This window comes from Misgurnus anguillicaudatus, unplaced genomic scaffold (assembly GCF_027580225.2).
Source record: "Misgurnus anguillicaudatus unplaced genomic scaffold, ASM2758022v2 HiC_scaffold_34, whole genome shotgun sequence".
In the NCBI taxonomy this organism is placed as follows: Eukaryota; Metazoa; Chordata; class Actinopteri; order Cypriniformes; family Cobitidae; genus Misgurnus; species Misgurnus anguillicaudatus.
This window is the reverse complement of record NW_027395284.1, coordinates 2,691,726-2,746,430: the sequence shown is the minus strand read 5'-3', so window position 1 is coordinate 2,746,430 and position 54,705 is coordinate 2,691,726. Positions and strand designations below refer to the sequence as shown.

The 54,705-nt window shown below is 36.6% G+C and overlaps 5 protein-coding genes across 5 annotated transcripts; 3 read left to right on the top strand and 2 right to left on the bottom strand.

Annotated features, from left to right (window-relative positions):
- The first annotated feature begins 15,127 nt into the window (after nt 1-15,127).
- On the top strand, nt 15,128-20,981 carry LOC141363363 (stanniocalcin-2-like). The gene is made up of 4 exons (XM_073866026.1): nt 15,128-15,414; nt 17,529-17,671; nt 18,025-18,236; nt 20,278-20,981. The coding sequence occupies exons 1-4, from the start codon at nt 15,276-15,278 to the stop codon at nt 20,636-20,638; spliced, it is 855 nt and encodes a 284-aa protein (XP_073722127.1). The 5' UTR covers nt 15,128-15,275; the 3' UTR covers nt 20,639-20,981.
- A 10,515-nt stretch (nt 20,982-31,496) lies between these two features.
- On the top strand, nt 31,497-33,902 carry LOC129422697 (homeobox protein Nkx-2.5). The gene is made up of 2 exons (XM_055178747.2): nt 31,497-31,991; nt 32,746-33,902. Exons 1-2 carry the CDS (start codon nt 31,646-31,648, stop codon nt 33,345-33,347), a joined length of 948 nt encoding a protein of 315 aa, XP_055034722.2. The 5' UTR covers nt 31,497-31,645; the 3' UTR covers nt 33,348-33,902.
- Nucleotides 33,903-35,553: 1,651 nt separating this feature from the next.
- On the bottom strand, nt 35,554-39,674 carry LOC129422857 (vesicle transport protein SEC20). Its single transcript, XM_055179006.2, has 6 exons — nt 39,522-39,674; nt 39,092-39,184; nt 38,894-38,985; nt 38,640-38,744; nt 38,424-38,542; nt 35,554-36,967 (listed from the first exon to the last, which is right to left on the bottom strand). Exons 1-6 carry the CDS (start codon nt 39,606-39,608, stop codon nt 36,771-36,773), a joined length of 693 nt encoding a protein of 230 aa, XP_055034981.1. The 5' UTR covers nt 39,609-39,674; the 3' UTR covers nt 35,554-36,770.
- A 3,087-nt stretch (nt 39,675-42,761) lies between these two features.
- On the top strand, nt 42,762-50,930 carry LOC141363372 (muscarinic acetylcholine receptor M1-like). The gene is made up of 3 exons (XM_073866035.1): nt 42,762-42,857; nt 44,766-45,593; nt 48,172-50,930. The coding sequence occupies exons 2-3, from the start codon at nt 44,868-44,870 to the stop codon at nt 48,781-48,783; spliced, it is 1,338 nt and encodes a 445-aa protein (XP_073722136.1). The 5' UTR covers nt 42,762-42,857; nt 44,766-44,867; the 3' UTR covers nt 48,784-50,930.
- A 212-nt stretch (nt 50,931-51,142) lies between these two features.
- On the bottom strand, nt 51,143-53,210 carry LOC141363332 (zinc finger protein ubi-d4-like). The gene is made up of 6 exons (XM_073865970.1): nt 53,190-53,210; nt 52,909-53,062; nt 52,694-52,825; nt 52,494-52,606; nt 52,147-52,228; nt 51,143-51,975 (listed from the first exon to the last, which is right to left on the bottom strand). The coding sequence occupies exons 1-6, from the start codon at nt 53,208-53,210 to the stop codon at nt 51,893-51,895; spliced, it is 585 nt and encodes a 194-aa protein (XP_073722071.1). The 3' UTR covers nt 51,143-51,892.
- Nucleotides 53,211-54,705: the final 1,495 nt, after the last annotated feature.

The window sequence follows — 54,705 nt, the reverse complement described above, 5'->3', positions numbered from 1 at the left end:
CTTACATGTGTGTAAGCATGCAACATTACAGGCAAATGAAAAACTTTTTTCACATTTACGCGGAGCACGTCTCTTTTTGCCCTCAAGGATCACACAAGATTTGCCTACTTCAAAAGTAATGTCTACGGATTTAAGATGCATGCCTGATATATGTTGTACCATAAATCTTGTTTTATTGCATTTCAACAAAACACAAAAGTAATTATTGTGTTGCAAGAAATGCAACTGATAAATATAACCCTCGGCACTCAACAGCAAAAAGCATGAGATTATAGCATGCCATAGGAAAGCAAGTGCACAGGTACATGGCCGGATTACCATATGGGCAAATGGGGCAGTTGCCCCGGGGCCTCCGGCCACCAGGGGGCCCCCGACGACATGTCATGTAACGTGCATTTTTTACTTTTTTTTTTTGCACAACGACATCAAATACAAAACACATTTTGTACAAAAAACTTATTTTGATGTAATGTGCATTTATGCCACTAAAATAAATTAAAATGTGCAAGTCAACAATCCAATGTTTACACACTCACTGTATAAGCGTGACAAATTGACCAATTAAATAGTGTGAATATTTTCTACCAGAAGACATTCCCCTTTACGATTGGTACAATGGTATGGGAGGGCGGGTTTAATGTCAATTCGTGACAAAATTAAGAAAAAAAACGTAGCTAGACCGTAAAACCAGAAAACATAATGGATCGACGCATTCCTACCGGAAACATTAAACGAAAGCAAAAAAAGGAGAAAGAAGCGAGAGGAGCAGCACTTTTACAAAGTGTGCCTTCTATCGACAGCTTTTTAAAAAGGAGGTTGCTAGTTGCTCGTTAGAGAAGGCACCTGTTACTAATGTTAGCAATGGGGCTGATTGTGAGACCACCCCGTTTGCGAGCCCGAGCCGCCCGAGAGTCTATTGCCACCACCTGAAGCAAGCAGTGCTACATGTGACACGGTCCCAGAGGTTAGTGCCAACAGCTCAACATAACCTGTGGAAATATAAATGACCCGTCATTGTGGGGTATAAAAGACGAGCGACTTCTGACAGTGTGTTTTTTGCACTAAGACCAGGGGCTTCGCTAGACCCCTTTTACTGGGGCAGTTAACTAGTGCAATCCTTTGCAAAGATAATCGCGGCAAAAACGGGTCTATATGCAATGTAGTTACCCAATAAAGCGACGAACCAGTCGCATTGACGCGTGCACGCACATATCCATGTCCGCGCGCGTCTTTGCGTTCATCAGCGCACAACCGCATTCAAAAGGTGACGACACGACACGCGAGTGAGTTAGCTTATGAAAACATGACGAGACTAAAGTAAGTTTCTAATAATAATGATAATCATTTTGATTACTCGATCATTATTGGCTTCTGTAGATGTACATCAGAAATGTTTTGTGCAAAGCAGGGAAAGGGAAGAAGAAAGGAGAGATTATGAGTTTAAGGGAGGCAAGACAAACTACATCCTCACCCTGTCAGGTCTCAAACATTAGAGGAAAAATCTCAGGAAAACCTGTTGTCAAGTCTATAGAATTGCATTGTTGCTGAGAAAATCAACACATGTATGTGTTATACTGCTCTGTATTTTCAAATGAATTTAATATTTAGTTTACTAATATTTAACTCTAGGACACTAACTTACATAACAGGTAGCAGTAACTATGACTGAGATTATTTAGTATAGCAGTCATAAAATGATAAAATTGCTGTCATTGTATAATGTAGAAAATATTTCTCTGCTGTCATTATTTCCAAACATGCTCTGCCATTTATGCCTCCAAACATGTTAATAATGTCAGGTATGATGAAGATTACACTTGTATATCTTTCGCAGTAACTGTTGCACTGTAGAATAGTGGGTTAAGCAAAAGATATTGTATAGAAGTGTTGCACACTTCTTGCACACAGCAGGCTTTCAAAAAAAGTCAGCAAAAAATGGGGGGCCTGTGCCCCAGTAGAGCTTTATGTCTAGCAACGCCCCTGCCTAAGACTTTTTTGACTCGTTTTCGCAAATAGCAAGAATAAAAAACGAACTCCGAACAAGTACATTCTAAGGCATAGAATCATACTGTGTATTCCTTTTATATTGTATATTAAAATTAATTTAATACCTAATTACATAATTATTGTGCACTTTTACTTTTCTGGAGTAAAAGTACGAAAGTACTTTTTACTTAAGTAAAAGTAAAAAAACCTAGATGTTTAATGTACTTAAAGATTAAATATAAACCAAAAACTTGAAATTATGGAATGTAGTGGAGTAAAAATTAAGATAATATGCTTAGGAATGTATGTTTTCAAAGAAAAACACTGATAAAATACGAATACTTAAAGTATTTTTACTTTCTATATAAAAGTAAATTAAGTAGCCTAGTGTCCGCCTCTGGAGTTGATAGGAAGAGGGGTGGGAGGGGGCCATGATGTCTTTGTGCCCAGGGGCCCAGAATTTGTTAATCCGGCCCTGCACAGGTAAATGCAAATATCAAGTGTGATGACATCACATGCCTTTACAGAAATGTTTCATTAATGTGCCCTGATAACTAGACAAATAAAATAAAATAAATTCAGTGTGCCTATAAGAAATAATGCACCCAAACATAATGCTTTTTTGAGGGATGGGAAAAAGCTTTCTCACTTTCAAGAATATTGTATTGGACAAAATAATAGAGAGCAGCAGTATAATTCATATTTGTGGATTGGTAAAATAAAAAGATAAGTCAGATTAAAATGCACATATCAACTAAAGCTAAATTGAGTACACTACAGTATAAAGTGAAAACAAACTTGAGATTTTATGAGCTCTTTAAAACACTGATTACTCAGAATCATTATTGAGTTAGTGTGTGCAAATATTTTCTTACTCAATATAAACCGTCACTGTCAAAACTGACTGTAGTTTTGCATATACAGTATAATGATGTTTAAATACAACATGCTTCATCATGTTCAGGGATCATTTATTGTAACTAATAAAAACAAAGGGAGGAGTAAAAAGATAGCATTAGTGAAATACAATGTGAAAGAGACAAGATGTGTAAGAACAAGTAACATGGAAAATGCTTAGCATGTGCTGGGTGGTTTTAACCCATTATTTGTTCAAATATAAACATTCTCTGGGACATTTTAACTCAATTGGGGCTGGGTTTGTCCCTTTTCTACCCAACGTTGGGTTAAAAATAACCCAGTATTTTAGCCTACCCTCGAACAGTCCCCTCGGTCCCTTACCTCGGTCCCTTCGCACACCCCCAGTGTCGGTCAGGGCGGAGATGCTTATTCTCACATCAATAGCCTCTTGACATCACAGAGCAACAGTCTTGAACCCCAACATGTCCTCTATGTCAACCAGTTTCACCGCATCGTGAATGTGGAAGCAGCTTATAGCTGCAGGGGAATAGATGACAGATGGCTATTCAGAAGATAATAATTACCACATATTTCTCACTGCTATCCATGTCTCTGACGTGTCCTCTTTATACAACACCAGGACTCCTACAGAGAAAGACAGTAGAAAGAAAAAGATAGATGGATACATGCAGAGTCAATACAACATGGAGCAAACAAGGTTTTCATAAAAATGTAACATGTAACATAAACAAGCGGCTGTCGTGGTCCGCACGTCACTTCCGGTAAACTCCGCTAAGAATAAATAACAACAAAGTTCTTTAAACGTAGTTTATTTATATAACAAGCAAAAAAAAACACATAGATTATCTGGGAAACCAAAACATTTGTTATTTTCTACAAGGGATTTGTTCAAGAGATCAGTTTAGCAACTAGTCAGACCATCAAAAAAACGAAACCGGAAGTAAACTTTGGATCCATACGTGTATCGTGTCACCGCACGTGCGTCAGATGAAACCGTCTATAGCTGTCAAAATTTCATCATAATGACAAGTTTCAATACAATACAACAAAGGAAAAAAGAAAGAAAGAAAAAATGATGGAGTAGGTAGAAGCATAAGCTTATCAACATCTACCCCCTTTTATACAATTGAGCCGTAATTACATTTGCTATAATCAATAAGACTTGCCACATATTTATGTTATCCTATTCCAGTGACTATAAAATCAACAATATTAACTCACAACCCTTCTGCTAATGCCAAGACAAGAAAAGAAAACTCATCAATAAGTACAAAAAAAGGCCAGTAACAACTACCAATCTTTTAATTTGATCTTTTGTTTCTTATTGTTATGAATTCAATGTATTTATTGACCACAATTATTTTAAACTATATTATACTATCCAAGTATATAAGTATTATAAATCCAAGTATAGTTAAGTGTATTCAATTATGTATTAACTTCAACTTAACATCTATTTGACTACACTTCAAGTGTAAATACACTGAAAAAAATGATTCATTTAATTTACTCAATTATTTTAAGGTAAGTTGTCGCAATCAATTTATTTAAGCTACATTTAAACAAAAGTTTTTTATTTTGTTTTGTTTGTCTTTTTTTAAATGTAGCTTAAATAAATTGATTACGTCCACTTACCTTAAAAAAATGGAGTAAATTGAATGAATAATTTTTCCAGTGTAGTATACTAAAATGGAACAACTTTTTTTATTCAAGTGCACTAAAATACACTACTGAAAATCAAGATTCATGAGCAATTAAGCACACGTACAATTGCATTGTATCGCCATTCTAATGGAAATACACTTTTAAAAAAGGCATTGCAGCGCAAATTAAAGTTGTGTAAATTTTGTGCATATACTAAAAGTATACTTTTAAAAAGTACATATTAAATACTCTTTAAATAAAGCCCACAAGTAGAAGAATACTTGTTTCACTGTAAAAAAAAAACTTTACATGTTTACAAGTCATTTCAACTTACTATTATTTATCTTGACTAGAGGTGAGTTGTTATAACTACAGGTGAGTTGTTATAACTTATCAAATTAAGTTGACTTTTCTCAACTATATTTTATAAGTTGTGACAACTCATCTCTGTTGACATGACATGTAAATCTGAGTTGATTTAACAAAAAAATGTAAGGCAGCAAAGTTTTTTTTACAGTGTACTTCATGTACTTCAATCATATTTCGGTAACACTTTACAATAAGGTTCATTTGTTAACATTAGTTAGCTACATTAGTTAACATGAACTAATAATGAACTGCACTTATTCAGCATTTATTAATCTTTGTTCATGTTAATTTCAACAATTACTAATACTTTATTAAAATCTTGTTAACATTAGTTAATGGACTCTGAACTAACATGAACAAACAATTAAAGCTTAAATTTTTATTAACTAACATTAACAAAGATGAATAAAAACTGTATGTATTGCTCATGGTTTGTTCAAGTTAGTTAATACATTAACTAATGTTAACTAATGAACCTTATTGTAAAGTGTTACCCATATTTCTAATACACTAAAGTATACTACTTTTTTTACCTGGGTTGGTATGGTGGCACTGTGGCTCAGGGGGTAGCACTGGCTAGGTCAGGTGGCCTTTATGTATGGAGTTTGCATGTACTCCCTCCGGCTACTCCCGTTTTCCTCCCACAGGCCAAAAACATGCAGGATAGGTGAATTGAAGATGCCAAATTGCCTCTCCCTCAACATGTGTGTGGATCAATTTTGTGTATGGATTAACCAGTTGAATATAGTCATGAATACTGGAACAAACAAAGATCATTAGAGTAAGGTTGAGAATAAGCAGTACCAATATTTGTTGGCAATATCAGATTATCTTAAACCAGGACTAGGCCTTAGTTTAATTAGGAAATATAACTAGTTTTAACTTAAAACATTACTGGTGTGCATTTTGAGGCAAAACAAAGGGCACTGATGTATTTTAAGATGTGTCAGTGCAAGTTGTTTTCAGTTTGGACAGCTCTAACATTTATTTTAGTGTAAGACTAGTCTAATCTCTGTCCGGGAAACCGCCCCATTATTTTCCACATACCGTACATTTTTGTCGCTCCAGATTTCCCTGTCTTCCTAAAACACATGGATTTTGTACAAAACTGTCCCTCATTGGCCAGCTAATCTGTATGTTGTGATTGGCCTGAATACCTCTGACGTCAGCCAGAAATGTGACGCTCCTTACCATGTTTAAAAGATTTGTTCACGAAGCAATGCTAACAAGAGTTAACTTACAGCAGTGGTTCTCAAACTGGGGTCCGGGGCCCCCAGGGGGGCCGCAAGGTGGTGCCAGGGGGGCCCCAGCTTTATGACATTTTATAAAATACATTAATTTATAATGAATTCTATGTAATTAAACCTAAAAGAATAAGGCTACTAACCAACAGCACTACTTTTTTTTTAGAACAAATTTGTCAAAATTTTTCTTTGGGGGGCCGCAAAAGAATGCACCGTATATAAGGGGGGCCGCATGCTGAAAAAGTTTGAGAACCACTGACTTACAGGCTGTAAGTCAAAGTGGGAGGAATTATGATAATGGCCGAGGTGTCCACTTCAACAGTCCCAAGAAGTAAACTGTTGCCTACAATCTGTGTGTTTGTTGTAGTACAAGAAAAACTTTGTAAATATCGTTAACATGTACTAATACATACTTAAACACCAAAGGAAATTTAAAATCATGAACCATTGGTGCTCTTTAAGTTATTGCATGATTTGCACATCTATTATGTTTACCAGATTTTGCTGAGGAGACTAATAAAGTATTTGTCTATCTGTCTGTCTGTCTATATGTTATAATACTGAGATTCCTTATAAAAACATTTCTTTAGATGATTAAAGTTCTTCAAAACCGTGATATATTGCAAGCATTTTGTCTTTTATCCGTCTTTCAATTTCTGTTTAAATTTTGGTTATATGGAAATAATGTGTTCCCCTAATGGTAAAGATAAATGGTAAATTTTTACAGAATTGCTCTGATTTGCCAATCCCCTTTCTTAAAAATATTCATGTGAAAAATGTAACTAAAAATATTGATTCTTGGCGTGAAAAATCAATATACTATCTTAAGATAAAATATCCTTTTTCCGACACTTCTAGTTCTACAATTTGTGGGAAGAATTGTAAGAGCTTGGAAAGAGGATCACTGAAAGCTTACAGAGCTCTGAGTTTGATAAGTCCCATACGCCTGCATTGTTTCACAAACCGATGAAGCCCAATGATCTGCTCATGGCAGGATGAGACCTCCTATGTAAGTTTCCCACAGAAGCTATGATAGGTGATGAACTTTCACCTCAAGGTCAGAAGTGACTTGAATTTGCTCTGCTTGATTCATGTGGCATCTGATATATCAGAGTTGCCTTTTATCCAATCCCTTTCAGAAAGATGCTGATAATGCAAACCAACAACGCTCACAACAAAAGAAGTATCTCTCCAGATTTGTACAACCACACTGAGAACCACATACAGTTTTCTGACATAGATGGGTTGTGGCTTTCAATTTCTACACCATCAATTAAAACCCAGCTTTTGCCTGTCCTGCTGCTGGCATATTTCATATGCCTTGCTGGGTCTGTGATCGGACACCACCGGTCCCGTCAGTACAATGTGGTGAAAATGAGGAGACAGAGGCAAGAGCACCTCAGATGTCATAATTATGAGGTAGCATTCCCAGAATTCCTCTGGAACGTTGCCTCTCTGGGATCTTTGTATCTGTCTCGATGTCCAAGCTTGCTGCCTTTGGAAAAATACAACGTGTGCCAACAGAGGAAAAAAGATATACAAAGGTCTGGGTGATCGGGATTACAGAGTCAATTTCCTCAAACCCTGGTTAAACACTCTGTAAACAACATCACCACCATTATTGCAAGGATGTCATACTTTTTATTGCACCGTTATATCATTAGGGTGTCTTGTGATACATTTCTGAATCAGGCTGATATGACTGACCTATCATTATAGAGAGCCAGTCTGGACTCTTATCAGGACATTTTGCCCATCATGAATTGGCATACATTTGATAAATTCCCATCCATTATGAAATTACAACTCTGTGTGGAAAACATTCCTGAAAACCGTCTGGTCAGAGAGCTGATGTGAAATGTAATGATTGTGCCAGCACATAAGTGTGGGGAGCTGCAGGGCTATAATATGCTTGGCTCTCTGTTTTTTTACTCAGGCTTTTGTATACCAATAGAAATCGGTGTGTCGAATCTGACAAACTTCATTTGAAATGACTGAAGGGGAGTGAGGAGTTATTGCTTACTTTATCTTCAATAAGCAATCGGTATAGTTTTCTTTGGTTGCAGGCCTGTCGCTACACAATTTTCGAACGATAAGCCCAGTTCTTGAGAAACGAATGAAAAACAGCATATTTTTAACAAGGGGGCAAACAAGGGTATATTTGTTCTGAGAGCAAAGAAAAAAACTCTTGAAATCAGTTTTTGAATTTTTGGGCTCAAGTGAACAGCAAATTATGAAATGTTGCTTTAGAGAGAAAAGAGCTGAACAGTTTTGAAGTTACGCACTATACACCTTTAATTAAAATAAAATATTATCAAAATACCAAAAGTTCACCTGGCCATTCAGTTTTAATACAACTAATGGTAAATAAATTTGAATTAGGGTGAAAGAAGGACTCACTAGGGTCATAATGACTAAAAGGACAGAATAATGAGACTCTTGCATTTAAATGCCAATATCTGTTTACTACAAAACATAATTTATGTTCCTCGAAATAAAGGTACAAAAACTGTCACTGTGATCATACTCCTTCAAAAGAGAGCACATTCGTGCCCTATATATATATATGTATGTATGTATGTATGTATGTATGTATGTGTGTATGTATGTATGTATATATGATACAAAAGCTGGGAATATATATATATATATATATATGTGAAGATTTTCGTGGCAAAACAAGATAAATCCATTTTTTTACATTTTTGTCAAAACATGTTTATTATTATGTTATCATGTTCTTATGTAAGCAATAAGGTACGAGAGGCTGTGCTGTATCGTGAATAAGTAACGGCTGAAGGGCTTTGTTAGGCACGACGTTCAGCCGTTACTTATTCACGATACAGCACTTGCCTCGAGTACCTTATTGCTTTTATAAAACGGTTAACACACAATATTAAAGTAACAAAAATATTAGTGCATCTTTCATGAAGTTAAATCAATAAAAGCATTCCTTCTGCTAGAAAAAATAGTCCCTGACTGCGAACAACAACATGAAAGTTAAAATAAAAACAACAAACTGTTCTCAGACTTTGTCTCATTATATGTTTATGTGTTGCTAAGGGTGTTGCTAAGGGCGCAGTGATATAATAGAACCGTTGAGTGAAGCGGTCCTATAAAGCACACCTATTGACCAATCAGAATCAAGGATTGGAACTAACCGTTTTATAATTTGTTTTATGGTGCTACTTAGCTGTATTTTTTAAGTTATGAAGGTTTAAATCAAAACAAACCAACTGCAGTTGCATTGAAATTAATTGGAATGCACAACCAAAAAACGAGATTTCTGAACAATTAAAAAAACGGCGGTTATCTCGTTTTGCAACGAAACTCTTCATATATATATATATATATGTGTGTGTGTACCAAAATGGTATATTAGGACCATTTTAAGGGTACTTTTCCAGCTTTTGTATCATTTATTTGAAGAGGAGTGTAGATTAAACAATACTTGTATTCAATAATTTAAAGCAAAACACCACAGTTTTTCAATACTTTATTATGTTTGTACTTGAACTTAGACGAATTAAGACATAGCCTACCTATCTTTTTTTAATGTGTGCACTTAATCTTAGTACAGCGCGTCGTGAATGTGTTAGCATTTAGCCTAGCCCCATTCATTCCTTATGATCCAAACAGGGATGAATTTAGAAGCCACCAAACATTTCCATGTTTTCCCTTTTTAACTCTTTCCCCGCCATTGACGAGTATTTCCGTCTTTCCGCAATACCGCTATTATCCACTAGGTGGCGCCCTTCCGCAACTTTTGAAAACCGGAAGTATTGCCCTATGGCAAGCTGCTGCATGTCCATGTCTGTTTTAAAGATCGCTCTGAATGGGAACTTTATGAAAAGTCCGTCACAAAAATTGAAATATCTCTGCTTTTTGCTCAAAATGTGGTGTTTTTGCAGAAACCTACTCATATTCAAAAGCTGATTACAAAAAAAAACTACTGAAGCTAGGATGAAACGTGTGTTTTTTTTGAAAGCAGAGGGTCTGTTCTTTCATTTGGTATATTGTATGTTTATATATTTGAAGAAGAACATTTTCTGGAAGGCATTAAGCTTTTGTGAAAATCATGAAAAACGCTTGCACTGGCTGGCAACTTTTTTAAAAAACGCTGGCGGTGAAAGAGTTAAAGACATGAGTAGTTACACGAGTAAAGCCCAGTTTGTAGTTGTGCGTAAGCTCTACGCCGTAGCTACGACATAGGTTATTTGTAGCCTGTGCATAGCCCTATGTAGCCTGACGTGCACCTCGCAAAATTTTTATTGGTCCACCAGAACCCCTCCAGTCAGGTAAAAAAAAACTGCGTCATAGGTATTTCCGTTTGCGACAGTGAAAACAAAGATGGGCCAAGTTGAGGAGTGATTTAACTTTATTTACTTCCATCATTGCTGGTCTTCTCAAATCATACACAACAAGTTGCTGTTTCTTCTTCGTTTGTGGGTTAACTTGCCAAGCTGCTTCTTCATTGTTGGTCGCGCTGCTACTGTGGTTACACGCATGGATACTGCCTACCAGCGGTCTGCGCATGTGTTTGCACGTCGACGCAAAAGTAAACGGTAATGGACTGCATTTATATAGCGCTTTTAACAGACCTATGGCCATCCAAAGCGCTGTACATGTACATTCACCCATAGGGGCCAGCCATGCAAGGCGCCATCCAGCTCGTTAGGAGCACTCTCGCTCAACCTTCCATCAATATTACTGCGCCCCAGGTCGAAGTGCTCTACCGCTATAGTTCTCATTTTTATCCGCTTAGAAAATCGCCACTTTTATTTTGTGCCACCATACTTACTGGTGTAACTACTCATGTAACAGTCTTTAAATAGGGAAAACACAGAAGTGTTGGGTGGCTTCTAAATTCATCCCTGTTTGGATCCTAATGAATGAATGGGGCTAGGCTAAATGCTAACACATTCACAACGTGCTGTACAAAGATTAAGTGCATGCATTGAAAAAAGATAGGTATGTCTTAATTCATCCAAGTTAAGGTAAGAACATAGTAAAATATTGAAAAACTGTGGTGTTTTCCTTTAACCAGAAATGTCAAATTAACTTGTGTCCCAGCCAGATCTCATTAGAATTAGTGCATATATACGAGTTGGCTAATTCATATGAATTTGTACAAAGTTAATTATGCAAAAACATACTATTATCACAAAAAACAATAACGAAACTCCACCCCTAACCCCAACGTCACAGGGGCAAAGGCAAATCGTAAAAAATGTATGAATGTGGTTGTACGAATTAATACAAATTAGCAACCTTGTAAAATACATATGAATTGCATATAGCGTTGGGTGTCCATGAATAAGTTATGAGAGGGGGAAGGCGCAGGACACTGGGGATCAACCTGCCACTCAACAAAAGGCCTGTAGGCCTTCAAACTTATTTACCCCCGCCTCCTATCCCTCCGGCAGACTTAACCCCCACACGCATATACACTCCTAGTCACATAGGCAATGGTGGCAATTGAGGAGACCTCCATGTTGCATTGCAACCATTCATACGTCAACATAATATAAAGCTATAAAACACACACTTGACATGCATGACCCATATCTGGGCAGAAGGGTGTAATCATGACTTCAAACGACCTCTGTAATAATCTCTGCACAGTCAGAGGTTAGATTAGCAAATTTTGCATGTTCAGATGTCTTTATGTTACCAATGCAGCTGTCATGAACATTATAAACCTTGTTTGAACAGGTTCGGTGAAAAAAAACGAATGACTTACAATATAGCATTTGTTCACCTTTTTTCTCTGGAATTTCTGCAACCTACGTGGAAAATGAGTGGAAAATTATACACAACTGTTTGGATTCTTGTAATTTTGTCACTGGATGAATGCAAACAAAACTAAAGCTGTGCTTTCAATGACAGAGAGGGAGAGAGATAGTGAAGCAATCTTCCCTGAGCATTGTCAATTATTTCCCTATCCGATGGCTACCCATCAGTGGGTCATGAGGCACACAATCTTCTCATGATTGACAAAGAGTAAATACAGGCTTTGGGGAGAAGTTTTAATGATCTTTTGCGATCTCAGACCCACCACAATGTGCTATTCATCTCTAATGAGGAGTAAGTGTGTCACAGTGTTTTGGCTTGTTGTCTTTGGCTCTCCACGGGGATAAATTTAGCATCATTTGGATGCTGTGTTACGGGATCAAAACAGCAGAGGTCTCGAATGAAATCCAAATCTTTCCTTATATAAGATATGCACTTTTGTGATTCATCACACTGACCCAAATCACATTTTTCCTCCGGTTCTCCAGGTTCCATGCTCATTGTGCCAGAGCCCATCAATGACACATCATAAGTATGTCCATCCAATACACAATGACAGTAACCTTCTGATAAATAGTGCAACCAAGGTAAAGGGTCACACGTGGAAGGTTCAGCAGAGCTCTTTCTTTTCTTACTAAGTCTATTGTGGGAAAGCCACATGGACTGTAATGAGCTGGAGGGCTTGGCTGTAATCAGCCAACACTGCTGCAATATAAATCACAGCATAAAAAGCACTCCATAATAGCACATTGTTCGAGGCCAGTAAAAGCAGGGCACTATTTTCACACGTTTGGAATGAAAGTGCATTTTTGGCGGATTGTACACGCCTTGTAAAAAGACTCTTTTCACGAGTCAGGTGAGTTTACGCACCAACCCTCTTTCATGTTTTCAAAGACACAGTCTCTCTTTCCAGCATAGTAGTGAGAGCGCTGACGTACACACACACATGCTGATATGTGCACGTCTGTGGTGTCACTGTTCCTGGAAGAAGCTCTGACATTCCTGGTCTTCTTCACTTCAAGCACCCTTCTCACCAAGCTTCCTGTGCCCTCTCCATTTCCCCCGGGATCACTCAGAGCCCCCTGGAATGTGGGATTAATGGCCTTGCGCATAGTGCAGGGATGGGATATATGAGATGCCTCTTACTCCGGCTCTTTGCAGCACATGTTTCCTTAATAAGACCTAAATCATCATGGTGGCACATTAGAAAGCATATTTACTTCAATTTGTTTTGAATGGGCACGAAACTGGTGCATTTTGATATATTTTTTACAAAGCACCACAGCCAAGTATTAATAATAAGCACTCTTGGTGACAAGCCTCGTGCAATCTGTGAGCAATGCTGGCATTTTCCAGCAAGACATAAATTGCAGCATGATTTAAGACCTCAGAGATGTTTATGTATTTTGCGCATGGTTTGCGTCTGGTCTCGGTGTACACGGATGCGATTGCATTTAATTATTGAGAGGGATCTGATAATGCGAGATGACCGTGTGTCTGCTCTAAAATTATGATGGCATTAAAATAAATATATCATTTTGTTCAGCAATACCACATTTGGGATGCCTCTTTCTCTCTGAGACGCGCTTTCAGGAATCTCAAAAGTAGCAAAAATAAGGGTAAATCATCAGCACTTTTTTTCGGCGCTCCAGCCGTCTGTGGTGACACGCGTCATTACGAGGTTGCGGTCTGTGAGCGCGTGCTGATTGGTGGAAACCGAGGGTGTGCGCGCATCGTGGGCTGGATTTCCTACAGACCTTGATTCAGTAATAGGACAGTACGCGCCGAGAGAGGTGGACAGAGACTAAAAACCACCGCACCGAAAGCTAAACGTCTTTTTGAGCGGGCTTCAGGGCAGGCCAGAGCATACCCATTCACTTCTCAAACGCCATATATTCTCGTTTTAATGGAGCATTGGCACGTGGTGCGCCTCTCAAAGCCATGAAGTTATGCCTTTCTCAGATTTCCTGGAAAGCAAAGCTCGGGGAACTGAAAATATATATAAAAGGATATTTTGCTATATGCTTTCTGTCGTAAACAATCATGCCAATTCGTGCCTGAGAGACTGTAAAGCTTTTGACAGTCTGCTTTTATTCTCCTCTCAGCACGACAGCGCGTTGATCAAATATTTGTCTCGAGCCACGCTGTTCATCTCGTTCGCCTACGGGTGGTCGTATCTATAACCATTTCAATTCTCCCAGTAGCTCTGAATCCACGAGGATGCACTGCATCTAATTTAACACATATTTCTCTCATGCGAACGATTTGAAATGTATCCCAAGTACTACCAAGCTAGATTTATTTTTAGGAATTCGCACCACCTTTATAAAATTAGGCTACATTCATCTAATATAGGAATTTAGTGGAATAATACAGGCAAACAAAACAATTGGAAACAATGTGAATACCATATATTAAAATAAAATAAATAATAGCTGAACGTTTTCGGTACAACTCGTCTACATTCCAGATTCAATTGTGTCTATGTGTCAGTCAGATTTATTTCTGGGCTTTTGTGTTGCTTTGAGAACGGTATGTCTGAAGGGGGGGGTTAAATGATGCAATCCCTCCCATCCATTATCAAACCTGTCCTGTTTTCAGGACACATACAGAAAATTTACAATTTAAACATTATCTGTATTTTTCTTTTTATGTTTATATCCTTGGACACCTATTCATAATGATATGATATAAACTTTTTATATACTTCTTCATAATTCATAAAAACAAATAATTTCAAAATAATTATTCAGTACTGTTGTATATCACTATAATGAAAATCCTTATGGCATAAAATTCAATTCAAAGTAAAAATTAAGGATTCACAAGAAGAAAGATAATATCGGCAACAAAAAATACCATAGCAGGCTGTCATATATAAGGCATTGATAGATGATTGCCATTTATAAAGTTGATTGCCAGACATTTATTGTACAATAAAAATAAATCACTCCTTAAAAATGTATCCAAACACAACGAGAGAGTTTACATGATTTGCATGATGTTGTGCTTACACAGACAGTCTGATAGCTCACATTAAGCACTTGTAAATACTCACCCACCCTTACACATTTTACAAGCTTAGTTTATGGCAAGTAGAGACAACTTTCGCCAGACACACCCCTAAAACTTGGACGTGGTGGTCTGCGTCTCTGATTGGTCGGAAAGCACGACTGACAACACCTGCTTAACTCCTTCATCCAAATTGACACCCAGACTCTGGGAAATATATCCAGCATCCATCCCCGTTTCCACTCTCACACACTCTCTCTTTCTCTCTGTCATCTCGATCACTATTCAGATCAGACACCGGGGGTGACAGCTTATTATTATTTATCGACTGTGATTTCAAGCCTAGAAATGTTCATCAAATTTGCACTAGCCGCGCTGCTTCTCTCCGTCTTTGGTGAAGTGGTGGGAATGGATAATGCTGATGTTCACGAGAGTCACCCCGAGAAACCGGCGGCTCAGAAAGGACGTCTGTCGTTGCAGAATACAGGTAAGCGAATTGAAGCCGTGAGCTGTTAATCGAGCCTAGTGAAGGCTGAACTGAGTCGCGTGCGTGTCGGCACGTGCTCCGCGTATCAGCGCCGACAGAGGGTTTTTTTACGCAAAATTCACACAGTCGAGCACTGCGCCGCGCTCTTCGATATCGCCAATAAATGATATATCGTGGATACGCCGGCGCACGGGGAGAGAGAAATCCAATATCTTCGTAAACTATTTATAGCGTGGCACAAGGTAGGCACTGATAGGTAATGTATACCGCTCATGCGCGCGTATGTGCGTGTGCATATCTTTAGGGGTACAGATTTGTGTTTATATTTTGACATCCTCGTGTATTATCACGTTGTAAAGTAGAGAGCGTGGCATGCATAACAATGTACAAGGTGTCTAAAAAGTCCCTAACTTTTATCGTAATGTGGAGTGATGCAATGGCTCTACATGTTGCGCCGGAGGTGGCCAAACCTCACCTTTCCCACGAGAGCTAGAGGCAATTCACTACGATAAAGAAAATATTTACGGGTTAGACTTACGCCTATGCGTACTTAATGCGTCAATGCGTGACGTTTAGTTACCTCATAAATAACTTGCCTAGTACATAAGAACCCACGGTAGGGTTGGATAGTGGGTCACACTGCTGTGTAAATCCTTGCACCATCCAAATACCTATGCACCTCCTTCAGTATCCAGAAAAATTCATTGGGACGCAAATGCATTCAAGTTTTCACATCCTTAAAGGTCACGCATCCTGTACATGTGCTGTAATCTTGAAATCTTTAGGAACAGGCAGCTAAAAAGAAGCTTTTCTGAATACAATGTGCAAACGTGCTCTTTATCTTGTGGTTTTGGTGTTGAATTCATGCATTTGTATACAGAATATAGAAAAAGAGTCATTTATATGTCATTTTAACACAGAAGGCGGCAAAAAGTGTATGAATCACAGAACACATGAACTGGATAATGTTTAAAGTGATGTAATTTGAAATTCAATAGCTTATGTGTTTATAATTTTATGAGCTGTTTTGTTGTAGCTTTCCCTGATATAAAAGGGTTTAAAGTTCATGTTTAATTTGAACCCTAATAACCATTCATCATGCATTAGGATAAATAATAAGGAACATCAGTTTAACTTATTTGAAATGCTTTGGTTCTTTAAAATGAAAGCCTTTAAATGCCAAGTACACCAAATGTATTTATTTGCCCTCTGGTTTCAGCTGTATAACTAGAAATGTTTTGTTGATGGAATTAAAATGAAGACTGACTCGGGACTCGCAGGCAACTGGTCTTTTGGCACGGGACATAACCAGCAGACACATCTTAAACTATTTTGTAAAGATTGCTGAGGGTTTGTCCAAGCATTTGTCCACGCTGAATGCCAGGAATTTCGAGCCAATGCTGAATATCCTACATGTTTTTATGATTTGATCTGATGCGTCTATATCTGAAAATAAGCTATTTGGAAAAGTGCTCCTCGGTGCAGTTTAGCAAATTGGTTTATTTAATTCTGGAATCGCTTTTGTGTGTTAGCACAATGTATATATAAAAATTGCCTTTGTGGCATAAACAGAGGATCCTTTCAAATATCACATCTTTGAATGCGTGATTAAATAAGACCCACAATGCAACCTTTAATTTTACAGTGCAGATAAAGTTGGACTTTTGTGCGAAATACACTTATATTGCTTTTCTTATTAAGCTTTTTAAGTCTAAACTCTACAGCATGGTTTTGTCCTGCCCTATATACAGTTAACCTTGCTTTCCCGCATCATATGCGGTTACTGGAAGATGTCTCCCATGGACTTTAATAGCATACCTTAATTACCACAGTGCTCTCTCTGCTAAATTTGTCCCCTAAATACAGTTCTTCAATTTTTACAGGGGAGACCAAGCTGAAAATAAGCCTCGTGTGCATTCATATGTGTACACATGATGTAAAAATTGTATTTTTATATAAGTTTTATACAAGTTTAGGGATTTGCTTTAGATTAGCACTAATCTGCATTACATAGAAATAGCATATAGTAGAGAATATATAGAAACAGCTATTTCTTTTGCAAACATCATGTGATGAAATGATGTGTTGTCTCTTTCCTTCATCCGGTGCCACAGCGGAGATCCAGCACTGCCTTGTAAGCGCAGGAGATGTCGGTTGCGGTGTGTTCGAGTGTTTTGAGAACAACTCCTGCGAAATCCGAGGCCTTCAGGAGATCTGCATGAACTTCCTGCACAATGCTGGCAAGTTCGACTCGCAGGTAAGAACTTCGTCACGCGTGTTTGCCCCAGTCTCCCACGGGGTTCATGTACCTCTGATGGAGCCAAACTGTGCTATCTGGCATTGCCTCCAATGCAGCTCCTGTTTCATGCTGTGCAGACGATTTTAAGCTTGCATGTAAGCAGTCATATCTCTACAGTTCTTGGAGACGTAGCTAACTCTTAACATGCCTGCCTAAAATTTGCAATTGAACCCTAAGACTGTGATGTGAGATTGTCTACACTGGGTGTGTTTTATTCGAATTTAATCTATACTTTGTTGGAAGGTACGTCTCTGGGAGCATGACCGAACATGTTTAAAACAATAATAATTATGTTGCACGAATCTTCGCAGGGCAAGTCTTTCATTAAGGATGCACTCAGGTGCATGGCACATGGATTGAGGCACAAATTTAGCTGCATCAGCCGAAAATGCCTGACCATAAAGGAGATGGTGTTCCAGCTTCAGCGGGAATGCTACACGAAACACAACCTTTGCTCGGCCGCTAAAGACCACGTCAACGTCATGGTGGAGATGATACATTTCCAGGACTTGTTTCCTAAAGGGTGGGTATGACGCTCAGCGTCACACCTTTCGGTACGTCTCACCGCCTTTATTTTTGCAAAGGCCACCGCACTATACGGTTACCAGCTTGTGTGCATTAGCATTATAAAAGTTTTTGTACACCAAAGCTTTTAAACGCGTCTGAAACACCTGAATGCCAGCCCAGCGGTTGGTTGTTGTGATATTTGTCCCGCCCCTCCTCCACTGTGATTGGATGGCCGTGTGAGAGGTGCATTTGACGAGCTGAGCTTTACATCCAAAGTTGAATATTTTCCAACTCTCAGCACGGAAAAAAAATGTTAGCTGCTGGCTTTTTTGAAAAACGGCGCGCTTCCATTGGAAACAATTGAAAACATATGCCGGCCGCGGGCGTAGAAGCTTTGGTGTGCACGCCCCCTAAGTCTATGTATAGATGAATCGTTTTGTAAACGGCTAATGCACTTGTCCGTTCTTCCAAAATATTTTGTAAATTGTGTACCAGTGCACTTTATTAATGTTTTGTATGATTTATGAAATTATGTTATGGTGTAGTTGTCTCATGAAAATAGGGTGACCATAAGTGCCATTCTTTCTGGACGCGCCCTGGCCAGGATTTCGGTGCGTTTTCCGGAAGTCTTGTTTACCAAGTTCCATTCTTACCTTAAAATGTAACTAGGGATGCACCGATACCACTTTTTGGAATACGAGTACGAGTACTTGCATTTCAGTACTTGCTGATACAGAGTACTTAAAGGAATAGTCTACTCATTTTCAATATTAAAATATGTTATTACCTTAACTAAGAATTGTTGATACATCCCTCTATCATCTGTGTGCGTGCACGTAAGCGCTGGAGCGCGCTGCGAAGCTTCGATAGCATTTAGCTTAGCCCCATTCATTCAATGGTACCATTTAGAGATAAAGTTAGAAGTGACCAAACACATCAACGTTTTTCCTATTTAAGACGAGTAGTTATACGAGCAAGTTTGGTGGTACAAAATAAAACGTAGCACTTTTCTAAGCGGATTTAAAAGAGGAGCTACATTTTATGGCGTAATAGCACTTTTGTGAGTACTTCGACTTGGCGCAGTAACACTCTCCCTCTCAATATGAGATGGAGAAGGGGAGCGGACTTTTCAGGCGAGTCGAAGTACTCCCAAAAGTGCTATTACGCCATAAAATATAGTTCCTCTTTTAAATCCGCTTAGAAAAGCGCTACGTTTTATTTTGTACCACCAAACTTGCTCGTATAACTACTCGTCTTAAATAGAAAAAACGTTGATGTGTTTGGTCACTTCTAACTTTATCTCTAAATGTTACCATTGAATGAAAGGGGCTAAGCTAAATGCTATCGAAGCGTCGCAGTGCGCTCCAGCGCTTACGTGCACGCACACAGATGATAGAGGGATGTATCAACTCTTCTTAGTTAAGGTAATAACATATTTTAATATTGAAAATGAGTAGACTATTCCTTTAATAAAAAAAAACATGATTTAAATTTACAGGTAACAGCTTTAGTCATATAAATTAACAAAAAAACAAGGGACTAGTTTGGAATTAAGAACATTTATTTAAAATAAAAAGCATGTTGTATGCAACATATTACAGAATAAATAATTATTTAAAAAATGTAAACAGTGACAGTGCAACTACGAGTACTTTAGAAAATGTGTTATTGAGGCCGATACCAGTATCGGTAACGGTGCATCCCTAAATGTAATGGTTGCTTTTCTGTAATAATAATAATAATACTTTATGACGTATGCGGTCGACAAATACGACTTCTGGAAGACGTACCCGAAATCCTGGCCAGGACGCGTCCTGAAAGAATGGCACGTATGGTCACCCTACATGAAAAGTCTTTGTATTCACGTATGGCAATATTTCAGTTCAGCCTTTCATATTTGGCATAGAACCTACTTATAATGACCCTGTGTCAGCAATACGTGCTTTTTGGCCAGTGGACCAACATTAAAGGCTCGAGACCAGTCAGCATTTTTAAGCAAAGCAGCAAAAGCCCATCATGCACTTGTCACGACTGACACCTGTCATCCCATTTTTTAGGCCCTACGTAGAGCTGGTAAACATCTTGCTAGGTTGTGGAGAGGAGGTGAAGGAGGCCATTACCAGGAGCGTACGAATGCAGTGCGAGCAGAATTGGGGAGCTTTGTGCGAAAGCCTGAGCTTCTGTTCATCTATCACCCAGGCTCCAGCATCAGGGCCCTCGGGTGGCTTAGAGAGACGCCCGGCAGGTTCATCTCATTCAGAGGTGGAGCACCCCAAAAGCCCTCGACAAGGGGACAAACCGGGTAAAGGCGGCTTCAATTCTCACACGAGAAGTCGGAGCCAAAGCCACCGCCGCGCCGGATTGGACGCTGCCGTCGCCGAGCAGGAAGATTCAAAGATTAGTGACATTCGAAGGTGAAATGACAGGAGACCTTTAAACCCGGTCGCCAACAGACTGAGCAAATGAGAGCAGACGTCCTAATTCAACCCACCCTATATGTCTACACATCTTTAACAGTCATTCCAAAATTCCCGAACTGCACATTTTGAAGGGTAAATGTGGTGTAGCTTTTTTGATACAGAAGATTATAAGACAGAATGTTGATTTTGTGGAAAAGTAGTGCTTATATTTTAAGTCTAATATTTCTCGAATCATATCCTCATTTAGATACAATCACTTCGATTATTTATTTTATGCTTTATAACACATGTACATATAAATTTATGTATATCTATATTTATATTAAACGTGTCTAAATATAGCCTCCTTATACAGTACTGATATACTATATGTAATATAGTTCAAAGAATGCTTGCTGTTGTATTAGTTACGTTATTGCATCAATTACGCATCTGACTGTAGATATGTAAGATAGGTTTGTTTCATTTGAAGTCGATAATATGTGTGTAATAATTATTTGAAATACTTGATCAACTATAAGCTGTACAGGATTAAGGTCCAGGTCTTGCACATACGATGATTTGTGCTTATTAGACGGAAAAAGTAATGTAGACGTTTATTGTGCCTTGAGAATGTTACATATAGAGGCTTTACCCCAAAATAGACTGCAGGAACCATGCATCTCTATGATATAAAAATGCCCAACTATAAAGTCATTTTCAGCTGTATATATAGATGTGCGCTTAGAAATGCAATGAAATATAAACACAAGCTCTCTTACGTCCCGATATGATGAAGAGTCTTGATTATATCACTAACGTTTAATGTGTAATGTGCTTTACTTTGCAGGGCTTTGCCCAAACAGATTAGTTCAACACTTTAGTACATAGCGTCTTATGGAAAGCAGGCCCGCCTGTGTCTGACCAGGTCCAGAGACAGTCGCTGATGTTTCCAAGTAAAAATAGCAGTTTTCTCCCAGAGCCACTGAGAAAAACCAGAAGCTGGAACCATAGTCGGCTGGATTTAGACCCAGGTTCTAGTACGAAAGGAGCTCAGGGTATTAGATTGAGATTATTGTTTACGGTAGCTATTAAAGAATGTCGTCCTTGCCACGTTATTGGTAAAATTAATGAAATGGTTGGAACCGATAGTCGGTTTGAGATTAAGTGAGTGTAGTGCTATTCATCCACCTAAAGATGACAGTAGTTACTTTGACCAATCATATTTTTTTAATTCACTCAGGAATTCCAATGAACGCGGGCATAATGTGATCATAATCTTTGCATTAAACCCAGGTTTTTTTTATTTGTTACAAAAATAGAAACAAAACTATTTTAATAGCATTATAGATTTCATGTCCATAGCATGTGTTGAAATTGTTCCAATTGAAAAATAAATATTAGAGCTCATTTCTTAAACAGATGTGTTGATTTGTTTCAGTTTTGTGGGGGGATATATAATTTCTATGACATGCTGTCAATGAGTAACCTTATTGGACAATTTTATTTGAGATAGAAGGTATTTACATTACATTTACATTTAAGCAATTCGCAGATGCTTTTATCCAAAGCGATTTAACAAGCAAGTGATTTGTCATCAGTGGTGTAGTCTAGATTTTTGTAGTGAGTATACTGTGATTTTTCCCTCTCACCCTTATGCTCACTCGTCCCAGAGTGACACCCCATAAGCACCACCACACTTACAGATGCATACAGTATGGATCTTCATGTAATCGAGAGCATTCTGAAAGTGTACTCATAAACACATAAACTGAATGTGTTATCAACATGTCAGTTTATTATAAGAAAAAAAGACTTTAACAGTCAATGGGTTTACAGCTGGGGAAACTGGATGGATTTTTAGACTGGTTTAGTGTTAATCAACATCTAACTCAGGGCCAAAACTTACTCAACTGTTAATTAAAATTAAATAAACTGTTTTCCGTGGCTAACACATGCATCGAACGAGAAAAAAATATCCACTCTTTCAATAGCTATTATATGACACCTAGTGATAACATTACCATGTGTAATTTAATGGTGTAAATGTTTTTAATTAATACACATTTAAGATGACCATGAATTAACTCTAATTTGCATAGTCATTGAAATAAAAGCTTATTTTATGCATATAATACAAGCAGTGTCTAAAAATGAAAATAGGCTTTTACTTAATTATTATTACAAGACCATCATGTAGCCTAATATTAGACACCCAAACCAAAGTGAAGAAAATTATCTTTAATTTGCAAGTCTGAACTGAACATCAACGCAGACATGATTTTCCTCACAGAAGTTTAAGATCATATACATCTTGAACGTAGATATATAAATTAACACGGTGAGGGAAAGTTTAACACTATGAACCACAAGCAAACATGCTGAAAGCTAAAACCATCAGGATATAATTACGGGCTTATTTTATTGCATTTGGAGCCTTACTTCCAGATAAACTATTAAACTGGACTGATGTTTTAAATGTTGTTTACTCACATGTGCGTTGTTAACTCTCCGGATTTTATATTGCAGCAGCTCGTTCACTTCACATGGATTGTTTGTTTACAGTGTTGCGTGAGCAGCTACACTGCAGGTTCGACTTCATTTGGCGCTAAGCAGACCCTTTGGTGATGTCAAAGTACCGCGAGAGCGATTCAAAGCAGATTTCTCCATGTGATAAATGCAATCGCTCTCGCGGTACTTTGCTGTCACTCGCATGTGGGTTCTTCTGGTGCCACACCAGTCTGCTCCCCAGTCACTTTCGCGCCGCTATGGTAATTTGATTTCATACGCGAATCGGATCGCGCAGTTCGGCAGGAATTCAAACACACCAATTATATAGCCTAATATATATGCAGTTCAACCCGCTAAAATAGCAAGTGTAGCATGCTACTGGTCAGTGCTTTACATCTGAATTATGACTAAAAGTTTGAAATGTCAGAAAACCATGCTGTTACGCATCCTCAAGCTATTTTTAGTGGGTATACGGAAATCCTTGACAATTTCTAGTGGGTATACGGCGTATACCTGCGTATCACGTAGACTACACCACTGTTTGTCATACACTGTAAAAAAATACTTTGCTGCCTTAAAATTTTAAATCAACTCAGATTTACAAGTCATGTCAACAGAGATGCGTTGTCACAACTTATAAAACAACTTAATTTTATAAGTTATAACAACTCACCTGTTGTTAAAGCAACACTATGTAGTTTTTTTACCTTTAAATAATGTCTCTAAAATTATTGCAATGATAGAACAACTTTTAACTGAAAACACTGTACTGTTGCTGCAACCTGAGCAGCCTCCTAGCTGCTGCAAGCACACTCTGAAAGTGGCGGTGGAGTGTAGGAAACACAGCCCCGCCCCTCCCCCTGCCTGCAGAAGAGTGTCTGATACCAGGCACTGTTGTGCTTTTCAACCACATGGGGGAGCTGTAAGTCATTTGTACATGGAAACTACATAGTGTTGCTTTAATATTAAGTTGAAAGTACTTTTTTAAAAAACGAACAATTTTAAGGCACACTATAAAAAAATACTTTGCTGCCTTAAAATTTTTTGTTGAATCAACTCGATTTTACAAGTCATTTCAACTTACTATTATTTATCTTGACTAGCGATGAGTTGTTATAACCACAGGTGAGTTGTTATAACTTATAAAATTAAGTTGAACTCATCTCTGTCGACGTGACTTGTGTTGATTTAACAAAAAATTTAAGGCAGTAAAGTTTTTTTACAGTCCAGCAAAGTATTTTTTACAGTGTAGGGAGGCAATAATATGCAATAAGTTTTCACTTTTCCAAAACGGTACCTTTTGAGAGAGAAAGAGAGTTAGTTAAACATTTTTTTAAGTAGTAGTAGTTAGGTAGAGTTTTTAGGTATGACAGCATTTATGTTGTCAAGTCAACTTTTATGTGTCTCATAGCTCATATTAGTTGCTTAGTAGTGAAAAGAGTTTTGTTGGTCATGTTAAAAATAAAATAATACTCTATAATACTGTTTATACATATAATATATGCTGGGTTATTTGTAAATTTGACCTATATGACCCTTTAAGAGGTTTCCACCCAAAATGCTGGGTTGTTTTGATCCATTGTTAGATCAAATATAAACATTTTCTGCACTCTTAGAAATAAAGATACAAGAAGGTATAAAAATTTTACCTTTTCAAAAAGTACCTAAAAGGTGCATATTGGTCCCCCAGAGTTTTGCTGATGGTACCAAAATGTTACATAATATATTAGGACTTTTTTTAAAGGTTACCGCCTCAAGTGAAGCTGGGTTTTTTATCTTTTTGACCCAACGCTGTGTTAAAAATAACCCATTTGTTTGGACATTGCTACTGAAAATGAAATATGAAAGAAATGTGAATTTCATACAAAAAATATTTCAATTTTCAAGCACTTTATCAAATTCTGTAACTAAACCCTATAAAGTGGTTTAAAACATTATTAATTTCAGTCTTGTTGAAAAAGTGTTATGTATTAGATACCAAAACCCTTTAAAGGGGCCATGGCATGAAAATCTGACTTTTTCAATGTTTAAGTGCTATGATTGGGTCCCCAGTGCTTCTATCAACCTAGAAAATGTGAAAAAGATCAACCCAGTAACTTAGTTTTGGTGAACCATTCTCTACAAGCATGTGAAAAAATAGGTCGTTGAAATGTGGCTCTCCTTATGATGTCATAAGGAGCTCTTATTATGATGTCATAAGGAGCTCTTATTATAATAATACCGCCCCTTAATCTGCACTATCCAACCACAGCACTGTCATTTAGTACAGAGAGAAAATCATTCACAGCACAATTGAGTTTCAATTTCAACAAACCACCATCATTGTGATCAGTGTTTGCACTTCATTCCCTCATTTGCATTTTAAAGGAAACACCCAAAACGGCACATTTTTGCTTACACCTACAAAGTGTAAATTTTAACATATTATAATAAATTATCTATATGGTATATTGAGGTAAAACTTCACATATGTGCTCTGGGGACACCAAAGATTTATTTGACATTTTAAAAAAGTCTTGTGACGTGGCCCCTTTAAATATTAAGAAACAAGAGCTGATATATACATTATCGTTGTAAACAAGCATTTTCTGGCCCATGATTTGCACTGTGAGGAATGATGAAGACTACACAGACATAAATCACACATTAAAACCCCAAATATTCTCTAAAAGAAGTAGAAAACCAGCATCATGATGGTTAGGTCCATGTTATCTGGAGCCAGCACTGGTGATCTGAAAAACGCACATAAAGCTGTCAGTACTTGTTACATGTGCTGTAGCGGACACCTTCACCAGCCTCCTGCAGGACATTCAACCCATCTCAGCAGTGGGAAAAACGCTGTCTGTCATCCCGTATACAAGCACCCCTACGCTCTGGCTCAGACTCTCCTGTCATAGGGCTGAAGATCTATAAACAGGCTTTATGAGACCCTGATGGCTGTGGTCAAGTAGCAGGTGAACCAGTTCTCAGGCTGAGGCCCTACACCTAATGTGGGACAGCCGAACACCACAACAAAGTGGCCATTCTGAATGCTGATGAATTTACTGAGCCAAAGGTGTGGGTGATCCAGTCAAGCAGTCAAATAAGGCTTCCAGAGATCCCTGCAGGCCAGTTTTAGAGATGGCTGGCACAGCGCACTGTAAATTTCATACATCATATTACTGCTGTGCACTGTTCATTATGACTAAGACATCATAAAGTGCTACTTCACAGAGAAGGCCACTGCCAAGCAACCGGTACTTTCCATCTGAAAAGAAAGAGATGCTAAGCCTTTCCCAATGTGAAATATACACCTTTAAGTTTTTAACTTACATTCTCACAATCTGCCAAGTTGCACAAGGCCCAGTTTTTAATGCAAATGAAGAGAGGACGGGAAATAATGAACATTTATCAACACAGATAAAGACTTCAGAGGTAGACACACATCCAAATAATCGTAACTGAATAACAAGAGCTGGCTGTCAATATTGTCAATCTTCCTAATTTCATGTTTTCAGTTGGATATGTAAAATTATTGTAATAATAATGATAATAATTTCTTGGATGAACTCTATTATTATTACTATTACTATTACTATTATTATTATTATTATTATTATTATTATTATTATTATTATTATTATTATTATTATTATTAACAACTATAATAATAATAATAAATACATATACTTTTATACCAATATTAAAATAAATCACTGTCAGGCACTTTTCTTGGACGGACTCTCTCCTCGAACTAAAGCATTGCTGCCCTCTAACGTTTATACTTGTTATTTGCTAGTCGTTTATATAAAATTACTATAGAAATCAAAAGTCGTTTTTCGAGTTTGTGGGAACTTTGGTGTTTGTTCTCCATATTTTGAGCAAACCTAATAAAGACACTGAATAAACATTTCGCCCGCCCATCTTATTATTGGGTGAAATGTTGGCTACAACTGGTTATCTTTAATAAATGATAAATGTATTTCTATATTTACTATAACCTGCCACACGATCTAGATGTAGAGATGTATTGTTTATGTTGTTGTTTTTATAAAGAGATTATGAACTAAACTTGTCTACTCTATAGCAATGCATTGATGCATGTATAAACTGTGCAAGCAGTAATATTAAATCAGCCAGCAGGGGGCGCCTACAATTCAGGGAAATTAAACATAAACATGAAGTTACAATTAAAACGCCAGTTTATGCATTCATATGTAATATCATTATTAGTTAGTGTTAATAATTGAATGATAATGTTAAAGGTGGCATTATAAAGAAAAATATATATTTAGTACTGAACAGGGAACCTGACGGTCTCATATTCCACATCTAGCGACACATCCGTGAGCAGCGCGTGTGGATGGTCTGTGAAATCACACGGAAGGGACCAGCTGCAAAAGTCCTTTTCAATTATGATTAATATAGCGACAAACCCTCTGAGAAATGTGAGCATGTACATGGTTTCAATGTGAGCAAGTAGTCAAAACTATTCCGAGGCATCTAAAAGAAAACAGGTCAACTCACTCCCACAGGGAGCAATCATGTTACTTTGTGGCCCTGATTAATCCTCTGCCAAATCTCTGAACATGAGTTAACAAAGAAAATTGTTATTCACTGAGAAATAGAAGACAAATTATGTGATGACAAAAGGGACTGGTTTAGAATCACCCTAATGTTTTTTCTTCACCCTCGTGCCATTTGTTTTACAGATTATCTCACATAAACTCTACTGTATGAAATATAGCTACAATTTAATATCCTAACCTAAGTATATGAGTTTAATGAGTTAAGACTTGATTCTTTAGATGGTGACAATTTCCCAGACACGGTTAAGATTAATCAAGAACTAGGCCTTGGCTATATTGACATTTTTTACAAATACACCTTACAAAAACCATAGCCGACTGGTGTGCATCTTCATACAAAACAATGGAACTGATATAGGCCTATATAAAGATATGTCAGTACAAGGTGTTTTTAAATTAAGGCAACTCATACATGCATTTTAGTCTGGGACGGAAAAAAACTGTCAGTTTTGGTAGCTTTAATTTCAGTTCTTATTGAATTTAATATTGAAATAAATATTTCTACTGGTTGAATACAAGCATAAGAAATTAATACAATACATCATCAACAGATTTGAAAGAGAATATACAAAAAATTAAAAATAATACCATAGTAATTCCATTTTGTAGACATCTAACAGGTTATACTGTACTTCTGAACGATTACTGTAATTCGAGTGTAGGGCAAGGGAACAACTGGTCCCAGAAAAAAATAGATATGTTTTTAAGTAGTGGTGAAAAGTGGGGTGAAAAGTTGATGTACACCTTCAAATTAATATAACTCTGCCATTTTTTGCTCTAGATATTGGTCTTGTTTTAAAGAAGACTATTTAAGATTTATCACTGAAGTGTGTTGAGGTGATATTGCTATAGAAGTTTACCTTTATTTTAATAAATAAAAATAATGCAATAACATATTCATTTCATAAATAAAATTATAAAAATGTAGCCTAAACGTTTCACGACAGAAATGCTAACATGAAGCCATGATTCGATCAAATGTGCATCCAAAATATTGAAGTAAACTTATAGGCGTTGCGTTCACGGAACGGGTGACAGTTAAGGGGTTAATTTATTAATTAATATATAAGACTCTTATTGCAACTGTAAATATATATATATATACTGTGTTGCACCGGTGTAGAACCAAATAGGGGCCTTATAGCACCACACATGGTTCTACATAGCACTATATGGTTCAACACAGGTGCTTCACTGGTGCTTCACCGGTGCTAAATGGCACTAAAAACGGTTCTTCTATGATTCGAGCAAAGAACCACTTTTGGTGCTATATAGCACCGTTTGTTTTTAGAGTGTAACATATATATATTATATATAAACACAATATAAATACATGTATATTTTATTATTATGATTAAGAAATTTAATTTATTAAAATTTATATAAATATTTTTTTCATTTATTTAAAAGACGTCATATTTAGTTTATAGGAGCTAAAATTATTTATAGAAAGTAGAAAAAGAAATGGAATGAAGACGACGACGACGACGACAATGAAAACTTTCCAAAAATATATATATTATTTAAAAATATATAATAAATGAATGTTATGTTGTTGTTTCAGCTTTATGGTGTTGTCTTAGTTGTGCCTGTACTTACTGCACACTAAGCATTTGGCTCGAGAAACCAATTTTGATCTGCAATCTACACTATTTGTTGTGTGGTTAAAATGACAATAAGTGCACACTTTGACTTTAACCAATCAAATAAGTCACAACCGGCTCTTCCTCATAAACGTGCCACATTTAACCCCGTTATTTAAATTCCACAAATCTCGCGTCATGACCTTCCATCAGGGAGGTGTTAAATTTGGAAATGATTGACGAGGATGAAGAGTGTCGGAAAGACCCATGCAGGTCCTGCTTTCAGTATGCATCCTCTCATCACTGCAGCAGGGACGACTCATTTAGATAACACACATCTCACCCCATCGCCCAAACATTTCCTAAACAGGTCGGCCTACAGGAAGTTTTCAAGAACGCTTATCCAACTCTTTATCTGCTCTAAATGCGCTGCTGAAAGACAAAACTTCAGATGCCGTTTCTTAGCTCGTGACGTTGTGTCTTCTCCTCTCGACCGTGTAGTCTGTCATAATATTTATTTCAGAAATGCATCAAACAAGACGAATTATTCTGATTGGTTCGGGTCATCTCTTGTTTGTGAAAAACTCTCGGAAACATTTCAGCTCCATCCGTCACGAGGACGGTGTCTCGTGCAGTGGCGCACCGGGGATGGAGAAGATGGTTAATAAATCATCTTGATAAAAAGCAGTTTCCATAAGCTGTGCAGCCCGTTTACTTTATTTCACCAATTATTGCAGCGATGGACAGGGCTGTGTTGATTCCCTCATAGAGAAAAGTGCTTACGTTCATTTATCAGGGACGCGTATCCCGAGACTCAGGCGCACAAATTTTCTACACAACTATAAACATGAAGCTCTAGAGGAGACACGGGCACCATTTACTCTGCAGCATTAACTGTTACAGATAAAACAAACGATAGTGCTGTCTGTCTCCTTTGCACAAGCACGACCCATGTTGCATGATGACTAATACCAGCTATCTTTCCCATCCAGAGGAACGGTACCAGTCTGATTCACCTTTCCCTTGTTGTCAAAATCTTCAGTTTACATTACAATGCTCTCATGTAATACATGAGTGCTGAGTAATAATGAAGTAGCTAATATTAAATACATGTCAAATTGCCTATTTGCCTTATTAAGTTGCCACTTTTTATAGTAAGAAAAAAACATATTATGTTTGATAAACTTAAATGTCCGTTTTACCAGTTTTATGTGTAGGCCTATACAAAAGAAAAACGCACAAAAGCTGTCACTGGGAAGGTATCTTAATATAGGTCCTATGGTACAAATACGCACATTTGGAATGATAATAATATGCACTCTTTAGGCACAAAAGTGTACTTTTTTAAAGGGTACCTTTTTTCTGAGAATGCAGACAAATTGCTTTTGTGGAAGTGCTTTGTAATCGTAGACAAAATGATAAATGCGCTCTGGACACTGCAACGTGTTACCAGATTAGTTTTAACTAGGTGCCAATTTATAACTAGTATCACAGGTGTAATAAAGCAAAACTTCCGGTATATGAGTGTATATTTTGGATGAATTACCATGTGTCCTTCTTGTGCCGCGGCTGTTCGGCGTGGGTGGGTTTCTGGTTTGTTGTCATCTGTTATCACGTCTTGATAACAAACCCAGTGGCACCAAAATCTTTCAGTGGTAGACAGTTGGGATTGTCATTGCAGGTTTCAGGTTCCAGCTATGGCAATGTCTAATGCCCTGGAGAAAAATCTTCTTCTTTGGCTGTTGGATTAAGCAATTAGGAGGAAAGCAAATAAATCGAGGACAATTTGTGCTCCTTGTCGTTTTTTTAAACAAAAGGGCCATTGGTAACTAATAATTTATAGTGGTGATTCAAATATAACATACAATAAATGCATCTGCCAGAGTTCAAAATGCAAAAAGTGGTTGGTGGCATTTTGATACAAGAACAATTACGCATTACAAAACTGGAAATGTTTATTAGGCTATATAACATTTAAAAGACGTTTTAAAAACTTTTAAAACAAGCTACAACTTTTTGGAGCACAAAAAAGCCATTTGAATGCGTCTATAATTGGTGGATGTTTTTAATGCATGGACTTGTATAGATGTCTCACTCGAAATTATAATATAATGCGTCATTGGAACGTGCCTGGCCAATGAAACGTTGTGAAATGCTTTACTCAAAGCTGACCCCGCCTTTCTGCCTCCCCACAGCATGATGACCTACCTTAGACCTCAAAAGTGCGTTATGAGGGGTCTATTAGAAAGATGAAAGTGCGTTTATACCTCCAAGCACAACAGATTATCCCTGTTCATTAGGCGGTTAGACATCCTGATAAATGCCAACTGGATTGCCCAGACTTAAGAGGACTCTCATTACTCCATGGCAATGTTTTCCAGCCAGATGACTTCAACTCCTTTCTCAGTGCGCGATATATTGAATCTGGAGCAGAATCAGGGGAACCTGGTCTCTCTGGACATGTCTCAGCGGCTGGACACTACTCTTATTCCCACATCATCCTGCATGCTGTCAACTTTTAAACAAGAGCAGTTCATGGACGTGCCATCCGGAGCCTCTCTTTTCAGTGAAGACCTTCAGGACGACAAAACCAACAAAAACGGCTCTGTGAACTTCAATGAAGCTGCCTTTTATGGGAAGAATTACTTAGAAATGGACTATGTTAAAGCCGCAAAGACGGACGACACGTTTGAGGATAAAGAGAAAAAAGGTGATTATTAAGAAAGGGTTTTTTTGAGAGAGGTTTCTTAAAGTTAAACACACATTTAATCTTGATTAATGTTGATTAAAATTCTCAACAAATAACCGACTTTAATACAGAGTCCAAAACAATAGACATCGTCTTATTGTAGTAAAAGTAGCCTATAGAAACTATAGTTAACTTTTTAAGTTATTAATGAGTACTAAAGTAAAACAATGATAAATATGAGGTAACTGATTTTACTAGAAATAATAAACGATGATACTATGTTAAAACATGAATGTAAGCGAGAAAATATTATTTATACATTTAAGCATACTTATTTAAGTGTTAAATATATTAGGTAGGCCTACTGTTATAAATTAGAGGTCAATAGGCTACGTGTCGTTTTATTTTAGTCGCATTATTAATAAAAAGAAACCGGTTACTATATTTATCATGCTAACCACAAATTAATCCTGATTTTGCTACAGTAACCATGTAGTTTTATCATAGTTTTAAAAATGTAAATCAATACATTTTTACAATAATAAAACCATGGTTATTTTTGTAAGGGTTAGTCATTAATTAAATTTTAGGCTATTTATTTCTTTTCATTTTTGGCTTTGGTCCAAATAATAAAGTGCCAAATCTAATGCAGACAATTTAGAAGCTTTTATAAATTTTCAGCTGGTACAACAAATGTAATGATATTATTGTTGCACAAAGTGTCACCTTTTCCCAACTTTTTTTAATAAATTCAAACAATTGTATTTTGTTTTAGACATCAACTGTTCACAAGAAGAGCCGAGTGAGGATCTAAAGCTGGATGATCCGGATCGTCCCAAACAGAGGAAACGCAGGAAGCCTCGCGTGCTCTTCTCTCAAGCGCAGGTGTACGAGCTGGAAAGGCGCTTCAAACAGCAGAAATATCTGTCTGCACCTGAGCGAGATCATCTAGCCAATGTGCTCAAGCTCACCTCCACACAGGTGAAGATCTGGTTTCAAAACAGACGCTATAAATGTAAGAGACAGCGTCAGGATCAGACCCTGGAGATGGTGGGCATAGCACCTCCAAGACGCATTTCGGTGCCGGTTTTGGTTCGAGATGGAAAACCATGCTTGGCAGACACGTCCACTTACAATGCTTCTTACAATGTGGGAATCAATCATTTCACCTATAACACTTATCCGGCGTTTAGTAACTTCCCGAGTCCAGGCAACACGAACTACTCATGCAACTATCCCTCAAGCATGCCGAGCATCCCCTCCTCACAGTCCAACAGTAACTACATGAACTTTGGAGTTGGGGATTTAAACAATGTCCAGGCATCATTTCAATCCAGCAGCGGGGTGTCATCATTACATGGCATCCGGGCTTGGTGAAAGACAATAAAAGACGAAATTTACTGCATGTGTTATTTCAATATTATTGGCATTGTTAATGATTATTTGTAATTATTTGGCTGGGATGTTTTATGTTTAGGCCTGCTTGTGAAATGGTAGATTGTCAGTTCATTTTTACGCTTTAATATCTTATATACTTTATTTTCATTAAACCATGTTTAAATAACTTGCTTGCACTTGTGTTAAATTATGAGAAATTAAGTTCACAACATATTACCTTATTTATGATTTTCACCAGATATATTATAAGGCCCGCGTGCAACCTACAAATAGGGCAAAGTTATCAAGGTTGCAACATTTTCTTTTCCCATTTTCCTTCTTTCTTTTGGTGTATCACATATAGACTGAAACTTTATCATACTATAAAAAGAATAGCAAAAAAGCATAAATTGATAAAATATTACTTTTTTGCATATGAATGCAATTATTTTCGTTGTGAAAATAAGCAGAAGGCATGCATAACGAACGAATATGTCAACATTTTTTATTATTAATTTGTCTGTGTAGGTTTGATTTGTATATTTTTAAGAAAAATAATAAAAGCTTTGCAAGAATGTATGCATTCATCATTTGGGTTGTATAACCTAATATTGGTAAATATAAATATATAATTTAATGGCAATAGGCCTACATTACTATTTCTACGTAATTATACAGTCATAACGTGATATTTACGAAGTTGTGTCGTAAAACGCGTAATAATAATAATAATTTTGTTGCTATTATTATTATTATTATTATTCGCTGCAGCAAAATCAATACAATTATTTTTGATCCTATAATTAAACTAATTTGATTTCCGTCGGTGTCTAATTTGTTTCGGTGTCGTTTAAAAATCTAATTATCATGCATCGTCACAATTTCATATGTAAATTTGCGTTTATTTGCTACTTATCTAAGATTTTAAAACAATAAAAACAATTTTAAAATCTTAAAAATAATACTATTTAATATTTCAAGTCCTGTGTAGAGTTGCACACATTTTAAAGAGGATTTAAACCAGAACTTAATCCCACAAGGCAAATATTCCACCATGTCGGGTGACACTTCACGTGAATTGATTTGACGGATTTTCAAAGGAAACATTTTGACCTCCGGTGTGTTTTGGGTGAAAATTTTGTTGACTTTGCAATGACTGATGAACCAATTACCTGCTTGATCAACTGAATACTTATATATAGGTTAAAATTAAACCATTAACTCCAACATCGAAATTTCAGTACATTTAGCCTAAATTTTTATATAATTTTAAGACCTTGGTTTACCCCTGATTGACAACACAAAAGTGCTGTGCTTAGTGTGTAGAATGGCACAATTTGCTTGACATAGAGAGGTAAGGGTGCATGTTAAGATCTGTATGGAGTAGGAAAAGAGATCCAGATTTGTTGCCACTTAAAATGAGTAATAGATTGTCCTTGTGCATCTCTCTGGCCTCTCCACACATATTCCAAAACACAATTTCTTCTCTCTATCACATCTACCTAATACCAGCATTGGCTCATAAATGCAATGCATTGCTACCATCACAGAGAGGTTACTTAATACTAACTGTGGAAATAACTATTATTTGAAGTCAGATATGAGGCCACTGAGAGGTAGAGAGAAAGGTCACGCAGTTACAATAGTGGCCCACTCCTCAGAGGCGTTGAAAAGAACAAGTCAGATAACATAGACACACATCTCTAAAAATAACAGACCTTGTCCTCCAGCCACAATAGAAGGAGAATGACAGAGAGAGAAAGGCAGAGAGAGAGAGAGAGAAAGAGAGAGAGAGAGAAGGAGACCAGGGATGGAATAATCAGCCTTTCCGGGTCTTATCGGAGGAAAGACAGGGTTGCATGCCTTTTTATCAGTAGAGCTCTGATTATGGCCATAGCTTTTCTGAGCTTTTCCCCTCTGTGATACTCCAGTTCTCTTCTGAGCAGCATAACAGCTGCTAGTTCATTGCTTGACCAGGATGTGAGTTTAACTCACTGAAATTGCCTGTCATACTGTAGGTGTTCATGTGACAACATCCAGTGTCTAAGCTGGGTTCAGTTAGGTACAGTACAGACATGGAAAACTGGAGAGTTGGAAGCAACACCAAGGGTTAAAATCTCATGACAAGAATTAAGCTTTGTCTTAACATTTTATTTAAAAATCCTATTTGAAACTTTCAGAGCAAAAATGACAAAATCAAAATTGCAAACGTCTACCGAGTATTATTACGGTTTTATTTCTATAATAAGTGTTTATCTTTTATTTCGTGGTACATACATACTTTCAAGAATTGTTTATTGTTTCTAATTTTTTTCTTGCTTAGGTAGTACAGTTTAAATGTTTCTTTATACATAAAAATATAAACATACTGATATTTAGGAAAGGGTCCCTCACAAAAAAAATTATTTCAAAGAAATTATTTTTTATTTTATTCAAAAAATCATATTTGGTGGTCGTTGGCATAACACCATTTAAAAACCTCTGATGTAGGGCAAAATATGTATATGTCTATTGAATATCTGGATTCCTACAAAAGGGCATTCTAAACGTAAATCTGTATTCTACTTTTAGGCATTAAATCCCCATTTAACAAAACAAAATACTGCCAATGTTTTTGATGCAGAACAACCATACCTTATAACTGGAGACTCAATCTTTCAGCTTCTTTGAGAATTTATAGGAATTTAAAAACAAAGTTATAAAGTAACATTAGTTGTATCATGGACAAACTCTGTTTCTAATTGGTATAAGCTAAGATATATTTTAAAACTCAGATATGTTATTGAATGTTCAACATTTTTAGCTTAAACTCTGCGGACCCCCTGGCGCGTCCAAAATGGCATAATAAATAATAAATATATATGTATATATATTATGGAGCACAAGTTATGGAGCACAAAGTTTTTGTAACTGACTTAATTCAAGTATGCCCAATTCTGCAAACATTTTAATTATACTGCAGAGAATATTTGATAATTATAACTGCGATAAATACAACGTCAACGTAAATAAATATATAAAATATTTGTTAAAAGTAATAAAGAATCATGGTACATCATAAATTAAAGAATGGCACATATGACATGCAACGACAAATTAGTTACGGATTTACTAGTAAAAACTACATTTTCTGCTATGTGGTGACATCTTAGTATCTCAGTCCGTTCAATCATAAAGAATAAATCAAAGTTTGACTAAAAAGGAAAAGCTTAAAAAGCATCGCTCACCCAATAAGTGAAACACAAGACGCTGGTAAAGAAACTCATACGTTGTTAAAACAACATGAGGTTGAGTAAATGATGACAGAATTTTCACTTTTGTGTACTATATCTCATCAATGTGCAATTCTACTCATTTTGAAACGATGTGGACATTTAACCTGTACTGTCAGATACAACATTTTATGCATATTTTGGTCTTTACTCAAAAGAAAGGGAACAGTCTTTTCTTCAGAATGTACAATACTGTAGCCAAGAAGAGAGCGAGAGCCAGGAAAATAAGCAGCTTATCTGTAAGTTCCCGCCGATTGTACTTAATGATGAGTTTTCGGCCCAGCTGTATGGTTCCTGACATAGCTTTAAACTCTTCGTGGGTTTCCTGCACTGTCCTTGATGAAGTTGCTACAGGAAAACAAACAGGGTGTTAATATTCAGAATATATAGCTACCTCCTGTACATTCAAGGTATAGATTTTAACACCATACGGTTGGCTGGGAATCAAACCTATGACCATTAAGCTGCAAATGTGATCTTTTATCCCTTTGAGCTACAGCAACACATGCATTGAAAATAGGGTAGCCATAACATGGCTGCAGGAGGCGCAATGATACTCACTGCCCGAAAATAGTCCCCTTGGTTACTTTTAATAGCAGGGGACTATTTTCGCCGCTGCGTAACATCATTGCGCCTGCTGCAGCCAAGTCCTTGATTATTACGGCAGTTTGAGAGTATAGTTCCTAGCCATATCGGCATAGAAAATCGCAACTTTTATTTTTACATCGGTCTTAGTACACAATGTAACTACAGAAGAGTCAAATTTTAAATAGGAAAAAATATCAAAACACTTTATTTGTTTGCGCGCGATGCTAATGTTCTAATCAGATTCAATGGATTATGCTAAGCTATGCTAAAAGTGCTAGCGCCAGAACCAGAGATCGGCTGAATGGATTCCAAAACGTTAAAAATCAAATGTTTAAAGGAATAGTCTACTCATTTTCAATATTAAACTATGTTATTACCTTAACTAAGAATTGTTGATACATCCCTTTATCATCTGTCTGCGTGCACGTAAGCGCTGGAGCGCGCTGCGACACTTCGATAGCATTTAGCTTAGCCCCATTCATGCAATGGTACCAATCAGAGATAAAGTTAGAAGTGACCAAACACATCAACGTTTTTCCTACTTAAGACGAGTAGTTATACGAGCAAGTTTGGTGATACAAAATAAAACGTAGCGCTTTTCTAAGCGGATTTAAAAGAGGAACTATATTTTATGGCGTAATAGCACTTTTGGGAGTACTTGCCTGAAAAGTCCGCTACCCTTCTCCCTCTCATAATAGGAGAGGGAGGGTGTTACTGCGCCGAGTCGAAGTACTCCCAAAAGTGCTATTACGCCATAAAATATAGTTCCTCTTTTAAATCCGCTTAGAAAAGCGCTACGTTTTATTTTGTACCACCAAACTTGCTCGTATAACTACTCGTCTTAAATCGGAAAAACGTTGATGTGTTTGGTCACTTCTAACTTTATCTCTGATTGGTACCATTGAATGAATGGGGCTAAGCTAAATGCTATCGCAGTGCGCTCCAGCGCTTACGTGCACGCACACAGATGATAGAGGGATGTATCAACTCTTCTTAGTTAAGGTAATAACATAGTTTAATATTGAAAATGAGTAGACTATTCCTTTAACTCTAGGGAGGAAATGAGCCTATTTAAAAAAAAAAGTGGAGTGTCCCTTTAAAAATTATAAGTCTATTTGCATTATGTTAATAGTCACAATTCATTTGTGCTGTACTTTATTATTTGATAAAGGATAATCTCAGTTTCTTTACATGGTGTCTTTAGATCTGAACTTACCAAGTGAGCTTATGGTCTCTTCACTCTGCTGAACTTGTTGTGACATCATCCGACTGATGCTCATCAAACTCTCGGTTATGTCACTGGAGGTCTGGGCCAGGCTCTCTTTTGTCATTTTCCTTAATAAGCAAAAAAAAAAAAAAAGGATTTCACCATATCAGAAATAGAATAAACAATATTGTTATTTTGTAAGCATTTTTACTTCTAAATGATTACCTGTGTCTTACAGACATGTTCTCTGAATTTAATAAATCTTCTTTCTCCAGCTTATCGATGGACAGTTTACAGGCAAGATTTGCCTTTCTCCATGCTGTCTGATTACTGCAAAATAGACATTCTTCATTTGGGATGCGACACATTCTTTTCCATGCTTTTAAAATAAAGCCTGCATTTATACTTCTGTTAAACAATTAAAGATGCAAGAGCGATAGGAAGAAAATCTGAAGTGCATTATGGGTTATCATGATTACCTAAGCATCTGTTTCTGATGTCTTTCTACTTTATTGAGAAGATCCAGCTTGTCAGATTCTTTGTCTTGTTCTTTTCCCATTTGCTCCAGATCCTGTTGAAACAAAATGCCATCCAGTTGTCATTATCAAACTACTCACAATCCACAGATTTTGAAATAAAATTATAATTTTATGAACCACACATTTATTCTGTCTTACCTGGATCCGTTGTCTCAGATTATTGAATTTCTCTTTCACTTTATAATTTAAATCCGACAGTTTGCTTTGTGGTCCTGTGCATTCACTGACATCCTGCAGTTGTAACAATAATAATTATTTTAACAATTTTTAACATTTAAACTCAAATTAATGTATCAGCTTGCTATAATGGATACAGGAGATAGACTGGTATAAAAAGTAAAAAATTTAATAATTGCAATTTTTTTATTTAACTAACACTAATACATTGAGCAGTAATTGATCATTAAAAATATGTTATTTATTTATTTTCTTTGTATGATGAGAGATGCTTCCTGTCATTCATTCATTTCACCAGCATAAACTGTCCTACAGTGACAATAACATGACATCAGGCATACTAGTTTTGGTCAATAAATGTAAAACTTTTAGATTGTTTAAATTTTCATACCTGGATGAAAGCTTTTATTTCTAAGTCAAACTTGATGATTTCTTGCTCACATATTCGTACGTGGACATCTGCAGAGGCTGCCATCATCACGGCAGTCAGTGAACACTGATGACTTCCGGACACTGAGACTGAATTTCAAAATAAAAGTCCGACAACATTTATCGCAAACAACATGCCACTATAAAATAATATATAACGTGGACAATAACACAAACGTATAGCTTACATTTTGCTATTAAATTATGTTCTAAGATGCCTCAGAAAGAAAGAAAATATTACGTTAAGTTGAACAAAAAAAATAAAGCAACATTAAAACAAGCATGCATAATGCAAAACAATATGTAATGAGCCATAGAATGTGCTATGTGTTGTGTAATTTACGGAAAATGAAAGATTACCAAAAAAGTAGACAATGTACCGAAATGATTTAATTATTTTAATAAGTGACTGATTAACTTATAAGCGACCACTTGTCTTGTTGCTTAGCGCCCCCTGCTGTTAACAAATGAGATCAAACTCAAAATCGTTTATTCAGCACGTGGATATAGCAGGGTTTTTTTAATTCGATTTGGTACTATTTTACACAAGTACGGTGTACATTTTCAAAACCAGCAAACAATGCAAGATACATGTTTCAAATCGACCTTAGAATTGAAGTGCTGAAATTAATATGCTATAGGCCTACTATAAAAGACAGACACAGTTTCACTTAAGGCAATATACACTTACATTACCCAACATTTAAAAAAAAACATCCTATGGAAACTCAATAAGATGTGCAGCATTAAAGAAGCCAAGTAATGGCCTACGTCCTACGACACCATCTTCAGAGATGCACACATGGAGATGTTTCCTCCACGTTGTCCAGGCACTTGGACAGTGGCCCGTTGGCCGATGTCTGACCTCTCTGTTGGTGCCCATGCCTACCTCTCTGATGGATCCCTTTTCCTCAAGCTCTTCCTATTCCTTGATTGTCTGCTCCATGTTAAAATAAATTGCCAGTGTTTACACACACTTTTATATCTAGTGACCAATTGTGGTTACCCCTATGTGAAATCAATTAGCAATAATAACGAGTATTCATCATGTGTGGTTACACGTAATTATATGCTCGTATAAGCACACATTTTATTTCTGTATTTTATTTTTATATATTATTATATATATTATTTCCATATATATTGCTGAAATTAAAATATATAGGTATAGCCTACCAAAGATTCAGTGATTAACCATTAAGATCAGTTGGATTAAGTGTCCGTCAAATGTATTTACGCAAATCAGATGAGAAGCATATCAAAAGTATTGTGAGCATTGCATTGTGAAAGACAATTACTTCATATGAATGTATGTCTTTGATGACACACTAATTAGGTGTGGTGATAAACTGAATGTGTATTGTACGTTGTACTTACGCAATTGAACATGTGATTACATGTTTGAAAAAAAACACTTTTTAATGATCTGCTTTGAGTTTTGAACAGTTTTTAACAGGTTTTACCACATACTTGCGATAATAGTACCAAAGCAAATAAAAACAAACTTTACATTGAAAGCCCTAATGCTGTTTAAAACCAAAAATTAAGAAATCGTGACTTAAATTTTGCATTTTGGATCCATAACCTAACAATCTTTGTTCACTTAAAAATAAACCATAAACATAAAAATTCAAGTGCAATTAACCTAAGATTATCGGTTCAAAATGCTGTGAGGAATGCCCATAAGCCCTTGGGCCTGAACATTTTGAATGATTTATCTTTGGTCCAAGATTAACAACTGATGGGTCATTGTTGATAATAAAAATTCTTAGAGTTTTACACTCTTTATAATTTTTTGTAAATTTGAGTTTTTTTGTAAAGTCACCGTTTAGGTGATCAGTGTTTCCTTTGGTATGAATGCACCACATTGCATTTCTAGTTTCCACTATAATGAAGATATGTGAACAGTGCAGTTTGTTGTGTGCTTCTGTGGAGAATTAAGTTCATTCATTCATTGACACAGAGTCAGTCCTGAATACCTTTCATTACACGCTGTTATATAAAGTTTAATGACAATTTAAGTTCAGTCTTTATGAACACTAAGTGAATTTAATTGTTTAAGTGCGCTGTACAAACTCCAAGTTTGGTAAACTTAACAATTTTAGTTTATTCTATGTGGCCACCAAGTTAAGTGAACTTAAATATCTAAGTTTTTGGGCGAATGTTACTTAAAGGAGCATTTTACCCGTAGAAACATTAATCTTGATTGAAAGTGCATCATATTTGTATTCGAAATGTAACATACATTTCAAATTTGGTGCCTATTTGACCAAGAAAATGGGTGTTTGTAGTCTCACTCCCTCAACAAAGATATAGCACTTCCTGCTTTCAATGATGCAAAATTATGATTCTTACATCATTGAAAGAAGGAAAGTGCAACACTGAAATCTGTATTTCTCCTGTCTCAGCGGCAACTGAGGAAATGATGCACGACCATTCAAAAACATGACTGGGGTTCTAAAGCTTAATGCAAATGGGTGAAGTGTCCCTTAAATGGAATTGAGGCAATGAGTTTACTCAATCAGATGAGTTCAGTCTTAACTTATTAGGGTTTTCCAGTGAACAGACAAAAGGTACACTGTAAAAAAAGTCCGTAAAAATTTCAATGTTATTGCAGCTGGGTTGCCGGTAATTTACCGTAGATTTACATTTATGTTATTTACTGGCAAGAGTTTGTTCAAAGTTAAATAAATGTTAAATATTAACAAGTCTTTATCTTTACAGAATAAAACTATACAATAACAGCCTCATGCAAAGCATTCTGGGAACCAGAAATCACCATCAACCTTTTTCTGTTTTTTGCTTCAGATTTTGTTTCCCAGAATGTTTTGCTTGATGCTGTTTTTTAGTTTTACTCTGTAAAGACAAAGACTTGTAAATGTTTAATGTTCATTTAACTTTGAACAAAATGTTGCCAGTAAATAACATAAATTTAAATCTACGGTAAATTACCGGCAACTCCGCTGCAATTTCTACGGATTTTTTTTACAGTGTAGCCATGTCCAAAATGTATAAAAAAAAAGCATTTCTGTTCTGAAAAATCTTAAATGCATTTCCCGAACACACTGATCAACGTTTTCCTAAAGCGCTTTGGATTAAAGCATCAGTCAAAGCATAAAGGTAAATGACCTGAATATGCACCCAGTATGAGGAAATGGTCTGTAAGGGAGTTTTTAATGTGAGGAGTGGCAGTGGTTGTGTATTTTTTGAAGAGGTGCTACAGCCTACAGGTGAGGTGGGGAGTTCAGACCGCAAGAGCAACAGTACTGAAATGATCAAACATCTTCATGCAACATAGGTAAGTGTGCTGTTTTGAAACATTTTACTGAGAAGTGCATTACAGATACATTGTTAGTCTTGAAACTTAATAACAGATTAGATTTATGAGAGTATAAATGGTAAGCATAAAAGTTTGTAAATTATTACTAAAAAGAGGCTTGTTTGTGCATTTATTGTTATATACTAAAATGATTGATGATTTTATATTGTATTTCATTTGTAGACAAGCATTAGTTATTAATAATCAGATAAACAGCTTTAGATTTTGTATTTATTTGTTCAAAATATTAGGCTATATTGGAAGAGAAGGTGAAGATGTCTAATACTTATTCATCTGCTTTATTCATTTTGGATGAATATGCAATAAATATTCATTTTGCTCCTGATACAATCTAGCAGGCTCTCTAAAATAATAACAGTAATTGAAATCATAATGGTTTCAAAGGGTTATTAAGTTCATTCAATTTATTTTACATTACACAATGTCACACTTTTATTTTGATTGATACTTTTACCATCCTGACTGGTGGGTTCTTAAACCACATTTACATTATCTAAAAATTGCTGGGTTTGCATAGTTAAGTGAAATATAGTCAAACCCAACCATTGCTTTTATTTACAATCTTACAAATAAAGGTACTACATAGTGCTATAGAAGAACCATTTTGGCTAAAATTTTCCATAAAGAACATTTACCATCCGAGGAACCTTCTGTTTCACAAAATAAATAATTTTTTGAAGAATTTTTAACCAAATGGTTCTTTTAATGGTTCTTCAATGACATCATTGTGAAAAACCATCGAAGCACCTTTATTTTTAAGAGTGTACCTAGAAAGTGTCTGTATTTTTATCCAACCAGGGTTCAAATACAACCAAGCAGTTTATAGAGTTAAGGAGTTTGGATAACAATTTGTGACATCATTGAAGTTGTCACATTTACATAATGTGTTCCTGTAGCCTTGTGTTAATAACGTAGATGGAATTGATTTCGATCCATGGGAAACATTCAGGTTAATTTGAATGCCCATTGTTGCTTTGGATAAAAGTAACTGGCAAATAGATCAATGTAATAATTATAATAATTGTATTTGTTGTCAAACAGAGGATGGGCCGTGTTTACTCAGTTCTTAATTAATGTACATGATCTCTAAATACTTTATTGTAAGGGTGGAGTAAGGATCTCATTTTTTCGGGAATTTTTTTCCATAACATGCTGCCTGTCTTAAGGGATTAGTCACAGCATTTAGAAAAAGGATCTGCATCCGTGGGACGTACTATTTGTTTTGTACTCAAAGTATGACTTTTTGTATAGCAAGTTATCACAAAAGTTACCCGATTTCTAACTTCACCTCTCCTAACACTGAATCTTGTGTTTATAGGTATTCAAGCAGTGATAACGTTTCATTGCGTAATGTAAATTTTTTTTATGTAAAAATCATGGTTATTTAGCAGATGCTTTTATCCAAATGAATACGTGTGCACTGTGTTATTATGTCTTCAGTTGCTACACCACGAGTGTATTAAATAAACATGCAAAGTTGATTCGGGATTATGATATTTACTTTTCAGTGCTTGCTTGCATGCAGTTCATTAATTAAACAAGTTAACATAAACAAATACACCCATATGTACTAATAATACCAGCACTGTACAGAGTTTACTCTTCTGTCGTGTATCTTGTCACAATAGTCACATGTTAAAAACAATTTCTATATCTATATATCTATATCTATCTATCTATATATATATATTTTCTGTAACAAAATGTACTTAGCACCATATCCTAAAAATGTAAATATGTCATTACAGAGATTTTATCATAAAGTAAAGCTGATAAGACGTTGAATACATAGACATTCATGATTTATTCAACCTCACCAATGAATGAATGAATAAAGGAATCAATTAACGTCTTATTTGTCTACAGATATGCAAGACATCAGGATTCCTGAAGACGTTGAAAGTTTCGGGTCTGGATTTTAACGAACATTGATAATCTTATTGTTCCTGCCTCCATTCTCAGTCCACAATGAATATCAGCACATTCCCTCTGAATCTCACCAATTCAACCAATGGGACAGATGTAGCCATCATCGGTGGGCCCTCGTGGACAATGGCCATGATGACACTGATAACAGTCCCACTGTCTATCATCACAGTCATCGGCAACATCCTGGTCATGATCTCATTTCGGATCAACCCGCTCTTGAGGACAGTGAGTAACTACTTCCTCTTGAGCTTAGCTGTGGCTGATTTAACTTTGGGCGCTATATCTATGAATCTCTACACTACCTACATCGTGATTGGCCACTGGACTTTAGGAAACCTGGCCTGTGACATCTGGTTGGCCGTGGATTATGTGGCAAGCAATGCGTCCGTTATGAACCTGCTGGCCATTAGCGTCGACCGCTACCTTTCTGTCACGAGACCTCTGACCTATCTGGCCACGAGAACGCCCAGAAGAGCCATAGTGTTGATTACGTTGGCGTGGACCGTGTCGTTTGTGATTTGGGCACCAGCCATTCTGTTCTGGCAGTATATAGTTGGTGAAAGGACCGTTCCAGAAAATGAGTGCTCAGTGCAGTTTTTATCTCAGCCTGTGATCACGTTTGGAACGGCCATCGCTGCGTTTTACCTGCCAGTGAGTGTGATGGTTGCGCTGTACTGGAAAGTCTTTCAGGTGACAGAGAAACGTTCAAAACAGCTGGCTGGACTGACGGGAACACAGGGGAAAGACACTGGAAAATCATCACAGGTAGGCCACAAATATATTTACATGAATGTATATAGACCCCATTGTCAGAATTAATCCAATACCCTCAAATTCAAGGACTAAATGTAGGGACACATTTCAAGTGAAAGCAAGGTTACATCGTGTTATCTTTTAAGATACATTGTTACAGTTCCTTTTTGAAGTAATTCGCGCTGCGTCACTGCTGTGACACTTTGGGGAAGCCTCCAAGTGTCGTCTGAATGTGTATATCAAATTCAACCAATGGTGAGGCTTAACGACAAAGACAGGGTGACGTGGGAGCCAGGAAGTAAATAATGCTAAAGACGGCATTACAGGGACGAGGAAGTATGGCAAGGGAGACGCAGCGTCTCGTTCCCTTCTCAGGGAACAACAGTTATATACGTAACCCGAGATGTTTTCATGTGTCAAACAGATCTATGCAAAAAAGCATTTTGGTATGAATCAACATTCACACACAGAAAATATAAGCATGTAAACCGAACAGTTTAGCACGTTTGCTTAAAAAATGTAGAATTTTTATGAGATTATCCTACACTACACAGGGAACAATATGGATTTTTTTCCCCAAGAAAACTTCTTGCATAAAATAGATTCAAGCACTTTCAATGACCTGTATCTATGTATGTATATTTTCAAAAACTTCCCAGGGCCTTGAATTTTTCCCCTAGATTCACAAACCTTTGATTTCAAGGACCCGTGGTAACCCTGTGTCAAGTATTTAGGGTAAACTCCCCTTTCACTTGAGCAATAGCAGGCAGTTGTGGGATCTTTTAAACCTAAATTAAGTTAAATCCTAATTTCTAATTCTAATCGAATGACTTCAGACTCCTCAAAAAAGCTCAAGATGTGTATCGTGCCAAGAGAGGTCACACTAAATACTGACAGACGCCTGAAGAAGACATTTAGTTCTGAAAATTGTTTTGTTTTTAATTTGTTTACATATTTCCTGTATTTTCTGTTTGTGTCTTAAAAAACTAAATATGGATGACATTAAAACTTTACGTAAACAACAAAGCTGGTGATGGTGGCCTAAGACTTTTGCACAGTATAGACAGTTTCAGCAGTAACAACATAAACAAGCGGCTGTCGTGGTCCGCACGTAACTTCCGGTAAACTACGCTAAGAATAAATAACAACAAAGTTCTTTAAACGTAGTTTATTTATATAGCAAGCAAAAAAACAACACAAAGATTACCTAGGAAACCAAAACATTTGTTATTTTCGACGAGGCATTTGTTCAAGAGATCAGTTTAGAAACTAGTCAGACCATTAAAAAAAACGAATCCGGAAGTAAAGTTCGGGTACAGATGCGTCCGATGAAAGCGTCTATACGGTATATATATATATAAAAAGAGAGAGAGCGAGAGCAAAGGTCATGGGGTCGATCTCAGGGAATACACATAATGTTAAAATCACAATAACGATTGTCTTATTTTCCCCGCCGTGACATATTAGAGTGAAACATAACTGAAATGAATAAAGGTAGGGTTTGACTTGAATTCGTCCATTGAGAATTGATTGGATTGTTGGAAGTTGGGTCATGTTGCAATTTGCTAATCGCTGTGATCTTTTCCCGAGCTTTGCCCATACCCCATGTCCGGAAGTAAAGAGAGATCGTTCCGAAGAGGGGAGGAGGTTTGCATTTTTGAAAAAAATTAATGAGGGGGCATGAATTTGTAAAAAAAAGTAATTTGTAAAAAATACCACAATATCCCCTCAAATATTTTATTTCAATTTTATTGTGAATGCATTCATGTAAATATTGCACTTTTAGGGCAACACACTGTAAAAAAAACTTAAAAAAGTAAGTTACATGGTTGCCTTAAAAATTTGAGTTCATTCAACTTAAAAAATATTGGTTGACACATTATTTATTTTTTAATGCAACTAGGTAACTAACTTTTTTAACTAGGTAACTAACTTAGATTTAACCAAATCTTTTCTTTACAGTGCACCAAGATTTAGATGGTACCAGCTAACCAGTGTACATAGTGAGTTTAAAGGCCGAAGTATAGTCCATTTTTTACGTGTACGCAGGGGTCTGCATACAGAGCTTGTGGCGTAGTTTTCTTCATTTTCATTTACTGCAATATGTGCATTCGAACGTGTGCATATGTTCGCATACACGTAAAAAAAGAAAATGAAGAGTATTGTTGCAAAACGAGATAACCACCGTTTTTTTAATTGTTCAGAAATCTTGTTTTTTGGTTGTGCATTCCAATTAATTTCAATGCAACTGCAGTTGGTTTGTTTTGATTTAAACCTTCATAACTTAAAAAATACAGCTAAGTGGCACCATAAAACAAAATAATAACATGATAACGTAATAATAAACATGTTTTGACAAAAATGTAAAAAAATGGATTTATCTCGTTTTGCAACGAAACTCTTCAAATACTCCTGGCTTAAGGCACATTTTGTTTGACCAAAGGCAGAGAGTTTGAAAATTGAAAATAAAAATCAACAGAAATTACAGACTTCACTTTAAAGTGATAAAAAAAAATTAATCTTGATCTTAATGAATAAAACTCTTAATGCAAAATTAATATAGATGCACTTTTTTATTTATGCCTCCCAGAGATCTCGTTGTACTGAGTCCTGCTGTAGAAATGATGTCGGAGAGCAGACGGAGCAGAAGCAGAACAGCAGGAGAACCATCTGTCCCACCATCACCCAGAGAACAGCAGCATGGTGGAAAAAGAGAGAAAGAGTCAATACACCCAACTCGGATCAACAAGACCAAGGAACGGATCAACAAGATGACAAACGCATTCCACTTGTTCAAATAAAAAACAACAATGTTCCTGCTGGCCCTAATACAAGCAATGCTACGTCCACACAACCCCGCCCTCTTAAAGTAAATGCGGGTGCGCAGTGTCGAAAAGCTCGAAGCTCATCTCTGATGAAGGAGAACAAAGCGGCCCGGACCCTCAGTGCCATCCTCCTGGCTTTCATTGCAACATGGACACCCTATAACATCATGGTTCTGGTGTCGACTTTCTGTGATAACTGTATTCCTGAGGGACTGTGGCACCTGGGTTACTGGTTATGCTACGTTAACAGCACGGTTAACCCCTTGTGCTACGCGCTGTGCAACAAGAACTTCCGGGACACGTTCAAAGCCCTTCTGCTCTGTAGGTGGAAAGAGCATAAAAAGGGAATAAGATGGAGCCCAACAGGAAATGCTTGAATTATTTTAACAGCTGGATTATTGATGAATATAATGAGAGGTTCAGCACCTGAAATAGTCTTTTATTAGGTTAAACGGTGTGTCAATTATTCAAGATCTAAAAGATGCACCAAATGTACCTTAGGTTGAGCTTGTCTATGCTTTGTGAAGATTAAAGGATTGCAGGACTTCGGGTTTTAAGATTTCTCAGCAAAATTGAGAGTTACAAATGTAGCACAGAAAAAAATGGTCCCAAGCTGTCAGTGGGACAGTACCCTTTAAAAAAAAAGTACGGTCCTAATATGCACCATTTAGGTACAGATACGTATACATCTGTTATGAAATTGTATCTTTAAAGTAATAATATTGGGTATACCAATATGTAACTCGAGATGACCTCTTTTGGTGCAAAGGTGCCACCCTAGTGACAGCGAGGGATATTTCTTCTGACAGTACACTGGATCAAGGATAAAAAAATAATTTACAAACATAGTTTTGTAGTCAACTTTCAAGCTGTGATATACATTAATCCATTTCAAATAGTTTTTCAACTTGTTGTATAACTACTATAAAGCAGTTTTAGCTTACATTGGATATATGTACTTTAGATTTTTTGCATTTTTATAATTTGATACGTTTTTCTTGCAGTAATGAAAGTATGCACTTGGACTGGCATGGACTCAACAAAATGTAGTGCACAACATAATGGATCTTTACTTTCATTAGCTTTTAAATCTTTTATGGGCAGTGTTCCAGAGATGCATTTGGTCCCAGACTAAAATGCATGTTTAAACTGTCTTACCAAAAGGTATGTTTGTATAGACCTTTTGCGTGTTTGCAAACAGAGATGACTTTTTTTGTAAAAAGAGATGACTTTTTTTGTGGGCGGAGCCCAACTGGTGGCAGAAAGTAACAGTGTGAAGTGTTTTAGCATTAAATTATACTTTTTATGGATCTGGTGTTCTTTCAAAGTCTGTTTCCCTTTAGTGTAAAGTTTCTTATAGCGTTTTCATCACGTTATGTTTATTTTTTAGATAAATAAAATATTTAAATGGCTTGACTACTGATATGTGTGCATGGATGTAATGTATATGTATTGTTCTTTATTGGTAAATCAATAATTTTTCCATTATGAATCGCGAAAGTACATATAACAAGCAATACTATCATGTATTCTATATAATATTATTTATTTAATATTTCATTATTGTTCGGTTTTTCTTCCTTATATTTATAGTATAAATAGTGTTTGTTCTAAAACTATTATAAAACTATTATGTTTACATACTATGCATAGGCCTGTTTATATATTAATAACACTTTACATCATATGTGTGCTATATTTATTAATTATGTAAACATAATAATTTTAGAACAAACAGGAAGAACACAAGCTAAGATCTAAGGTAAAAAGAAATAATAGGAAACGGAAAAATTATGAAATATTTAATAAATGATAATATTGCCTTTTCAGTATAACCAATTCAAATCTTTAATCTTTCTAAACGTAATGTGATGAAATTGCTATAAGTAACACATAGAGGGAACAGACTTCGACAGATCACAGGACATCTTCTCTAATTATTTTCTATTCTAATTATTAATAGATTTTTAGATGATTTCATCACTACAATCTGTCCATTGCTTATTGCAACCATAAACATCTACGTTTATCTTCAACGAAGGCATTTTATAAAAATTAAGACCATCCTTTTTTGGCATTCCTATTCTGGCACTCAGCATCACAAGAAGACATTTTCTAGTGAGTTATCTTGCTCGTTTCACTCGTGTCTAATTCATTTCCACTGTTTTTCTGCCACCACATTGCGCGCGCAGCTTGCAGTGATGTAACTGTGACGTCTACTCGCAAAAGGTCTATAAATAAGGTCTAAAATCTTAATCCTGTTCGGGAAGCCACCCCATAAAGCAGTGGATCTTAAACTGGGGGCCCCAGTTTTTTGACATTTAATAAAATACATTATTTATCATAAATTCTGTGTAATCAAACCTAAAAATTAAGGCTATTAACCAACAAGACTACATTGTATCATTGTATGTTTTGTTTAATTCAAATTTTATGTTTTTGAATGTTTATGTCATACATTTTATTTGGGGGGCCACCGTACACAAGGGAAAAAGTTTGAGAACCACTGCCATAGATTATGATTCCTAGATTTTGATTGTAACCTTCTGAATCCTATTCTATACTGTATATATTGCACACTATTATATTTATATTAACCCAACATCATGTCTCTATCATGATTGAATCACTCTTTCAAAAGTGGATGTTAAGTCGTTATGATCAGTCGTATATATAGACTGATAAATCTACATGGTTTTACTGTACTGGCAGCTGTAAAAATACATTAAGCTAACATCTGTTACATGCATGTTTATTATGGAAAGGGCAATATGAAAAATGTAAATAAAAAATACAGCAAAATACATTCAATACCAATTACAAACCAACATGAATTACCAAAAAACGATACGGTACTGACAATAATTCAATATAATTAGTCGACAGTAATAGATATGGGTTATACCATATACAAAATTCTACTACAAAAGATAACCCGCCTTATGAGAGTGTTTTGTGTGATTAAAACAGATACATGAGATAGATGTAGTAATAGACTGAAATAATATTAACAATAATAATAATATTAATAATAATAATACAGCACCATCTCCTAGTTTTAAAATCTGAAGATACAGAGATACACTGCTTGTACAATTAAATGTTTAAATCCATAACATCCTTGGAAGATCAAGCCATACGTTCGCTTTCATGTAAACAAATGTTTTTTGAGTAAGCAGAAAAGAAAAAATATTTGGCAATGCATAAACAGATGCCGAATCATCTGTACCATTCGGACCAACATAATGTGGAAATGTTGCAAATAATGCATGTAGTACAAATAATCTATTACATACTTCACCTGTGTGTACTCAGTCCATTAAAAACACGCTTTATGATGTGTAAATGTGTAAGTCACAGTGAAATAAAAAACAGGGCCAATAACCTCTTCATGTCCACCACACTGTAAAACCGTACCACAGTAGAAATGGGTTTCTGTGTGTACGTGTGAGGGATACAGGCTCGCCTGTTGTCATGGTAACGCCGTTACTCCATCGAGTTGTTCTGGCTCTGATAAATGGAGGCCTTGTCTTTTAGAAGAGCCAAACACAGGTGACAACTCCAGCTTCCTGTTAACATGGTAAACAAGCCTTATTATATACACAATATCTTTGGTTTAGCATTGCATTAGCAGTGCAAAGTTGGTGGATTTGATCCCAGGGAACATGCATACTAACAAAAATGTTTAGCTTTGGATAATAGTGTGCACGTGTAATGTAAATGCAAATGCGTGTTCATACCTTCGGGAGGGTCAGACATTGGTGGGCTGAGGCAGTACATGTGATATCCTCGGTCACAGTCATCACAGAATAGAAGCTGGTCCTGGAATAAAGGATTTATCAAATCAGCTACTATAATACTCATCTATCATCAAGCATATGTATACAACACCATAGTGTGGCGACATTCATGTTAATAAAGAATAAAAAATACTAACAAAGTGAGTGATAAATTAAGAGGTACCCTTCCCCCCAAATCCAATTACTAGTGCCTACAGGAGGTAAGTTCCAGGTGTTAACAACAGTGATCTGCATTAATGATGGTAAACAGGCCAAAGTGAACAGGATATGCGTGATTCGCAACTCACATCGTTCTCGGATGTGCCACAAACATTGCAGCACTTGCACTCGATACACTGCCAGCGGTAGGTCTTTACAGCTGCCATCATCACGGCGGTGAACTGCAGACATGATGGATGTCCTGAGGAGGATTTCAAGAAATGCTAGGTTTACATTTTTAATATTGGAGCTTTGAGATCCTTACGAATAGTAAGTCTTGACATCATACCTGAACGTCCGCAGTCAGAACAGGACACAAGCTCCTCAGACTGGCCTGTTTTCTGGTTCATGTTGGAATCACCCAGGCAGAAGTCACAATAGTCATTGGGTAACGCAAGGCCATTTGGACCTTTCTTAGGGGCTGCAAAAACATAAAAGATCAGATCTGCTGCTGCATTCTGTTATAACTTGACTAATGAATGCGTGAATAACGCTGAAACTCACTCTTGGTCTCCTCTTGTGGGGGAGGCGGATGAATCTCAGGTTCTTCTCGGTCCTCTCCTTCTTCATCAGCCAGATGAGAGTGTGTATAGTGATAACTTAAACCTGGTCTGTTCTTGTAGCGCTTTCCACAAACTGATAAATAAGAATAAAAAAACTATTTTAAAGAAGATAACAGCATTATTTAAAGCACCCAACCACAACTGAACTAAATACATGTATGAACAAAGATCAAAATGTTTTGTGATTGCATCACTTGAAGCACATAGGTAGTTAAAAAGCACATTTGATGCTGGTTTGCCCATATCTTTGCTGGTAACTTGGGCTTGGATTTTCACAATTCAAAGCTCTAGTCGACAACAAACATACAAAACAAAGCTACTGACAAGGCCTATTCAAAACTTGCCATGGCATTGACAACACAATCACAAGGCATTAACATACGAGTGCCCGTGTTTACATATTAACACCCATTTAATATTTAGTGTTAACTACGCAGACATGCTGGCACTAGCCAATCAAAGATCATTTACATGTAGACAAAACAGCAAGGTTTCAAGAGAAAAAAAAAATCTCATATAAAAATGTGTTGTTTTTTGATAAAGAAATCTTCACTAACATTATACAGTGAGAGGATTTTGTATATAAAAAAATAATATATAAACAAAGTGGCTTTAAAGTCCCCCCGTGGTAAAAGTCTAGTTATGCCTTAAGAAAAACCATGTGCAAATTAATCATTCAACACCATTGCGGAGTATTTACACTATTATATTGGAGACAGACTGAATTATATTACCGTATTTTCCCAACTATAAGTCGCACTTTTTTCATAGTTTGGCGTGTCCTGGAACTTCTAGTCAGAATTAAAGGGGCCATGTCACAAGACTTTAAGATGTCAAATAAATCTTTGGTGTCCCCAGCGCACATATGTGAAGTTTTAGCTCAAAAAATACAATGTAAAAAAATTATTATAGTATGTTAAAATTGCCACTTTGTAGGTGTGCGCAAAATTGTGCCGTTTTGGGTGTGTCCCTTAAAATGCAAATGAACGATTTGTTGCAATTGAAACTTAATTGTGCAGTGAATTATTTTCTCTCTCTCTTTTTCTCTGCACTAAATGGCAGTGCTGTGATTGGATAGTGCAGATTAAGGGGCCAGTCACACCAAAAGCGCTTTAAACGCTTGCAAACGCAAGGCGCGACGTACTGCCTTTTTTAAAAAAAGAGCAGTGCCACGCGGCTTTTCATATTGCTAAGCAACCACAGAGTCAGCTGTCTTGTCAATCAAATATTGAAGCGTGAGCGCTCTTTTGCTGTTAACTGTCATATTAGCAGAAACTTTAAAAAGAGGGTGCTTGCTCTGACATTTTTTGAGGGTGAGAGGTGCACAAACGCACAGGAGAGAGTGAGCGAGCGGTGTCCGGTTCTTCAAAGCAACTGTAAACTTCCCTCACCACAACGTAAGGCCCGCCTCTCCCCTCATTCGATTGGACAATGGAAAGACACGAATGACGTCAGGCGCTTCTCCGCTCTCAGCGCTCCTTCAAAAACGCGTGCGCGGCAAAAAACCGCAAGGCGCTCGGCGCGCATAAACAGCGCGCAAACGCACCCTGCCCATAGAATATCATTCAAAACAGGCGCCTGCAACTGCCATAAACGCTTTTGGTGTGACTGGCCCCTAAGGGGCGATATTATTATAATAAGAGCTCCTTATGACATCATAAGAAGAGCCAAATTTCAACATGCTTGTAGAGAATGGTTTACCAAAACTAAGTTACTGGGTTGATCTTTTTCAAATTTT

Bases quoted from the DNA above. Each gene is read 5' to 3' on its own strand.
- LOC141363363 (XM_073866026.1), top strand. From the start codon at position 15,276: ATGTTCATCAAATTTGCACTAGCCGCGCTGCTTCTCTCCGTCTTTGGT. The intron at 15,415-17,528 runs GTAAGCGAATTG...CCGGTGCCACAG, and splicing joins TCTGTCGTTGCAGAATACAG to CGGAGATCCAGCACTGCCTT. The intron at 17,672-18,024 runs GTAAGAACTTCG...GAATCTTCGCAG, and splicing joins CTGGCAAGTTCGACTCGCAG to GGCAAGTCTTTCATTAAGGA.
- LOC129422697 (XM_055178747.2), top strand. From the start codon at position 31,646: ATGGCAATGTTTTCCAGCCAGATGACTTCAACTCCTTTCTCAGTGCGC. The intron at 31,992-32,745 runs GTGATTATTAAG...ATTTTGTTTTAG, and splicing joins TGAGGATAAAGAGAAAAAAG to ACATCAACTGTTCACAAGAA.
- LOC129422857 (XM_055179006.2), bottom strand. From the start codon at position 39,608: ATGATGGCAGCCTCTGCAGATGTCCACGTACGAATATGTGAGCAAGAA. The intron at 38,745-38,893 runs GTAATCATGATA...TCTATTTTGCAG, and splicing joins CATCAGAAACAGATGCTTAG to TAATCAGACAGCATGGAGAA. The intron at 38,543-38,639 runs GTAATCATTTAG...TTGCTTATTAAG, and splicing joins AACATGTCTGTAAGACACAG to GAAAATGACAAAAGAGAGCC.
- LOC141363372 (XM_073866035.1), top strand. From the start codon at position 44,868: ATGAATATCAGCACATTCCCTCTGAATCTCACCAATTCAACCAATGGG. The intron at 45,594-48,171 runs GTAGGCCACAAA...TATGCCTCCCAG, and splicing joins ACACTGGAAAATCATCACAG to AGATCTCGTTGTACTGAGTC.
- LOC141363332 (XM_073865970.1), bottom strand. From the start codon at position 53,210: ATGGGCAAACCAGCATCAAAT. The intron at 53,063-53,189 runs GTGCTTTTTAAC...TCTTTAAAATAG, and splicing joins TGGGCAAACCAGCATCAAAT to TTTTTTTATTCTTATTTATC. The intron at 52,607-52,693 runs GTATGATGTCAA...AATCCTCCTCAG, and splicing joins TTCTGACTGCGGACGTTCAG to GACATCCATCATGTCTGCAG.